At 43.4% G+C, this 72,089-nt stretch overlaps 2 protein-coding genes and 1 pseudogene across 2 annotated transcripts in view; all 3 read left to right on the forward strand.

Annotated features, from left to right (window-relative positions):
* The first annotated feature begins 24,009 nt into the window (after positions 1–24,009).
* Positions 24,010–24,724, forward strand: LOC139359281 (large ribosomal subunit protein eL34-like). Its single transcript, XM_071081904.1, has 3 exons — positions 24,010–24,092; positions 24,124–24,361; positions 24,653–24,724. Exons 1-3 carry the CDS (start codon positions 24,010–24,012, stop codon positions 24,722–24,724), a joined length of 393 nt encoding a protein of 130 aa, XP_070938005.1.
* A 5,497-nt stretch (positions 24,725–30,221) lies between these two features.
* LOC105476908 (small ribosomal subunit protein uS9-like) lies at positions 30,222–46,293 on the forward strand (annotated as a pseudogene).
* Positions 46,294–57,951: 11,658 nt separating this feature from the next.
* The window catches only part of LOC105475887 (WD repeat and SOCS box containing 1), a 19,766-nt gene continuing 5,628 nt past the window's right edge, over positions 57,952–72,089 (forward strand). Inside the window, exons 1-5 of the mRNA XM_011731442.3 lie at positions 57,952–58,261; positions 65,775–65,943; positions 67,354–67,622; positions 68,759–68,890; positions 70,728–70,828. Coding sequence (XP_011729744.2) covers positions 58,222–58,261; positions 65,775–65,943; positions 67,354–67,622; positions 68,759–68,890; positions 70,728–70,828 — 711 coding nt within the window. The 5' untranslated portion in view covers positions 57,952–58,221. The remainder of the gene's footprint in view (positions 58,262–65,774; positions 65,944–67,353; positions 67,623–68,758; positions 68,891–70,727; positions 70,829–72,089) is intronic.

The raw sequence follows: 72,089 nt of genomic DNA on the forward strand, positions 1-72,089 counted from the left end.
TGAACAAAGCCTCCAAGAAACACGGGACTATGGGAAAGACCAAATCTACATTTGATTGGTGTACCTGAAAGTGAGGGGAGAATGGAACCAAGCTGGAAAACACTCTTCAGGATATTATCCAGGAGAACTTTCCCAACCTAGCAAGGCAGGCCAACATTCAAATTCAGGAAATACAGAGGACACCACAAAGATACTCCTCAAGAAGAGCAGCTCCAAGACACGTAATTGTCAGATTCACCAAAGTTGAAATGAAGGAAAAAATGTTAAGGGCAGCCACAGAGAAAAGTCAGGTTTCCCAGAAAGCAAAGCCCATCAGACTAACAGCGGATCTCTCATCAGAAACTCTACGAGCCAGAAGAGAGTGGGGGCCAATATTCAACATTCTCAAAGAAAAGAATTTTCAACCCAGAATTTCATGTCCAGCCAAACTAAGCTTCATAAGTAAAGGAGAAATAAAATCCTTTACAGACAAACAAATGCTGAGAGATTTTGTTACCACCAAGCCTGCCTTACAAGAGCTCCTGAAGGAAGCACTAAACATAGAAAGGAACAACAAGTATATGCCACTGCAAAAACATGTGAAATTGTAAAGACCATTGATGCTAGGAAGAAATGGCATCAACTAACAGGCAAAATAACCAGCTAACACCATGACAGGATCAAATTCACACATAAAAATATTAACCTTAAATGTAAATGGGCTGAATGCTCCAATTAAAAGACACAGACTGGCAAACTGGATAAAGAGTCAACACCCATCAGTGTGCTGTATTCAGGAGACCCATCTCACATGCAGACACACACATAGGCTCAAAATAAAGGGATGGAGGAAGATCTACCAAGCAAATGGAAAGCAAAAAAAAAAGCAGGGATTGGAATCCTAGTCTCTGATAAAACAGACTTTAAACCGACAAAGATCAAAAGAGAGAAAGAAGGACATTACATAATGGTAAAGGGATCAATTCAACAAGAAGAGATAACTATCCTAAATATATATGCACCCAATACAGGAGCACTCATATTCATAAAGCAAGTCCTTAGAGACCTACAAAGAAACTTAGACTCCCACACAATAATAACAGAAGACTTTAACACCCCACTGTCAATATTAGACAGATCAACGAAGCAGAAGGTTAACAAGGATATCCAGGAATTGAACTCAGCTCTGCACCAAGCACACCTAATAGACATCTACAGAACTCTCCACCCCTAATGAACAGAATATACATTCTTCTCAGCACCATATCGCACTTATTCCAAAATTGACCAAATAATTGGAAGTCAAGCACTCCTCAGCAAATGTAAAATAACATAAATCACAACAAACTGTCTCCCAGACCACAGTGCAATCAAATTAGAACTCGGGAATAAGAAACTCACTCAAAACCGCACAACTACATGGAAACTGAACAACTTGCTCCTGAATGACTACTGGGTAAGTAACGAAATGAAGGTAGAAATAAAGATGTTCTTTGAAACCAATGAGAACAAAGACACAACGTACCAGAATCTCTGGGACACATTTCAAGCAGTGTGTAGAGGGAAATTTATAGCACTAAATGCCCACAAGAGAAAGCAGAAAAGATCTAAACTCGACACCCTAACATCACAATTAAAAGAACTAGAGAAGCAAGAGCAAACACATTCAAAAGCTAGCAGAAGGCAAGAAATAACTAAGATCAGAGCAGAACTGAAGGACATAGAGACACAAAAAACCCTCCAAAAAAATCAATGAATCCAGGAGCTGGTTTTTTTAAAAGATCGGCAAAATTGATAGACCACTAACAAGACTGATAAAGAAGAAAAGAGAGAAGAATCAAATAGACCCAATAAAAAATGATAAAGGGGATATCACCACCGATCCCACAGAAATACAAACTATCATCAGAGAATACTATAAACACCTATACACAAATAAACTAGAAAATCTGGAGGAAATGGATAAATTCCTGGACACATACACCCTCCCAAGACTAAACCAGGAAGAAGTTGAATCCCTGAATAGACTAGTAACAGGCTCTGAAATTGAAGCAATAATTAATAGCCCACCAACCAACAGAAGTCCAGGACCAGACGGATTCACAGCCGAATTCTACCAGAGGTACAAAGAGGAGCTGGCACCATTCCTTCTGAAACTATTCCAATCAATAGAAAAAGAGGGAATCCTCCCTAACTCATTTTCTGAGGCCAGCATCATCCTGATACCAAAGCCTGGCAGAGACACAACAAAAAAAGAGAATTTTAGAACAATATCCCTGATGAACATCAATGCGAAAATCCTCAATAAAATACTGGCAAACCAAATCCAGCAGCACATCAAAAAGCGTATCCACCACGATCAAGTTGGCTTCATCCCTGAGATGCAAGCCTGGTTCAACATATGCAAATCAATAAACGTAATCCATCACATAAATGGAACCAAAGACAAAACCACATGATTATCTCAATAGATGTAGAAAAGGCCTTCGACAAAATTCAACAGCCCTTCATGCTAAAAAGACTCAAAAAACTAGGTACTGATGGAGCGTATCTCAAAATAATAAGAACTATTTATGACAAACCCAGAGCCAATATCATACTGAATAGGCAAAAACCAGCAGCATTCCCTTTGAAAACTAGCACAAGATAGGGATGCCCTCTCTCACCACTCCTATTGAACATAGTGTTGGAAGTTCTGGCCAGGGCAATCAGGCAAGAGAAAGAAATAAAAGGTATTCAATTAGGAAAAGAGGAAGTTAAATTATCCCTGTTTGCAGATGACGTGATTGTATATTTAGAAAACCCCATCGTCTCAGCCCAGAATCTCCTTAAGCTGATAAGCAACTTCAGCAAAGTCTCAGGATACAAAATCAATGTGCAAAACTCACAAGCATTCCTATACATCAATAACAGACAGAGAGCCAAATCATGAGTGAACTCCCATTCACAATTGCTACAAAGAGAATAAAATACCTAGGAATCCAACTTACAAGGGATATGAAGGATCTCTTCAAGGAGAACTACAAACCACTGCTCCATGAAATAAAAGAGGACACAAACAAATGGAAGAACATTCCATGCTCATGGATAGGAAGAATCAATATCATGATAATGGCCATACTGCCCAAGGTAATTTATAGATTCAATGCCATCCCCATCAAGCTACCAATGACTTTCTTCACAGAATTGGAAAAAACTACTTTGAAGTTCATATGGAACCAAAAAAAAGAGCCTGCATTGCCAAGACAACCCTAAGCAAAAGGAACTAAGTTGGAGGCATCACACCACCTGACTTCAAACTATACTACAAGGCTGTAGTAACCAAAACAGCATGGTACTGGTACCAAAACAAAAATATAGACCAATGGAATAGAACAAAGGCCTCGGAAATAACATCACACATCTACAACCATCTGATCTTTGACAAGCCTGACAAAAACAAGAAATGGGGAAAGAATTCCCTATCATATAATCTGACTTAGTCAGATACAATGGATTAAGAAAATGTGGCTCATATACACCACAGAATACTATGCAGCCATAAAAAAGGATGAGTTCCTGTCCTTTGTAGGGACATGGATGAAGCTGGAAACCATCATTCTGAGCAAACTATCGCAAGGACAGAAAACCAAACACCACATGTTCTCACTCATAGGTGGGAACTGAACAATGAGAATGCTTGGACACTGGGCGGGGAACATCACACACTGGAGCCTGTCGTGGAGTGGGGAGATGGGGGAGGGATAGCATTAGGAGAGGTACCTAATGTAAATGACGAGTTAATGGGTGTAGCAAACCAACGTGGCACATGTATACCTATATAACAAACCTGTACATTATGCACATGTACCCTAGAACTTAAAGTATAATTTAAAAAAATATACAAAAATTAGCCAGGCATGGTGGTGCGCACCTGTAATCCCAGCTACTCAGCAGGCTGAGGCAGGAGAATTGCTTGAACCCAGGAAGCGGAGGACGCATGAGCCGTAATCACGTGACTGCACTCCAGCCTGGGGGACACAACGAGAATTCATCTCAAAATTCTGTAGATTGCTTTTGGTAATAAGGACATTTTAATAATAGTAATTTTTCAAATCCACGAGCATGGGATATCTTTCCTTTTTTTGTGTCCTCTTTAATTTCTTTTATTCACATTTTGTATTTTTCATTAGTTCTGTATCTTGATTGTAGTAGTGGTGGTTACAAACATCTATATATGTGATATACATACGAAATGCTGATTTTGACATGATACCCTGATAATGTGAGATGTGACTACTGGGGAAAACTGGGTGAAGATATTCAGTTCTCAAGATCCGCATTGGGCCTGATCCAGCCCTTGTACAGGCTCTCAGATGGTGTATAATTCTACTTCCTGTGAAAGAGACAGAAAGACGGACCAGGCCCTGGGAAGAAGAGTGAGTTTGGCCCTGAAAAGGGGATTGGTGAGAGTAGAAGGGAGGGAACCCAGAAGATGTGCTCTGTTTATTCAACACCTTTGTTTGTCGCCATATCTTGCCCACTGTCTATAGACTTATAATGAGTAACTAAATGAATGATGTCAAAAGCTGAGCCCTTGGTGTAAAACAGGCACTCTTCTTCAGTTCCTAAGTGACAAAACCCATCCCATTGCCTCTGGACCCTGGTCCTCTGGAAGCTGGAAGGAGGATAATCATGCTTTTCCTAGAAGCTCCAGGCAAGCTGCCAGTGGTTTGGACATTTCATCCCTGCGGCCCTTGCCGGAACTGGACCTGCTGCCCCAGGTACGTGTTACAGTGCAGGAGCGTGGTATGTCAGCCCTGAAGCGTCCTGATGCAAGCCACTGAACGCTCAACTCAAAATGGCTTAAGCAATAATGAAAAGTATCCTTTCACATAAGAAGAATTCTGGAGATCAAGCAGTTCCAGTGTTGGTTCATTTCCCAGCCAAATTTGGTCATCAAGTACTCAAATTCTTTCCACTTCATCTTCAGTGGATTGACTATTCAGCTTTTTCGTATTTGCCAACCTGACACATAAAAAATGGTACGTAATAAACAAGACACAAGTTTATTGACAGTCTGGAGTAGTCACTAGTAGGCAGGGTTCTGAGAAAATACTCAGACTCTTCTTGCCCCAGAAAGTATATCCAGCAAATCAACTCCTGGGATCTCCAAACAGATTGGATTAAAAAGGGAAAATAGCAAAGGATCTTGGCAGAGAATCCTCTCTGACTTAGTCGGATACAAGATTAAAAAAAAAAAAGTTCTTGTCTTGCTTTCTAAAACAAATTCTGATAAAGACCCCTAAGAATCTAAAATCAATTGAACACAGAAAGTTTAAAGCGAAGGAATTTCCCTACGTCCTGCCAAGAAGAGGAATGTTTACAATCTCTGCACATGGCCTAACATGGCTCCCCTAGGAACAAGCTTCCCTTGTTTCAATTTCCATTAAAAGAGGAGCATAAGGGCTTTTTTTTTTTTTTTTTTTTTTTTTGAGACAGAGTCTCACTCTGTTGCCCAGGCTGGAGTGCAGTGGCATGAACTTAGCTCACTGCAAACTCTGCTTCCCGGGTTCAAGCAATTCTCGTGCCTCAGCCTCCTAAGTAGCTGAGATCACAGGCATGCACCACCACACCTGGCTAGTTTTTGTATTTTTTGTAGAGACAAGGTTTCACCATGTTGCCCAGACTGGTCTGGATCTCCCAACCTCAAGTGGTCACCATGCCCAGCCTGCATAAAGGCTTTTCTAAACTAACGCTACCCCAGTAGAATTTTCTGTAATGCTGAATATGTTTTATATCTGAGCTGTCCAATGGAGTAGCCACTGCCATGCATGTGTGACTATGTGGTACTTGAAATGTGGCTAGTGTGAATAAAGAACTGAATTTTTAATTTTAAGAAATTTTACTTAATTTAAATTTAAATAGCCACATGTGACTAATAGCTACCATACTGGACAGAGCAGTTCTAGGTAGACTTGTTTGGGGTTTTCTTTTGCTAAGAGCGATGCCCCAGGTCTTACTGGTTCAAGATGCCCATGACTGCAACCTCTGGACATGACTAGGGTTGTTGCTGATAAACCACAGGATAGTATAGCTTCAGGTTTTTATAGTAATAAAAATAAATAAAGAGAAAGAGTAGAGGATGCTTACACCCAAAACCACAGGCACCACTCCATGTCCACTCCAGCCACAGGCTGAGTCTGCACAAATGAAATCGAGTGTTGAGCTGAGATAAATACCTTGCTGAGAAAGGGAAGTTTGGCAGGAGAGGTGAGGAAGAAGGAAGGTCTGAGCATTGTTGAATTACCTGGATGTAAGTGTTTTACTTCACCACTTTGGCCCTAATATCACAACACAATTATTGAAGGGAGTACTTACCAGGTACAATTGCAATTTTACTTTATTAAGTGTTCACAATGTGTAAGCAACTGTACAGAACATAGAAACAATTGTCCTCATCCTCCAGGACTACATACTCTGATGAGATGGGTAAAAATAATAATAAAAGGGCCGGGCGCGGTGGCTCAAGCCTGTAATCCCAGCACTTTGGGAGGCCGAGATGGGCAGATCACGAGGTCAGGAGATCGAGATCATGCTGGCTAACACAGTGAAACCCCGTCTCTACTAAAAAATACAAAAAAAAACTAGCCGGGCGAGGTGGCAGCGCCTGTAGTCCCAGCTACTCGGGAGGCTGAGGCAGGAGAATGGCGTGAACCCGGGAGGCGGAGCTTGCAGTGAGCTGAGATCCGGCCACTGCACTCCAGCCTGGGCTACAGAGCGAGACTCCGTCTCAAAAAAATAATAATAATAATAATAATAATAATAATAATAAAAAAGACCAGGCGTGGTAGCTCACGCCTGTAATCCCAGCACTTTGGGAGGCTGAAGCAGGTGGATCATCTGAGGTCAGGAGTTCAACACCAGCCTGGCCAACATGGTGAAACCCCATCTCTACTAAAAATACAAAAATTAGCTGGGCATGGTGGCGGGCACCTGTAATCCCAGCTACTCGGGTGGCTGAGGCATGAGAATCACTTGAACCCGGGAAACAGAGGTTGCAGTGAGCCAAGGTCATACCACTGCACTCCAGCCTGGGCAACAGAACAGGACTTTGTCTCAAAAAATAATAATAATTAATAACACTAACAATAATAAAGGAGACTGAGTGCAGCTGAAAGATATCATGATGAAAAAAAGATGGATAAACAAATGATGTGTTATTTTCTTCTATTATGGATTTTAAAAATACATACTTTTTCCCCTGTAATTATTGAAATGATATTTGCCCATTATGGAAAAACTGAAATAAACAGATAAGCACAAAGAAAATAAGTATCAGCTATAGTAGCATGAAAATATTTCCTTAACTGATTTTCTTTCAAAATATATATATTTTTAGGTTGGGCACGGTGGAGGAAGTTCTCTAGCAAGGAGAAAAATCAAGCTAGAGAATATTTTGAGGTAAAGGCATTGAAATAAATTACTCACGTTCATTGCTCTCTAAAAACATGATGACAAAAAAGGGAAAATATAATAAACCATAACCCAAACTCTAAATAATACAAACAGCAGACATAAAAAACCAGAGCTAGTGAAATATACCTAGGTACACATCCGTTTGGGAGAGAACACATAGATATTGATAAGGTTAAGAAGCTGACAACAGGGAAATATAGGTATTAATGTAAGGGGTAAACCCCAGAAGAATAAAAATAGAATGTATATCTTACGCAAAGAGTAAAAGAAAATTTATTCTATCCAGTGAAAGGAAAAAAGGAATAAAAAAGAAATAAAAGTATGAAATAGAAAACATGAAATTAAAATTATAGAAATAGCTCTAGTAGACTGGTGATTAGAATTTATGTAAATAGGTTAAATTTGCCTTTTAAAAAAAATTACCAAATTGGATTTTAAAAATAGGCTGGCCACGATGGGTCACATCTATAATCCCAGCACTTTGGGAGGCCAAGCTGGGAGGATCGTTTGAGCTCAGGAGTTGGAGACCATCCCTGGGCAACATAGCAAGGCTCCGTCTCTATTTGAAAAAAATAAAAGAGTATCAGGTAAGGTAGAACTTTAATTTCTCCCCCAAATTGTAAGCCAATTTGTCCTTCATTATTTGTTGAGAAATTTGTATTTGTATTCTCCCATTGCTGAATTGAGATGCCAACTCTGTCTAGTACTCATGATTTATATGTATTTGGGTTTGTCCTTGGGTGGTGGGCACTGGCTCCTTCTTCAATGAAAGACTTGTCCCACCACTGGGAGTGTTGTCAGTGGAGTCTTCAGGGGTCATCCCCTGCAAGCATTGTCTGAGCTGCAGAGAGCCACCACGTCTGAGGAGTTACCCCTTCCCAGTGGCCTACATCCAATGACTCATTCCTGTGGGTATAAATGCCTGGACACAGGTCCCACTTGAGACAACTCTGAAGGCCATTGAGCACCCAGCTCCTGTGGGTTTGGCCAGGGCTCCTGTTGGGTCTACTGAATCATGGTTTGACTTATCCCCCTGTCTGCCTGTCCTGCCTCCTTCCCCTCCCATCCACTGGTGGTGATCCCAAGGGTGCTCCTACATGTGAACACCCTGCATGCTCACCCTCGTCTCAGAGACTATGACACTTGACTTGGCATTCTGTGCCATGCAGTGGCCTGTCGTTTCCCCAGTGCACTGTGAAGTCAGCTTCCCTTTAGCAAGCTTAAGGTCTACAGTGCAAGTCCTGCTCTTAATGATGCAGGACTGAGTTTGTTTAATTTGGTTACTTTTCCAGATGTTTCATTAAGTGCCAAGAAAAAATTTCCTTGTCACTTTGATTGGAATTACATTAAATTTATAAATTTATTTAAGGACAACATCATCTTGATAATATCCAGTCATCCCCTCAGGGAACATGCTTTACCTTGGCATATACTCTTTCTTTAATGTCCTTCATTAAAGGTTTGTGGTTTTCTATTTCTTTTTTCCTTTTCTTTTCTTTTTTTCTTTGACACAGGGTCTCACTCTGTCACTCGGGCTGGAGTGCAGCGGTGTGATCATAGCTCACTGTGGCTTCGAACTTCTGGACTCAAGCCATCCTCCTCCCTCAGCCTCTCAAAGTGTTGGGATTACAGGTGTGAGCCACCACATCCGGCCTGGTTTTCTATTCCATTTGCATTATTATTAAAATAATGCATATTATATATAGTATGTACATGATATATACTGGCTTTGATATAATCTATTTTTTTACTAACATGTAGAAGCTATTGATTTTTATATACTTATTTTATAACTGGTCTCTTGGGTTTTTAGGTAAATGTTCATGGGATTGTGCAAATGGCAATAAATTTGACATCTTTCCAAAAGTTTTATTTTACTCCTTTTTCTTGTCGTTATTCAATGACTGGAATTTTGAGACCAAGCTTAAGCAGTAGTGGGGATAGTTTCAGATTACTAGTGGGAATGTCCCAAGTATTAACCGTTAAGGAAGGTATTAGTTTGGGCCACTAATCATGTCAAAAAAGCAACCATCTAATTCTTAACATAAGAGTTTTTGTTTGTTTTAAAAAATCAGCAATGGGCCAGGCACAGTGGCTTACCACTGCAATCCCAGCCCTTTGGGAGGCTAAGGCAGGTGGGCAGATCATTTGAGGTCAGGAGTTCGAGATCAGCCTGGCCAACATGGTGAAACCCCGTCTCTACTAAAAATATAAAAATTAGCTGGCCGTGGTGGCACACACCTGTGATCTCAGCCACTTGGGAGGCTGCAGCATGAGAATCGCTTGAGCCCAGGAGGTGGAGGTTCCAGTGAGCCAAGATCATACCACTCCAGTCCAACTTGGGTAACAGAGTAAAACTCTGTCTAAAAAAAAAAAAAAAATTAGCAATGCTGTCAGGGTAAGTTTAAATATTGGCATCTTTCTGTTTTTCAATTTGGAAGTTTCTTTGATTACATCCTCCATTATTAGGTCTGTTTCAACGTTCCTGTTTTAGCCTCAGCAACATCTTAAGTTCTTAATTTTAATCTTCCTTCTCTGTCTTCTATATTTATTGTCTTTTCTCTTGTTATTTTGAACTTTATTCTTTTCCTCTGCATTTTAGGAGGACTTTTGGGCCTCCATATTGTGGATTCAGTTTTCCATCTTCTTGAATCTAGAGGCTTTACTGCTGCTCATATATTTTCAAATTCCATTATATTGTTCTAGTCTATTTATATTATTTTCTTATCCAATTCCCCTTTTGAAAAAATTTTACTGGCCTCTGTTTTCATCTCAGTCTACTATTTGAGAACATCAGTTTTGAGCTATTGTTTCACAGAGTCCATGTTTTCATTTTGTTAGGATCACAATAAAGTTTATCATCTAAAATTTATAGGTTGGTGCAAAAGCAATTGCAGTTTTTGCCATTAAAAGTAATGGCAGGGTATTAAAGTAACACTTCAGGCTTCTACCATAACTCTGATGTCAGTTGGATTCAGACAACCCTTCTGATGGGTCAACCTTCCATCCCATGGGAAGTCCAATGCCACACCCAAGATTTCTAGGGTTCCTTGTGCTCACCACTTGCTCCATTTTCCTGTTCCTGCTCACTGGAGCTCATTTGTTTCTTTCCCTTCATGCTTGCTTTCCTCTCTGCTCAGAGCCTACTTTCCTCCCAAGGTTCTTGAACTTCTATCCCTTTCTCTCCCAAGACTCTCCCAGATCACATCCCCTCTGGTCTGTGCCAACTTCTCCCAATTCTGGTTCCTTTCCTATCACTGGATCTTTTTGCTCAGCAAACCATCTTAGCTATGCCTAGAAGGGTTCCTCTTCATCTTCAAACATATCTCTGCAAGATATGTTCTTAAACGAAGACATTTCCCCCACCATGAGAAATGAAGTATTCTGCTCATTAAGTAATATTTTTTTCCTCCTCAGTATACTACCATTCACTTTATTCAATAGCTTGGTTTTCCTCTTGAGTGTTATGTTCTCTTCTCTTCATGATACAGAATACTGCCATAGTTCCATGTTGGTTTTACCACCATTTCACCTTTGAAAATGGAGAGATTTATCTAAACTTTCTAGATGACCCTGAAACAGGGTAAAATGATTTTCTTGGGATTCCTTTACCAGTTGCTGCTACAATGCTCTTCTCTGATCTCAGTTTGAAGGCCTCTTTGATCCTTAGACTAAGGGAAGAAGGGATCCAGAGCTATGAGCTGAAGGGCAGATTCTGTGATTCTAGGTGTTTGGGGATGCACCAGGCTCAGCTTTCTGACTGACCCTGCGGTGACTGGCTTGGAGGCCTCAGCTTTCAGCTGTATCCCAGCCTACTGTAGTGTCCACTCTCTCTGGAAGGAGTCCCATCCCTACTCCCACCCCCTGATTTTCTCCATGGGTGGCCACTTTAACCTTGGACCACGTGCACAACTATTTTTAAAGGTAAAAAGGATTGCAAGTGATGTGATTGACCCAAGTCCTATTTTACTTTTAACTCTTGCTCTTTCTAATTAGGGGATGTTACTAAGATCTCTATTAATTACTCCAGGATGCTGTTTCCTGGGGAGAAGGGAGGTCAGGGTATACCTGGAGCTTTTTCTTCCATGCAGACTTCTTGCTGTAGTCCAGTAGAAAGTCCTCAATATTTGCGAAATGTAGATGATATCCTTTTCTAGTTGTAACACTGATATTTATTTTACTTATATTGTATTCCTTTCAGTCAGGAGCTAGGGGTGTGGGGTGGGACAGGATTAGATGTTAACATTGAAAGTCAGGCTGGGCGCAGTAGCTCACACCTGTAATCCCAGCGCTTTGGGAGACTGAGGCAGGTGGATTACTCGATGTCAGGAGTTCGAGACCAGTCTGGCCAATATGGCAAAATCCCATCTCTACAAAAAGTACAAAATATTAGTTGGGCATAGTGGTGTGCACCTGTAAGTCCCAGCTACTTGGGAGGTTGAGCTGGGAAAATTACTTGAGCCAAGAGGTCCAGGCTACAGTGAGCCATTGCAGTCCAGCCTGGGAAACAGAGTGAGACCCTGTCTCAAAACAAAAACAAAGTCACCTATCCTATTCAAACGTACCAATAATTTATTAGTTTTTTGTTTTTAGTTTATAGAAAAGTTCTTTCAGTTTAAATCAGGCATTCATAATATTTCAAGTCTGAAACAAGTCTAGAGAAAGGGTCTACTCAAATAATACACCATCACAACCTAACTGTTTGTGCAGGCACGGAGCTGGGTAGCATTGCCTCTATTTTTGTTAGAATGATCTTTGGATATCCTTACTCCTGTTCCGTTAGGGGAAAAAATCAGCTTAGAAAAATCTGAACAATTCCCAAAAATAATATGCAGCTGAAAATTCCTTTTGCTGTAGTTTTCTCAGGAAGCAGATCAAGCCTTTCCATTTCCTAGCAGATCCCTCAACAGTCAAAAGGACAGGGAATGTTTGTAAGGGTATCTTGTGTACTTTTGTTCTCACCAGCCCTCAGGTCCCCTGGAAACACCACACTCTAATAAGCAAAATGATCTAAGGAGTAAAGAAACAGCAGGCACCTTTTAGATAAGATGCACTGCAGCCAAGACATTTACGTGAGGTCAGCTGGGCACCAAGTTGCTGTTTTGAATTTGTGAAAGTTCCATCTGTGTGATAACCAAAATCCAGGGGAGGAAAAAACTCTGCTCCAAGTAAACTCAAATTAAGTGGCATTGGTAGAAAGATATGATTAAGATGAGCTTCCATTTGGCAAGCAACATCTTTCTATCAGACAAGCCCATGGGGGAGTGGTACATGCGGCTTTGGGCTAAGTCACAGAGGGGTTCCAGAAATTCTGCGCTGCCACAGACAGACAGTCAGGAGTTCAAGACCAGCCTGGCCTGGTAAAACCCCATCTCTACTAAAAATACAACAATTATCTGGGTGTGGTGGTGGGTACCTGTAATCCCAGCTACCTGGGAGGCTGAGGCAGAAGAATCGTTTGAACCTGGGAGGCAGAGGTTGTAGTGAGCTGAGATCATGCCACTGCACTCCAGCCTGGGTGACAAGAGTGAAACTCCATCTCAAAACAAAACAAAACAAAAATGATCTGGGTGTGGTGGCACGTGCCTGCAATCCCAGCTACTCAGGAAGCTGAGGCAGGAGAATCGCTTGAACTTGGGAGATGGAAGTTGCAGTGAGCCAAGGTCGTGCACTGCACTCCAACCTGGACAATGGAGGGAGACTGTGCCTCAAAAAAAATAAAATAATAAAGAAGCTCTCTGAATATTTCCCTTTATGGTCCTCTCAAACTCTCTTGCTTAACCTTTGTGTGCCTCAGTTCTTTGACTGATCTTTCCCTGTTCTGACATTGTTATCTATGGCACGCATTTTCTTACTTCCTTATGCGAGTTTGCTAAGCTGAAGTTCGAATTTGTGAACTTTGGACATTTCTTCTCCATTTCTCTTGTTATTGCTCAGTTTGGAGAAGCGAGGGTATAGGATATGGGGGGGTGTGTGTGTGTGTATGTGTGTGTATCAGATAACAAAAGATCTAAGATACCTCTAGTAAAAAGGCCATCAAAAGAGAAGTGGGTCACCCCTAGATTAGTGGCACAACTAGTCTAAATGGACCCAATATAAAATCTCTGTGAGGTCTTTATGCTTTCTGCAACCTCTTGCATACACAAGAATACTTTGTGTTGCCATACTTTAGGACATTACTTTATTAATAATTAAACACCATTGTTTTTAATAATACCAACATATTATATAAAATTTTTAAATCTAGGCCGGGAGTGGTGACTCATGCCTGCAATTCCAGCACTTTGGGAGACCAAGGCGGGTGGATCACTTGAGGTCAGGAGTTTGAGACCAGCCTGGCCACCATGGTAAAACCCCATCTCTACTAAAATTTAAAAAAAATTAGCCGCATGTGGTGGCCCACACTTGTAATCCCAGCTACTCTGGAGGCTGAGGCATGAGAATCTCTCGAACCCAGGAGGCAGAGGTTGCAGTGCGCTGAGATAGTGCCACTGCACTCCAGCCTGGATGGCAGAGAGAACTGTCTCAAATAAACAAATAATAATTTTAAATCTAACACTAAAATGCAGAAACACAATAACTTAAATAAATTCTGTCCATAGAAAAAATTGTATGGGATCTTATAATCATCATCATGATTTCTTTGGCAAAGTCACCAAATAAGTTTTGCAGTTTCCAGTTGCTTGAGCTACTCTACTATTCAGAGCTCTCTGTTAAATAATGTTCCATATTGTTTGCCTACCTTATCAGTATTTCCCAAACTTCCCTGATGATATGAATCACCTGAAAAACATGAGGTGCCTCTGTCACTCAGGATTTGGCGCCCATAGTTGAAGAACAATCTGCAATTCTCAACATCCACCAACATGTTCAAGCCCCAGTGCTCTCAGTTTTTGCTCTTTGTTTGCAATATGAAAGGTGACAGAACAACGCCTCAAAATTGGGCAATAGTAGGCTTTATTTAGTTAGTTTATTTTTTTACCAGCTTTCTGCAAGGTATTTATTGGTTTGCTTTTGAATTTTTAAATTGACACATTATAATTGTACTTTTTTTTTTTTTTTTTTTTTTTTTTTTTGAGACAGTCTCACTCTGTGGCCCAGGCTGGAGTGCAGTGGTGCGATCTCGGCTCACTGCATTCTCCCGCTGTGGGGTTCGAGTGATTCTCCTGCCTCAGCCTCCTGAGTAGCTGGGACTACAGGCGCCAGCCACCATGTCTAATTTTTGTATTTGTAGTAGAGATGGGGTTTCACCATGTGGACCAGGCTGGTCTCGAACTCTTGCCCTCAGGTGATCTGCCTGCCTCAACCTCCCAAAGTGCTGGGATTACAGGGATGAGCCATAGCACCCGGCCTATCCTGACTTTTAGTAATTTTGCTAAAATGAAGGTAAGACAAATACACTTCATGAAATAAATATATAAAATTTATAAAATATGCTTGTTTTATTTTGTTTTATCTTCCAAACATTCCTGATCTATCAACTGATCATCAAGATATAAATAATATATTTACTAATTTGGATACTTTACATGTATTTTTTGAAATGTTTTCACTTTGAAGATACTTTCATCAAGGAAGGAGAGTAGAACACAATTCATTTAACAATTTGTTTACCTGACTTACGATTTTTAAATATTTAGCCATATGGTCTGTGGGCCTTAGTCCCAGAGACTGGAAATGTTAGGGCTGGCCCTAATGGGTACTTCCTGAGGAGGGCTGTCCATTCTTTTGCACTCATACCCTTTCTCTTGGGAACGAGCTTTTCTGAAGTTCTAAGAAATATAATTTCCTCCATCACCTTACACATAAAGTACAATTAATTTTAAATCTCCTGGACATCGGTTTCTGGCTTTCACATAATTTGTATGTACACCTTGATGTTCTCCTATTGTACCAGGACTAGGACTTTAAACAACAAACTGCTTAAGGTCAAAAGCCTGGGCTGGACGCAGTGGTTCATGCCTGTAATCCCAGCACTTTGGGAGGCCAAGGTGGGCAGATTACTTGAGGTCAGGAGTTCGAGACCAGCCTAGCCAAAAGGTGAAACCCTGCATCTACTAAAAATATAAAAATTAGCCAGACATGGTGGCAGACGCTTGTAATCCCAGCTACTCGGGAGGCTGGGGCATGAGAATCACTTGAACTCAGGAGGCGAAGGTTGCAATGACCCGAGATGATGCCATTGCACTCCAGCCTGGGCAACAAGAGCAAAACTCTGTCTCAAAAAAAAAGAACATACATTTTCACAATATCCACATTGCCCTGTATACCCCTATACCCACTAAAGTGTGAGAAGCACTTCTGTAACCTCTGGACTGAGGCAAGTAAAGGAATAAAGTTGAGGAAGAGAGGAGAATGGTGGCTGTGGATCAGCTAGATGTCTGGGTCAGGGGCAACCATAGAAGTACTGGGTCCTGGGTTTTATTGCCAGCAGGGAGATTGGGTTAGCAACAGAGGAACCCAACAGTTATGACCGGGCCACTGGGTCCCAGACTGGGGAAGGTGTACTAAAGGATATTTTAGGATGTCTACCCATCCATTCCATCTTCTGGGAGATTCTGCCTCTTGATCCAGCTGCTCCTGAGTGATCATGTGTACTGTGTGACCTGAGCCCCCTGGCCATAACCAGTACAATCAGGGACAAACATCAGGCAAAAGGCAGCTAAGTCCTGGCCTGGTCAGTGACTTGTGGCCTGGCTTGAATATATGAGCTGGGCCATCACATTCCAATTTGGGAAATTTAGAATGGTTAAGGCCGGGTGGGAGGAGGTAGGCATTCCAGCAAGTTACAGAGTTAAGGTTGGGTAGCTCTAATGGGCTGCACACGCACCTACTGTATAAGAGAATAGAGACAACGAGTGAGCAGAGGAAGCCAGGTGGAAAGGAATGTGAGAGAGGAATGGAGTACACACACACCGATACAGTATGGTTAGACTTTGTGTCCCCACCCAGATCTCATCTTGACTTGTAATCACCATAATCCCCTTGAGTCAAGGAACAGACCAGGTGGAGATAATAGAATCCTGGGCTGTTCTCATGATAGTGAGTTCTCATAAGATCTAATGGTTTTATAAAGGGCTCTTCCTGCTTCACTTGACACTTCTTCTTGCCACCTTATGAAGAAGGTGCCTTGCTTCCCATTGCTTCCCCACGATTGTAAGCTTCCAGAGGCCTCCCCAGCCATGCTAAACTGTGAGTCAACTAAACCTCTTTCCTTGATAAATTACCCAGTCTTGGGCAGTTCTTTATGGCAGTATGAAAATGGGCTACTACACACATATACACACATACACACACATATGCACACATAGATATATGTCACACATATAGAGAGACACACAGACATATATACACATATACATACTATACACACATACATATATTAACACATACACACAGAGAGACACACAGACACATATATACATAAACATATACACATATACACATATACACATGCATATATACACATACATATACACACGTATATACACGCACATTCACACACACATATATTTGTGTACATATATACACACATGCACGTACATACGCATATATACACATGCATATACATACATATAAACATGTATATATACGTGTACGCACATACACACACCTATATGCACACTTACATATATGATACACATATATACACTTGTGTATACACACTATATATACACATACACACACACATATATATGCACACATACATACACATATATATACACACACACACACATATATATAACACACATACACCCTGAAATGAAGCTGAGCAAGAAGGAGACAAGAGAGAGCAGCTAGACTCCCAAACAGCCTCAGTTTCTGCTCTTCCTCAAATCTATGGTTAATTTTAGGGGCTATAAGCCTTTGCTTCCAGCAACCAAAAGACTCTTGACTAGAAGGGCAGGTAAACTAATGCTAGTAACCTAATTCCAAATGCTCTAAAACTATCCATTTATAATCCTTCTATTCCTATTGGCCCAGAAACTGGGGAGAATGGGAAGAGTGAATTTGGGTGGGAAGAGAGAACGTGTCTCTGAGGATTGACACCTGGGTGAGTGGGCACTCAGTTTTAGTACTCACATCTAGCCTACAGGTTATCATAGCACATTTTATTTCTTATTACTTGGTTTATCTCTGTGTGTGTTTTTTTTGTTTGTTCGTTTGTTTGTTTTTTTGAGACGGAGTCTCGCTTTGTGGTCCAGGCTGGAGTGCAGTGGCCGGATCTCAGCTCACTGCAAGCTCCGCCTCCCGGGTTTACGCCATTCTCCTGCCTCAGCCTCCCGAGTAGCTGGGACTACAGGCGCCCGCCACCTCGCCCGGCTAGTTTTTTTTTTGTATTTTTTAGTAGAGACGGGGTTTCACCGTGTTAGCCAGGATGGTCTCGATCTCCTGACCTCGTGATCCGCCCGTCTCGGCCTCCCAAAGTGCTGGGATTACAGGCTTGAGCCACCGCGCCCGGCCTATCTCTGTGTTTTTTAAAATTGGAGAAAACACTAAAAAATTCAATAGAAAGCGCGGATTAGGAGTATTGCTGGTTAAGTACTTATTTAGAGCTTAGATTATCCAAGTCAATTTTGCTAATAGGCTCTTAATATTTTAACATGCTAGAGAAGATTAATTAGGGAGATTTAAAATAATACTGCACTAGCCGTCTTGGCTTTAACGTGGGTCTGGATTGTTCATGACATGTATGGGGGAGTGAGGGACAGTTGGGGGGTGGTGCAAGAGGGGCTCTGGAAGAGTCAGTTCTGGATAATCCATTTACATAAGAGTTGTTGCCAAGGGAACAGGAACATCTGCCTACACCAGAGAACAAGGGTCTTTGGAGGGCAGTGCTGATCTGAGTGCTAGGGGAGAGGTGGTTCTAAAATATGCTGAAGGAGCTGTTGCCTGTAAAAAGTCTAAAACATCAGGTGCAAGCCTCATTGTTTTCATGCCCAGGTGAATCAACATGAGACAAAAAATGGAAGTGGGGTTCCCCATGCCAGCAGCAGATCCTCATGTGGACCTCAGAGCACTGAGGGCAGCAGTGTTGCTCAAGCACCTCGAGCCTCCTGGGCTGTCTAGGTTTTCTTTTAAGCTGGCTTACTGTGTAATGTGATCTTGCTTTGTTCTTAGTCTACACATTTAAATTCTTGTCCAAAATCTGTTTTTTATTTTTTTTCAACCCTGATGTCATGCGTATCCCAAATCTCTTTACTTGTCTGCTAGTCTCCAACAGGATTTACAATGATGGTCTCTTAACAACCTGGTCTCCCTGCTGCCATTCTTGTCATCCTCTCCATTCTCACCATGGTAGCTAGAAGGAACTTTGAACAATGGAAACTTCGTCTTAATATCCCAATGTCAGCTGCTGTGCCTACGGATAGCCGTGCTTAATTCTTTTACTTCCTTAATAAACTTGCTTTCACCATATAGAGATAGAGATAGAGATAGAGATAGAGATAGAGATAGAGATAGAGATAGAGATATCTCCCAATGTCTTCCTGCCATCCTTAGCACAAGCCAAATCTCTTACCCTGGTCTATACTTCCTTGTGTGATCCAGCCCCTGCCTTCCTCTCTGACATTACCTGCTACCTGCTACTGCTCTCCTTGCTTTTTTTGCTCCATCCATACGATTTCCTCTTTTTCAAACACCCTGAGCTCCTTCTGCCTCAGAGACTTTGTAGAAGCTGGGCTGGCTGCCTGGGCTCCACCTTGTCTCACCTGAAATGCTACCTTCTATTGCTAAGCCTTTCCTGATCTCTCAGTCTAAAGGGCATGCTCTCTGCTGAAGCCACTTTCTAGTATATCATTGTGTTTTATTTTTTTTTCACAGAATACATCTCCATCTAGAATTTCCATGAGTCTGTTTCATTCCCTGTCTCCCACCAGTACAATGAAAGTTTCATAACTGCAGAGACCTCATCTGCCTCCATAGCTGCTGCATTGCCAACACCTAGAACAGTTTCAGGGACGTAATAGATGCTCAATAAACGTTCATTGAAAACACAAACAAGCAAACTCCCCAGCATTGCTGATCTCCCACTTGCCACTTGGATTGATTGCACACCTGCTTTAATTAGCTCCTGTGATATGGAGACTCCACCTTCCATTTACACCTCTTTCTGGAAATCCTAATAAACCTCTCAGAACAAGCCCTGCCCCTGGAATTTTCTCTAGCACTGGGAAAGGAAAGCTAATGCACAGTTTGACTTTGTGCGTTTAAACTTTTGGTGATTGGAGTAACTGCTTCCTACTTCACAGCCACTCGACTCTGTAGAGAAATATTTCTATAAGCATTTTGCCCTCGGTCTCGCTCCTTCTGCATGTTGACTTTGTGCTCTGAGACAGCAGCCCTGCTGCCTGGCAGCACCTGAGCCTCACATCCAAGGAGGCCACCAACAATGAGGTGCTGATTTTCCCTCCTAAGTTCCTGTTTGAAAACTCCAGGAGGACGCCGGGTGTGGTGGCTCACGCCTGTAATCCCAGCACTTTGGGAGGCCAAGGCGGGCAGATCACCTGAGGCCAGGAGTTCAAAACCAGCCTGGCCAACATGGCGAAACTCTGTCTCTACCAAAAATACAAAATTTAGCCAGGCATGGTGGCATGAGCCTGTAAACCCAGTTACTCAGGAGGCTAAAGGAGAATCACTTGAACCCAGGAGACAGAGGTTGCAGTGAGCTGCGATCATACCACTGCAGATCATACCACTCCATCTCCAGTAAATAAATAAATAAATAATATGGTTTGGTTGTGTCTCCACCCAAATCTCAACTTGAATTGAATCTCCGAGAATTCCCACATGTTGTGGGAGGGACCCAGGGGGAGGTAATTAAATCATGGGGGCAGTCTTTCCCAAGCTATTCTCGTAATAGTGAATAAGTCTCATGAGATCTGATGGGTTTATTAGGGGCTTCCACTTTTGCTTCTTCCTTATTTTGTCTTGCCGCCATCCTGTAAGAAGTGCCTTTCACCACCCACCATGATTCTGAGCCCTCCCCAGTCATATGGAACTATAAGTCCAATTAAATCTCTTTTTCTTCCCAATCTTGGGTATAGGTTTATCAGCAGTATGAAAATGGACTAATATAATAAATAAATAAATATTTTTAATTTCAAATATTCAGGTTTTAAAACCAGGTTGGGACAACTTCTTGAATTTTTAACATTTTTTTAAATGATGAGAAATATTCCCAATTACATTTCAAAACTATGATGTGGCAGTTACAGTTCTAATGCACTTGTTTAAGAGCAAAGCTTGTGAAATGTATCACTTCTGACAAATTCTTCACATTCCTCAGTTATGGTTAAGGCTCTCTTGAGTCCTCTCAAATTCTAACCATTCTATTTGTGGCCTGAAACCTATCCCAGTTGTCCACATCATCTTTGAGCCAGCAACCAAGTAGAAAGGACTATGTTTATTGTAGTTTCTCAAAACGTGGGATAGCAGAATCACTTGGGGTGGTTGTAAAAACAGATTGCTGAGTTGCACCCTAAACATAGTAACTGGAGGGTCTCTGGGGGTGAGTCCAGAGCATTTTTTTTTTTTTTTTGAGATGGAATCTCACTGTGTCACTCAGTCTGGAGTGCAATGGCAAGATCTCAGCTCACTGCAACCTCCTCCTCCCAGGTTCAAGCGATTCTCCTACCTCAGCCTCCCGAGTAGCTGGAATTGCAGGCACGTGCCACCACGCCCAGCTAATTTTTATATTTTTAGCAGAGACGGGGTTTTGCCATTTTGGCCAGGCTGGTCTCGAACTCCTGACCTCAGGTGATCCACCCACCTCGGCCTCCCAAATGCGGGGATTACAGGGGTAAGCCACTGCATCTGGCCCAGAGCACTTTTCTTAATACTCAAAATTTTATAGGTATCCAGCTTCACCTACCCTACCCTCTACGGAACAGCATGCATTGTTCTTACTTGTTAAACGTTATAAATAGCAATTCTCAGATTCCACTGTGGTGATGACAGACAAACTTAAGCCTACCTACTTAAAAATAAAGCAAAAGAAAAACAGAATTCATTGAAATGCCAAAAAGTAAGAAAATACATGCAGACTACTAGAGAGATCATTCATTTGAAAGTCTTTTGTTTGTATTTGTTTTATTTTAAATAAGATGTTCATTTAAAATGAAAGGGCTGTGCATTAAAAGCCTTGCTCTGCTATATTTTATTTTATTTTGAGACAGAGTCTTACTCTGTCACCCAGGCTGGAGTGCCATGGCGCAATCTTGGTTCATTACAATTGCCGCCTCCCAGGTACAAGTGATTCTTGTACCTCAGCCTCCCAAGTAGCAGGGATTATAGGCACGTGCCACCATGCCTGGCTAATTTTTGTATTTTTAGTAAAGATGGGGGTTTCACCATGTTGGCCAGGCTGGTCTTGAACTCCTGACCTCAGGTGATCCACCAGCCTTGGCCTCCCAAAGAGCTGGGATTACAGGCATGAGCCACCACACCTGGCCTATTTTATTACTTTATGGTACAGGGAATACAATTTCAGAAACCTTGGTTCATCCAGTAGTTTTCTTAATTTGGGCAAATGTCCCTGATGATGGACTTCTACGTAGTTTCCAGAGATTAAATACCACTATTATTCTTTTTTTCTCATACAAATAATTTTTCCCCAGAGGTGCACATGGGGCCCCAGTAATGTTAGATGACTCTTCCATTGCCCTCTTGCCAAAGGCGGGAGGATGCGAACTTGAATCCTGAAAATAATTTTTTAAAACTTTTTTTTTTTTTGAAACAGGGTCTCACTCTGTCACACAGGCTGGAGTCCAGTGGTGCAATCTTGGCTCATTGCAACTTCCACCTCCCCGGTTCAAGCAGTCCTCCTGTCTCAGCCTCCCAAGTAGCTGAGATTACAGGCATGCACCACCACGGTCAGTTTTTTTTTTTTTTTTTTTTTTGTATTTTTGGTAGAGACGGGGTCTTGCCATATTGTTCAGGCTGGTCTTGAACTCCTGGGCTCAAGTAATCCGCCTGCCTCAGCCTTCCAAAGTGCTGGGATTATAGGCATGAGCCACTGCACCTGGCCTAAAAATACTTTTTAATATTTAAAGATTCATAAATAATTAATATGATTTTGAGAAAAGAGGAGCAAAGGAACCGACTGTCTCTACCAGACATTACAATGCCACAGCAAGAAAAAGTGTGACACTGTCATACAAACAGGCAAAATAGAGAGACAGAATAGAATAGAGTCCAGAAAGAGACACAGTTATATGTGAGGAAAGGATGTAGAGTTGGGAAACCTGACTCACTAAATGGATTTTTAAAAATGGCTCTCCAGGCATGATGCATGTGCTTGTAGTCCCAGCTACTCAGGAGGCTGAGGCAGGAAGATTGCTTGACCCCGGGAGGCTGAGGCTGCAGTGAGCTGTAATGGCACCTCTACACTCCAGCATGAGTGACAGAGAGAAACCCTGTTCAAAAAAAATAAATAAAAGCTCTCTCTATTTCACACCATAAACTCCAAGTGTACAAAACACTTAAATATGAAAGGTAAAACCATAAAAGTAATAGAAGGAAATGTAGAAGAATATATTCGTGACCTTGGATTGAGAAAGAGTTTCTTAAATAAGACTCCAAAAGCATAAAACGATGGGGAAAAAAAAAGATGAAATTCACTCTATCTGTGGGCTTATAGAATGCTTTGTCCGTCATCATACTATTCCACATGCATTATTTCTTTTTTTTTTTTTTTTTTTTTTTTTTTTGAGACGGAGTCTCGCTCTGTTGCCCAGGCTGGAGTGCAGTGGCTGGATCTCAGCTCACTGCAAGCTCCGCCTCCCGGGTTTATGCCATTCTCCTGCCTCAGCCTTCCAAGTAGCTGGGACTACAGGCGCCCGCCACCTCGCCCGGCTAGTTTTTTGTATTTTTAGTAGAGACGGGGTTTCACCATGTTAGCCAGGATGGTCTCGATCTCCTGACCTTGTGATCCGCCCGTCTCGGCCTCCCAAAGTGCTGGGATTACAGGCTTGAGCCACCGCGCCCGGCCACATGCATTATTTCTAACCAAAGAGCTCATTTCACAGCAAATAAAGTGTGACCAAAGGCCCATGCTCATGGAATTCACTGTTCTTACCATGTTCCTCATTGCCCTGAAGCAGCTGCCTCAATGGAACAGTAGAATGGCCTTTGGAAGACTCAATTATAGTTCTAGCTAGATGGTAACACCCATGTGGCTGGGGCAGTGTTCTTCAGAAGGCAGGGTGTGTTCTCAATCAGCATCCAACACATGGTAATATTTCTCTCATAGCCAGAGATTCCCGGGTCTGGAAGTCAAAGGATGGGAATGGAAATAGTTTCTTCTCACTATTACTCCTAGCAATCCATTAGCAACACTTCTGCTTTCCAGCCTCATGAAAGGTCCAGAGATTTTGGCTCCAAAGGGGTAAATACTTCCATCAGGGGCACAACAATGATTCCAATGAACTGGAAGTCGAGAATGCCACCCAGCCACTTTGGCCTCATGCCTCTGAATCAACAAGCAAAGAAGGAGTACTGTCTGTGGTGACTGATCCTGACCATCGAGAGAAAACGGGGCTCTTCCGGGGATGCTGTCTACAGGCACTCAGAATGGTCCAGTATTTGACATACCGTGGCAGGCTTTCCTACAATACAGCCTCTGACAAAACTAGGCTGTCCCGAACCAAAACTAGGCTGTCCCAAACCCCTATTTGGGTTTAATAGAATTGTTTATCTTGATACCAAGGTTGGGAAAGCACCAAAATCTGCATGCGGCATGTGCCCAGGCGGACTTCAAGGGGTTCCTGCTGTTAGACCTAAAGTTCTTAGGAGATTGTCCAAAACAAAGAAACATGTCAGCAGGGCCTGTGGTGGTTCCATGTGTGCTCAATGTGTTCGTGACAGGATCAAGCACGCTTTCCTTACCAAGGAGCAGAAAAACGTTGTGAAGGTGCTGAAGGAGGCTCACGCCTGTAATCCCAGCACTTTGGGAGGCCCAGGCGGGCGGATCACGAGGTCAGGAGATCGAGACCATCCTGTCTAACATGGTAAAACCCCGTCTCTACTAAAAAAATACAAAAAATTAGCTGGGCGAGGTGGCGGGCGCCTGTAGTCCCAGCTACTCGGGAGGCTGATGCAGGAGAAGGGCGTGAACCCGGGAGGCGGAGCTTGCAGTGAGTTGAGATCGCGCCACTGCACTCCAGAGTGAGACTCCGTCTCAAAAAAATAAAATAAAATAAAATAAATGTTGAAGGCACAAGCACAAAGTCAAAAAACGAAATTAAAAAATGAAACTTTTTGGAGTAATAAAAATGAAAAGACTTAAAAAGAGAGAGAGAAAATGGGGATGCTGTTATGAAATGAGGGTAAGGGGGCATATGCATGGAATGCAGGAGATTTTCCAGGGTTCCCCTTTGTCCTCCCAAGCCCAGGGATTAAAGTCAACTAAAAACTATAACAACTCAATTAAGACAGCGCTGCTGATGGTCCAGACGGTTCAGGAATGAAGGTCTGGGTTACTCTAGCAGGCAGGGAACTAAAATCAGCTTAGGTGCCTGCTGAGGACACAAATAATAGGAATGGGTAGTGGAAGAAAGTAGTTATAAATAAAGTATGGCAAGGGACTCGTGCTCATGGAATTCATTTTTTGGTTTGTGTATGTGTGTGGTTTTTTTTGTTTGTTTGTTTGTTTGTTTGTTTTTTGAAGACAGAGTCTCACTCTGTTGCCCAGGCTGGAGTGCAGTGGAGCAATCTTGGCTTACCGCAATCTCCACTTCCTGGGTTCAAGTGATTCTCCTGACTCAGTCTCCAAAGTAGTTGGGATTACAGGCGCCCACTGCCATGCCCGGCTAATTTTTTTTTTTTTTTTTTTTTTTTTTGTATTTTTGGTAGAGATGGGGTTTTGCCATGTTCGCCAGGCTGGTCTCAAACTCCTGACCTCAAGTGATCTGCCCACCTGGGCCTCCCAAATTGCTGGGATTACAGGCGGTAATATGAGCCACTACATCCGGCCGGAATTCATATTCTTATCATGTTCCCATCATTCCGAAGCATTTGGCTTGATGAAAGAGTTTACAGCCATGTAGCAAGCTGCAGAAATAAGAACTGTAATGAATATTTCTTCCTTTTTTTACATGAATATGTTTGTGTCTATATGAATAAAGTAGTTTGATTTTCTTTCCCTCTCCCATAGCCATACTTAATAGCAGGTTAGGTTTATATCAGTCTTTAAATTGTGGAATACCAAAGGACAAGTGTGAATTAGGTAGGAAAATGAACACCCTTCAAAAACTGAAAAGGAACTTTGCCTCATCTTTCTGGGGAAAGTGTTAACATGTTTTGGGTTGTACATGGTACAGTTGTGCCATGTTAGACAGAAAGATGACTTAGTTGTTATCTTTATTTAGAGGTTAAGTATGGTTTAAAACAGGGGTGCCTTAATCCTGGCCTGTGGAGTCCAGGAGTGGAAGCAGGAGAAAGGCGGGCTGGGAACTGTAGAAGTCTCACCTTGGTGTTCACAGCAGGTAGGTGGTCATTTTGCTAATGGCTTGGTGAGCGTGCACAGTAATTAGGCTTTCGCACTTTGGAGGATGGTTCTGGCTAAGAGAAGCAAAATGCTTCTTGGGTGAAAGGGCTTTTATTCTTTTTATTTATTATTTATTTATTTTTTGTGGAAGTGTGGGGGTGGGGGTGGGGGGAGTAGTGGGGGTTACCATGTTGGGCAGACTGGTCACGAACTCCAGATTTCTAGTGATCCGCCCGCCTTGGCCTCCCGAAGTGCTGGGATTATAGGTGTAAGCCACAGTGCCTGGCCAGGACTTTTATTTGCGCTTCCTCTTACACATGGTGAGTGGGCACCTGAGGTTCAGAGTGCCTCCTTTGCAGAGGACGCCTATAGTAGGGGCTCAGCGTTTGCTGAATTAAAGGGAATTTGTCTTCCTACCTTTAAATTCGCAACACTTCAGAGACCTCCGTCCATAAAATTGACTTTATAAATCTTTTTCTTTTCTTTCCTTTTTTTTTTTTTTGTTAGAGCCAAGGTCTTGCTCTGTTGCCCAGGCTGAAGTGCCGTGCAGTGATCACAGCTCCCTGCAGCCTTGAACTCCTGGGCTCATGAAATCCTCCTGCCTCAGTAAGTCACCAAGCCTGGCTAATTCTTTCTTTCTTTATTTTTTTATTTTTTATTTTTTTGTAGAAAAGTGGGTCTTTCTCAGTTGCCCAGGCTAATCTCAAACTCCTGGGTTCAAGTGATCCTCCCTCCTCGGCTTCCCAAAGTTGAGATTGTAGGCATGAACTCTCACGCCTAGCCTATAAATCTTTACTCATCTTTGCAAATTTCTAATTATCAGAGAATATAGTCAGGTCTAATCCATCATTTTACAAATAAAGTGACTTCCTGACATCCCTGAGCTAAATAAATAATAAATAGATAAATAAATAAACTCAGGTGCCAAATTCAGAAGGGGTAGACCATGGTGGCTTTGAAACGTATTGTGGCCACTTGGCAAGGTGGAACTACATTTTCCAGCATCCCCTCCCGATATATTTCTGGTTAAGGTGGGCCACAGGAGACATTCCTATGCAGATTTGGGGGCGGAAGTGAAGCAGCAGCCATTCTGTGGCTCGTGTTATTGTTTATCTGCTGGTTTACCTCCTTGGCTTGGGCCAGCAGCTGGGCCTAAAACTGCTCCGCCTTCCCCCAAGTCCTTCTCCAGTGTTTCCTATTCCTAGGCTAGATACGTACTGAAGGAACGCAGCTTCTTCTGCAGGATGGCCATACCATCAAGGTCAAAGGCAAAGAGAATTGACATGGTTTTAGTTTGCCTTGGTGGGTTCCAACTGGTATTTGCTTTTCTCTATGCCTTCCTGACTGCCTTCCCTGACGTCTTCAAGCTCCAGGATCAAGTGTGAAGATAACAGCTTTACAGGGATTGCTTAAGCAGTTCCCACAATTGTGTAAGATTATATGCGGTATATATGATATATAATATACATTCCCTAGTGGATTCTGCTCTGCTTCAATCTCTTCTGTGCTAGAATCCTGACTGAATGTATTGTAATGATTTTGTAATCGGGTAAATGCATTATCTTCTTCGGATTTGCACTTCCGAAAACTTTTCATTCAGAATGGTGTGTAGTGGATTAAATCAGGGTGTCCAATCTTTTGGCTTCCCTGGGCCACATTGGAAGAATGGTCTTGGGCCACGATGAAAATAGGTTAACACTAACAATAGATGATGAGCTAAAGAAAAAAAATCGTAAAAAAATCTGATAATGTTTTAAGAAAGTTTACAAATTCGTGTTGGGCCACATTCAAAGCCTGAGCCACATGCAGCTAGAGGGCCGTGGTTTGGACAAGCTTGAACTACATTGAAGTCACTATTGCTGTGTTGCCCAGGCTGGAGTGCAGTGGCCAGTCACAAGCACAATTATTGTGAGCTACAACCTTAACCTCCTGGGCTCAAGCAATCCTCCTGCTTCAGCCTCCCTAGTAGCTGGGCCTACATGAATTTTGAAGAACAATAAACTTGATCAGATAAACAGTTCACATGTGTAAGCTTTTCACAATTGCCTAACATAAAAATTGCTATATGGACCAGGTGCTGTGGCTCATGCCTTTAATCCCAGCACTCTGGAAGGCTGAGGCTGGTGGATCACTTGAGGCCAGGAGTTCGAGACCAGCCTGTCCAACATGGTGAAAACCTGTGTCTACTAAAAATACAAAAATTACCTGAGTGTGGTGGTACACGCCTGTAATCCCAGCTACTCGGGAGGCTGAGGCATGAGAATCCTTGGTACCTGGGAGGTAGAGGTTGCAGTGAATCACTGGGCTCCAGCCTGGGCGACAGAACAAGACCCTGTCTCAAAAAAAAAAAAAAAAAAAAAAAAAATGCTATGTGACAAACTAGAGATAATATGTACATATTTCTTAGATTTAACAGGGATAAATGTCTAAAGAGATAAATTTTGTTTTCCCACTCTTATTATATACGCAAAAAGCAATAAATTGAACAAGTTGAGTAGTTGCCTCTGAGTGGTAGGAAGTGATGAAGGGGTGGGAGTGAAACTGTTGCTTTTGGTCTAAACCTTTTTAGGATTATTTGACCGCTAGACTAGTTGCATGGAATATTTTTATAAAAATAAACGTTGGTTACAAAAAAAGTTTTAATAAAGGCAAAAACCATGCCACCTATTTGCAATAGGGTGGGCAAGAAGAAAGAAAATAGGAAAGGTTATCATTTGAGTTGGACAATAGACTTCAGTACTGGAGAGTTTCCAATACAAGTTGAAAGGAAGGTCAGGTTTAGGGAGGATTATGAAGCTGCAAGATTTAAAAGGATAAGAGAATGAGCTCTTCCTTCTTTAACAGTCATTTTCTACAAAAAGAACATCTTGGCAACATATTCTCAGGCTCCCCCTCCTCTCCACCTCTCTGCCTTCTCTTTCTATACTGTATTTATTGTGCTAAATGAATCTAAATCCCAGAAATAATTGAAACAAGATAATATTTTGAAGCAGCTCCTTTCAGAGCTGTGTTTCATAGACTTGAGGACTCTTGAGTTCTGGGATTGGTATAGCAATGGCCATAAAAAGTAATTTTCACTTAAAAAAAATGGCTAGCTACTTGGAGGCTGAGGTGGGAGGATCACCTGAGGTTGGGAGGTCAAGGCTGCAGTGTGCTGTGATTGCACCACTGCACTCCAGCCTGGGTGACACAGTGAGGCCCTGTCTCAAAAAAAAAAAAAAAAAAAAAATACAGGCCGGGCATGACTCATGCCTGTAATCCCAGTGCTTTGGGAGGGTGAGGCAGGTGGATCACTTGAGGTTAGGAGTTCAAGACCAGCCTTGAGGCAGGTGGATCACTTGAGGTTAGGAGTTTAGCACAACATGGTGAAACCCCATCTGTGCTAAAAATACAGAAAGTAGCCAGGTGTGATGGCACTGTACCTGTAGTCCCAGCTACTCGGGAGGCTGAGGCCAGGGGAGGTTGAGGCAGGAGAATTGCTTGAACCCTGGAGGGAGAGTTTGCTGTGAGCTGAGATTGTGACATTGCACTCCAGTATGGGCAAAAGAGTGAAACTCTGTATCAAAAAAACATAAAATAAAATAAAATAAAATAAAGAGTATCTTCAATGGTAGAATAATTACTGGTTATAAAATTACATGATGTGAGAGAGGGTCCCAGCTTAAATGCCATTTACTACCTGTAGTCTTTAGGTTCCTTTCCATCCTTCCTTCCTTCCTTTCTGTTTTTCTTCTCAGATAACAAGCTGAGAAATTTAGAGTCTCGCTCTGTCGCCCAGGCTGGAGTGCAGCAGTATAATCTCAGCTCACTGCAACCTCCACGTCCTGGATTCAAGCCATCCTCCTGCCTCAGGCTCCCAAGGAGCTGGGACTACAGGTGTGTACCACCATGCCTGGCTAATTTTTGTATTTTTAGTAGAGACGGGGTTTTACCATGTTGGCCAGGTTAGTCTCGAACTCCTGACCTCAGGTGATCCTCCCACCTTGGCCTTCCAAAGTGCTGGGATTACAGGCATGAGCCACCATGCCCGGCCTAAGTTTCTTGACAAAGAAAAGTATTAGGAATTTTTTTTCTTTTTTTTTTTTTTTTTTTTTGGTGTGTTATGTTGAGGGTGAAATGAATGGATGAATGGTAGATGAGTTATCCAAAATCAGATTGCATCAGACAAGACACTGAGAAATAAGAAGAATCTATCACTTGCTAGTTCCTTGTGTGTTATGGGTCCATGAACTTTTTGGCTATATTTCAATAAAGAAAACAGAAAGAACTCTAAGGTATTCCCCATATGTTCTATAAAATGGGTGCATTGAAATATATGACATCGGCTTTTCCAGGGGCAGTGCTGCATGGTGAGGATCTCTCATCTACGCCCATAGCTAAGAGCCTGCTGCAGTCCATGCAGGTCTTTGGACAGAGGAAGATGACCACAGTCATGGTGAGCTTCAAACATGGCAGTGGCCTCATGGAAGTGAACAGGCGGCCCCCCTGGAGATGATGGAGCCATGCACACTGCATTACAAGCTGCTGGAACCAGTTCTGCTTCTGGGCAAGGAGTGATTTGCTGGCATGGACATCCATGTCCTAGTGAAGGGTTCTGGTCAGGTAGCCCAGATTCATGCTGTCAGTCCATCTCCAAAGCCCCGGTGGCCTGTTACCAGAAATATGTGGAAGTGGCTTCCAAGAATGTCAAAGACATCCTCATCCAGTATGGCTGGACCCTGGTGGTGGCTGACCCCCGTCGCTGCCAATCCAGAACGTTTAGAAGCCCTGGTGCCCGTACTTGTTACCAGGAATCCTATCTTAAAGCCCGTCACGAGTTATCAGTAAAAGTCCATCATTGTGTAATAAATACCTATGTAACAAATAATGTTTGAGTTTAAAAAACCAAAACTAAAATAAAATATATGACTCAGTGGGCCAGGGACACAGAGTGCTGGGGATTTGGCATTTAGGAGAACTGTGAGGGCAGCAGCATCCATGGAGGCTGAATGAGGTGGGGACTGTGAATGACTTGCTGAAAAATGAAAAGAAGTTTCCATCTGAGAAGGCAGCAGGCTTAGTGTCCTAGAGTCTGCAGTTTGAAAACACGTCATGCCTGGCATGAAGCAAGTACAATGATATTCTCCAACGCATCAGCCTGCCACAGGGGGCTGCTATTCAAAAGGGGGTAAAAGACAGACCAACCAACCCAACAGGTCTCTATACCTGGCTGAGGGCACTGCCACCTCCTGGAATGTGAAAAGGCCCTAAGTTACGTGCAAGAGCTGCTGTGAGCAGATAAGCCAGAATCCACCTTTTCCTCCCCTGTTCTAACTCTCCACCATCCCCATCTCTGCCAGACTTAGCTCCTCATCCTCAAGTCCCCCTGAATTCCTGGTTATTAAGGCCTTTTCCCACCCCCATGCTTAGGCCTTTTAAGTCTCCTTTTAAATCATCTCCCTCCAGGCAATTCCCCCTCAACATCCTCTCACCAGCTTAGGGAAGTCCTCCTGATGAGATTTAGGAGGACAGACAGGTCACATGACTATCTCTATGTGGATTATTTCTACATATGAAAAATATCCATATGTTTGGATTGATTCTTAACAGCATTCATCTTGGAGTTTCAATTTTTCAAAATAATGTATCAAATTTTGCAATGCTCTAGCATATGGTAAAACATAAAATAGTCAAATGAATGATATTTATGCAGGGAAGAAAGATGAAGTCAGGAGGCCTACTACGTGGATCCACTTGTGTCCCCGTGTGAAGTGATGAATAAGCTAAGGAAGCCCCTGACCAAGCAAAGGGGCTGGAGATGGTTATGGATCTGGATTGGTGTCTCTTTTGATCAGTGTTATTTCAGTTTGGTGGCAAAATCAGCCTAGAGGCCAGGTGTCCAAATTTATAATTTCATGGTTTCCACGAAGCACATGAACTCAAGAAGTCAGAAAGAAAGGTTTCAATTCTGACTCTGCCTCTTACTATAAGTATGTGAATTTGCAGAAGTTACTTAACCTCTGAAACTTTCCTTATCTGTGAAATGGGGAAATATTTGCTGGGAGGATTAAATGAGCTAACCCAGCAAAGGGCCAGACAGAGTTTAATGAAGGGTAGCCTTCTCTTTACCTCCTTAGTGCTTGCTTGAGAGCTGGAAAAAAACCATAAGGATTGCACAACTTCCAAATTCCCAGATCACATCAAGGTGGCCAAATCCTTAACAGGAATTTAAGCTCCTAGGCTTAAATTTTGCTTGGCTTAATCACACTTATGCGCTATCCTGGGATAATTCTCCAAACCTCTCTGGAACTGAGTTCATTCCTCTGTGGGATGAAGAAATAACAGTCTATGCCCTTAAGACACAAGGTTAGATAACAGCCAATTAATGCTTACAAAGTACATTGGTATCCAAGGATGAAAGTGCAGAGTCAAAACATATTTTCAGCTGGGCGTGGTGGCTCACACCTGTAATCCCCACATATTGAGAGGCCAAGACAGGCAGATGGCTTAAACCCAGGAGTTTGAGACCAGCCTGTGCAGCATAGCGAGACCTTGTCTCTGTTATATTTTAAATTTTTTTTTAATCTTTTTTTTTTTTAATTTAGGCCCGGGGAGGTGGCTCACACCTGTAATCCCAGCACTTTGGGAGGCCAAGGCAGACAGATCACTTGAGGCCAGAAGTTTGAGACCAGCCTGGCCAACATGGCAAAACCTCACCTCTACTAAAATATAAAAATTAGCCAGATGTGGTGGCATGCGCGTGTAATATTCCATAATTCGACACAGATGATTAGGGCATCTTCTGCTCTTTTCACTAAGAGTTAATGGTTCCGTTCTCCCGTCCCACTTTCTTTCCATATCCTTCTTCAGGTGTTTTGATATCTAATCCAGAAGAAACATGGATTTCCATTTTATTAACACTCATAAATTTAACTATTGTATATGTTATTCCAAAAATGCAAAAGAAAGAGATTATTTGTAATGGAAGGAATATTGGATTTTGAGGGAGCTGATGATGTTCACTCTCATCCTTGATTTGCCATTTACTGACAATGTGATCTTAGGTAACCTAAGTTCCTGTTAGCACTAAAATTTTAGGAAATGCAAATGAGTCTATAAAAGGGAAATTGCTCAGCTAAAAATTCACTTCCTTCCCTTTCTAATTGAGAATTGAACACCCTCACAGTAATATTTTAATATAGACCCAAAACTGAAAGTAGATCTTCATTTTAATTCTCATTTTTTATCTTAGTCTGGTACTTGGCACATAGTAAGACATCAGTAAATATTCAACGAATAGAGTGGCTCTCATGAACATGAGACCAAGAAAAAGAATGTTTCATCATCTAAGAACTCAATTCAAAGAGAATTAACTAAGCATCTGCTATTTGGCAGCTGTATTTGCCAGGCATTCTAATTTTTTATCTTTCATAAAAACTGAGATGAGGCTGGGTGCAGTGGCTCACACCTGTAATCCCAGCACTTTGGGAGGCCGAGGTGGGCAGATCATGAAGTCAGGAGTTCAAGACCAGCCTGGCCAATATGGTGAAACCCCATCTCTACTAAAAATACAAAAAATTAGCCGGGTGTGGTGGTGTGTGCCTGTAATCCCAGCTACTTGGGAGGCTGAGGCAGGAGAATTGCTTGAACCCAGGAGGCAGAGGTTGCAGTGAGCCGAGATCATGACACTGCATGCCAACCTGGGTGACAGAGCAAGATTCTGTCTCAAAAAAAAAGGTTAAAAAAATTGAGATGAATGGATATGACCTCTGTCTTCCATTAACTTATGACTTTGGGGAGCAATAACATGTATACAAAATTCAGTGTGATAGGAAAAGTGCTGGGAGTCTTGCGAGGAAAACCATACCTCATCCTCATTTTATCACTAACCAGTTGTATGAATGTGAGAAAGTTATTTATACACTAAGACATCAGCTTCATCATCTGTAAAATAAGGTAATACTACATGATCTGTCCTCTAAGGCCCCTTCTAGCTATGAGTCTGAAAATGATTCTATGCCTCTGAAACATTAGTTTAAATGCCTGTTCTTAAAAACTCTTAAATATTTAGTAAAGATAACCTCTTCAATACACTTATTTTTCCATCTACAACTAATAAGCAAAGTCACACAAAACAGTAATGCTTACTTATCTTGGAGGATACTTCCAAGACCCCAGTAGATGCCTGCACCTGCAGATAGTACTGAACTTTATGTATACTACGTTTTTTCTTATAGATACCTATGATAAAGTTTAATTTACAAATTAGGCACAGGGCTGGGCGTGGTGGCTCACGCCTGTAATCGCAGCATTTTGGGAGGCTGAGGCAGGTGGGTCACCCGAGATCAGGAGTTCAAGACCAGCCTGGCCAACATGGTGAAACCCCATCTCTACTAAGAATACAAAAATTAGCTGAGAGTGGTGGTATATGCCTGTAATCCCAGCCACTTGGGAAGCTGAGGCAGGAGAATCGCTTGAACCCCAGAGGCAGAGGTTGCAGTGAGCCAAGATCACCCAACCTGGGCAATAGAGTGAGACTTTGTCTTAAAAAAAAAAAAAGGGGGAATCTGAAAAAAAAAAAAAAGAAAAAACAAAATTCAGTAACTAAAACAATATGGAAGATTAAAAAGAACTTAAATAATGTGGAGGAGTGTTGGAAATCAGTCAGAAGTTCCTCAGCCTAAAAAAAAACTATGACCTATATTCTAGCAAGTAAAGACAGCAATAGCAGATCTTGGATTCAGCTCCATTGCACCAGGACAGGACTGGCTGGCAGGGGTGAAATCTCGAGGAGAGATAGCCTGTGACCTGTCACTAGGACTCTCTGAGACCCCTTGAAAAGGATTCAAATTCCAGCCCATGTCATTGCACCAGAAGTGGGAAATAGCTGATTAAAAAGCTTGCCAAAAAAGCCAGGCACCTGGAGATAAGACTCAGGAAGCATTTTCCTTTTTTTTTTTTTTTTTTTTTTGAGACGGAGTCTCGCTCTGTCGCCCAGGCTGGAGTGCAGTGGCCGTATCTCAGCTCACTGCAAGCTCTGCCTCCCGGGTTTATGCCATTCTCCTGCCTCAACCTCCCGAGTAGCTGGGACTACAGGCACCCGCCACCTCGCTCAGCTACTTTTTTGTATTTTTTAGTGGAGACGGGGTTTCACCATGTTAGCCCATGTTAGGATGGTCTCGATCTCCTGATATCGTGATCCGCCCGTCTCGGCGTCCCAAAGTGCTGGGATTACAGGCTTGAGCCACTGCGCCCGGCCTTCAGGAAGCATTTTCCAAACAAGGAACAAAAGAGTGAAGGAGGAGGTCATGGAAGAGAAATCCTGGAGTTTTATGCAGTTGGTGAGGGATCATTGTTTTCTTCCTCGCAATCTCTGTGGAATGGTCACAGGCAAAAACATCAGAAAAATGAAAGTGCAGAGCTCTATTAGAGGAAGAGGAAAATGATTGATAGGAGGAAAATCTCCATCATCGCATGGAATATTCCATTTTACACAGATTTCTTCTGAAGGTCAAGGACTGAACTAAAGGACACAGCCTGCGTGTAACTGCCCTGACTTTGGGGGTAAGAAGAGGAGAGGGAACTGGGTTATCTCATCAGTGTGCATAGGAAATCCAACAGAACAGTAGAGATGGGGGCCTCTGCTTACTCTTTTTTTATTTTTTTTTCTTTTTCATTTTATTTTATTTTATTTTATTTTGAGATAGGGTCTCACTCTGTCACCCAGGCTGGAGTGCAGTGGCACAATCATGGCTCACTGCAGCCTTGTCCTCCTGAGCTTAAGTGATCCTCCTACCTCAGTCACCCAAGTAGCTGGAACTACAGGCATACCACCACACCAGGCTAATTTTTTAAAATTTTTTGTAGAGATAAGGTCTCATGTTGCCCAGGCTGGTCTCAAACTCCTGGATTCAAGTGATCCTCCCGCCTTAGCCTCCCAGAGTGTCAGCATTACAGGCCCGAGCCACCACACCCAGCCCCACTGCTTACTCTTTCAGATATAATTTCCTGTACGCCTCCAGCATTCTGGCCCAGACACAGATGCAGAAACATCTAGGCTGGCTGCACCATTTTCCACACTTTAAGCTTTTTTGGGTACAGTTTTAAACTAAGATCAAAGTATACATCTTTGAAAACCCAATACTAATATTCTGCTCAAACCACACTGTGAAAACACCCCACACAAAAAAATGTGAAATCAGGGAAAAAGCGAAAAATAAGACTACAGCGTAAAAATGGGGACACTATTAGATATTTCATCCCCAGCAAGACTACCACCGCCAAAAGTGGTTGCCTTCAGAATTTTCCTCTGGGTCCATTATTTTTCCAGCATGTTCCACAATTATAAAAATATCTATTACTATTTATTAATGTACATGCTTACGTGTATAAATTGTACTTGCCCAGCTGACTCCTGGGCAAATTCCATATCCTTTCATTCTAGAATCCCAGACTTAGTGCCACAAATCCCATCATTTGAAACTCCTGGCCTAGAATCCAAACTCTGCATAATTTTGCGTGCATCCTTAGACTTAGCATGGAGAAGTTGTAAAACCAATGCAATAGCAGAGAGGTCCAAAAAGCAAAAATAAGCAATTCTCCTACTGCTTAAACAATGTGTGCTGTGCAAGGTATTTTTAATTTTTTTTTGTTTGGACTTGGCCAGGACAGAGTCAAAACACTATGATAGGCATTTATTTATTTATTTATTTATTTATTTATTTATTTATTTATTTTTGAGACAGAGTCTCATTCTGCTATCCAGGTTGGAGTACAGTAGTGCCATCTTGGCTCATGCCACCTCCACCTCCCGGGTTCAAGTGATTCTCCTGCCTCAGCTTCCCAAGTAACTGGGATTGCGGGCACCCACCACCATGCCTGGCTAACTTTTTATATTTCTAGTAGAGAGGGGATTTCACCATGTTGGCCAGGCTGGTCTTGAACTCCTGATCTCAAGTGATCTGCCCACCTCAGCCTCCCAGAGTGGTGGGATTATAGACATGAGTCACTGCGCCTGGCTATATGATAACCATTTTTGTCTTTGAGATTTGATCACACTAGGAAACAACAAAATATTGGCATTGTGTTAGTTGAGTTTGATTTTTAGGCTTAAAAAATTTTTTTTTGTTGGTAGTGGGCTTCATTCAATTCCCTATTACAGGATTTATTAGCTTTTCTATTTTATTCATGTGTAGTTTTTTTCTTTATTTTCTTTGTTTGTTTGTTTGTTTTTCCAAATGAAGTCTCACTCTGTTGCACAGGCTGGAGTGCAATGGTGTGATCTCAGCTCACTGCAACCTCCACCTCCCAGGTTCAAGTGATTCTCCTGCCTCAGCTTCTAGAGAGAGTAGCTGGGACTACAGGCGCCCACCACCACACCCAGCTAATTTTTTTGTATTTTTAGTAGACACAGGGTTTCACTATGTTGTCCAGGCTGGTCTCGAACTCCTATCCTCAGGCGATCCACCCGCCTCATCCTCCCAAAGTGCTGGGATTACAGGTGTGAGCCACCGCACCTGGCATGAGGCATTTGCTTTAAGTAAATGTTGCTTCCTTTTAGTTATAGGAAGGGGACATTTCCTTTCTTCTCTCACCAAGATAAAGATTCAAAAGTAAGAACCTGCAGGAATTCTTACGAATTCTAAATTTATTTAGAGGTTTGTCTGCAACTGCAGAGCTCTATATGGATGCACAACCTGATAGCAACCCACTTGAATTGCTCAAAAAAAGACCACAGTTGTGAACTGGATACATTCATGATACCAAGGGAAATATACTTGTAATGTCTATAGGAATAATGAAAAGTTAATTACAGGAGAAGCCCAATCTTCCACGATAGTAAGTATTGTGAAGAAAAGAAAAATGTTCAATGCCAAATGAAGTCAAAATTACCTACAGTGATGCAGTAAAAAGTGTTTTTGTTGTTGTTGTTGTTGTTGTTGAGATAAAATCTTGTTCTGTTGCCTAGGCTTGAGTGCAGTGGCAAGATCTCGGCTCACTGCAACCTCTACCTCCTGGGTTCAAACAATTCTCCTGCCTCAGCCTCCCACGTAGCTGGGACTACAGGCATACGCCATCACGCCTGGCCAATTTTTTTGTATTTTTAGTAGAGACAGGGTTTCACCATGTTGGTCAGGCTATTCTTGAACTCCTGAGCTCATGTAATCTGCCCGCCTCAGCCTCCTAAAATGCTGGGATTAGAGGCATAAGCCACCACTCCCAGCTAATTTTTGTATTTTTAGTAGAGACAGAGTTTCGCCATGTTGGTCAGGCTGGTCTTGAACTCCTGACCTCAAGTGATCTGCCTGCCTTGGGCAAAGTGTTGGGATTACAGGCGTGAGCCACTACTCGGCTGAAAAGTTTTTTTAATACAGGAAAACATTATTTTATGATAGGAAATAAAAGGCAAGACACAAACTTTTAAATTGTAATCTACTCCAAATGCTAATTATTTCCATACGCATGGTTATATTCACTCCCCCTGAACAAACGAATGTGACTATTGCTCCACCTCTTTTATGCTTCTGCATCTCCCTGTTCGTATAAGAAAATGGTGTAGAAAAAGCAAAGGTATAACTACATGAAAATACCTGGCTGTTTATACAACATTTTGCTGAGATGTGAGAGAATGGCATGATGGAGGATGCATATACAGTTATATATACAGGTTGAATATCTCTCATTGGAAATGCTTGGGACCAGAAGTATTTCAGATATCAGAATATTTACATACACATAATGAGCTATCTTGGGGATGGCACTAAGTCTAACATGAGTCTAAACATGACATTCATTTATGTTTCATATACATCTTACACAAGGCGATATATATATATATATATATATATATATATATATATATATATATATATACATACACATATATTTTAGACGGAGTCTCGCTCTGTCACACAGGCTGGAGTGCAGTGGCACGATATCGGCTCACTGCAACCTCTGCCTCCCAGGTTCAAGCGATTCTCCTGCCTCAGCCTCCTGAGTACCTGAGACTACAGGCATGCGCCCCCACACCCGGCTAATTTTTGTATTTTTAGTAGAGATGGGGTTTCACCATGTTGGCCAGGCTGGTCTCAAACTCCCGACCTTGTGATCCGCCCACCTCGGCCTCCCAAAGTGCTGGGATTACAGGTGTGAGCTACCCGCACCCGGCCTTATACAATATTTTTAGTAATTTTGTGCATGAAACAAAGTTTTGACTGTGCAAACTTTTTTTTTTCTTTTTGAGGCAGCATCTCATTCTGTTACACAAGGTTGGAGTGCAGTGCTGCAATCTCTGCTCACTGCAATCTCTGCCTCCCAGGCTCAAGAGATCCTAGCATGTCAGTGATTGATGCCAGCTAATTTTTTGTATTTTTGGTAGAGACGGGGTTTCACCATGTTGCACAGGCTAATCTTGAACTCTTGAGCTCAGGTGATCTACCCACCTCAGTCTCCCAAAGTGCTGTGAACCACTTTGCCCAGACTGTACAAACTTTTGACTGCGACCTGTCACATGAGGTCGGGCGTGGAATTTTCCACTTGCAGCATTATGTTGGAATTGAAAAAGTTTTGGATTTTGTAGCATTTCAGATTCTCAGATTAGGGATGCTCAACCTGTGTATGTATATGTGTGTGTGTATATATATATCTCAGTATAATAAATGTTGGTAAAATTATGGGTAAATTGGCCTTAACAAATAACTATATAACAGTGATGTTTTTTGAATAATTCAAGAATGAGATTCAAGAGAATGGGTTTTTAGTGGTTGGGTCAGCTTTGTTTTTGAAATGAATGCTTTCTAGAACTTTTGTTTATTATTATTTATTTATTTTTGAGATAGGGTCTCACTCTGTCTCCTAAACTGGAGTGCAGTGGCTCAATCACAGCTCACTACAATCTCAACTTCACCAGGCTCAGGTGATCCTCCCCACTCAGCCTCCTGAGTAGCTGGTACCACAAGTGTGTGCCACCATGCCCAGCTAAATTTTTTGTATTTTTTTTGTAGAAGCAAGGTTGCACCATGTTGCCAAGGCTAACCTAGAACTCCCGGGCTCAAGCAATCCACCTGCCTCAACCTACCAAAGTGCTGGGCTTATAGGCATGAGCCATTATGCCTGGCCTTTTATTTATTGTTTTGATTATACATATACTTAATGTTATTTCACAGCTTTCTTTCTATGAGATTTTAATCTTTCAGTTTTGCAGTTAGCTAGGATTACTATATATACAAATAGTATTTAACACTTATATAGTACTCTGTGTCAGGCCCTGTTGTAAATACTAATCCTCAAAACTGTGAAGTAGGCATTATTACCATCCCCATTTTCTAGATGAGAAGACTGAGGCACAGGGAGGCTAAATAATTTGTCTAAAGACATGACATTACTAATACAATTTTTTCAGTGGAAGAAATAACACCAAGGTGTCAATGATGGTTTTTCAGGGTGTGGAGTTACAAAGGATTGTTAAGAGGATTGAAATGACAAGATCTTGAACTAAGCCCATGGCAGCTGAGATGAAACAGACAGGACAGACTCAAAAACAGTGTAAGAGAAAATATTGGCAAGCCTTATGGATTGATTGATTTGATGTCGGGATGAGGCAGAGCAGGGAAGCTGGGAAGACTCGCCTCTGGCACCTGTGACTGGGTGGACATTTCACTAGAGTAGTAAATACAAAAGGCGGAGCAGACTGGGGAGAAATGATGTGCTCGGTTTTGACGTTTTGAGTTTTATCGTAAGTATCTGAACACATGAATTTTAAACTTAAGACAGACTGGGCTCAGTGGCTCACACCAGTAATCCCAGCACTTTGGGAAGCCGATGCAGGTGGATCACCTGAGGTCAGGAGTTCGAGACCAGCCTGGTCAACATGGTGAAACCCCGTCTTTACTAAAAATACAAAAATTAGCCGGGCTTGGTGGTGTGCTTCTGTAATCCCAGCTACCAGGGAGGCTGACACAGGAGAACTGCTTGAGCCCAGGAGGCAAAGGTTGCAGTGAGCCGAGATCACACTGTTGCACTCCAGCCTGGGCGACAAAGTGAGACTCCGTCTCAAAAAAAAAAAAAAAAAAAAAAGACAGCGGTTAGGTCTCAGCTTGAGAGTCTTCACACAGAGCTGGTATTTAAACCCAAAAAAGAGGTTGCTGTCACCCAGGGAGACTGTGGAAGAAGGGAAAAAAAAGGCTGTGGGCCAAGGACAGAACTCTAGAGAACCCCAACATCTATGCGACATGTAGGGACTAAGAGGCCCCTTCAGATTTGACATTAAAATAGCAAACACAGATATGAAATGCCAAGGTATCTATTTGCTTTTCAAGCTAGGTTTCATTTATGAGAGGCACGGTAGCATGGAAGTAGGGCAGTCAAACAAGTCTGAGTTCAGATCTAGCCCCTGCAGCTTTCTCTGTCCTGTGGTTTCTCAAGTTACTAAGTGTCTATGAAATGTATGTCAATAAACTGTATGGGCACTCCAGCCTGGGCGACAGAGTGAGGCTCCATCTCAGGGAGAAAAAAAAAGAAAAAAAGAAAAAGTCATCACAATAATTCACTGTTGGACACTCAAGAACTGGTATTTCCCATGAATTTGTATGGTATAGTACAAGTAATAGGGATAATAGCAGTTGGTTAAAATAATTAACTGAGACAGATATAAATGTTGGTATATGAGCTACAAGACTGTATTAAAGGTTTTCTTTAATGTATGTCAATATACTGCTCATATGTTGTGAGCATGAAATCAGTTAATCCACAGAAGCACTTATATGGCTCAGTGCTTAGAAGTATTTACTACTAATGAGTACACAAATCATAAAATTATTGCCGGACGCGGTGGCTCACGCCTGTAATCCCAGCACTTTGGGAGGCGGAGGCGGGCGGATCACCCGAGGTCAGGAGTTCGAGACCAGCCTGACCAACATGAAGAAACCTCATCTCCACTAAAAATACAAAATTGGTTGGGCGTGGTGGCACATGCCTATAATCCCAGCTACTAGGAAGGCTGAGGCAGGAGAATTGCTTGAACCTGGGAGGCCGTGGTTGCAGTGAGCCATGATCGTGCCATTGCAGTCCAGCCTGGGCAAACAAGAGTGAAACTCCGTCTAAAAAAAAAAAAAAATCATAAAATTATTTTTCATTCCATTGTCATGCTTTGCCAGTTGAGAAAATGGCCAGGAAGTCTGTTGGCTTGCAGGAGTAAATTAAAATAGAAATTAAACAATTGTATTAAAAAGTCTGACTGGGGTAGCTTACGCCTGTAATTCCGGCACTTTGGGAGGCCGAGGCGGGCAGATCACTTGAGGTCAGGAGTTCGAGACCAGCCTGGCCAACATGGTGAAATCCCATCTCTACTAAAAATACAAAATTTAGCCGGGCATGGTGGCGTGTGCCTGTAATCCCAGCTACTTGGAAGGCTGAGGCAGGAGAATCATTTGAACCCAGAAGGCAAAGGTTGCAGTGAGCCAAGATCGTGCCACTGCACTTTAGCCAGGGCGACAGAGTGAGATTCCATTTCAGGGAGAAAAAAAAAAAGAAAAAAAGAAAAAGTCATCACAATAATTCACTGTTGGACACTCAAGAACTGGTATTTCCCATGAATTTGTATGGTATAGTACAAGTAACAGGGATAATAACAGTTGGTTAAAAGAATTAACTGAGACTGATACATGAGCTACAAGACTGCATTAAAGTTTTTCTTTTGTTCTACTCTAAAAATTCAGCAACCAGGCCCAGTGCCTGTTACAGAGTGAGTCCTTAAGATATGTGTTGACTGAAGCTAGCAAAGTGATTTATTGATTTATTTATTTATTGAGACAGAGTTTCACTCTCGTCACCCAGGCTAGAGTGCAGTGGTGCAACCTCAGTTCACTGCAACCTCTGCCACCTGGTTTCAAGCAATTCTGCTGCCTTATTCTCCGGAGCACCTGGGTCTTCACCACCACACCTGGCTAATTTTTTGTATTTTTAGTAGAGATGGAGTTTCACCATATTGGCCAGGCTGGTCTCGAACTCCTGACATCTGCCTCGGCCTCCCAAAGTGCTGAGATTACAGGCGTGAGCCACCGCCCCCAGCCTAACAAAGTGATTTTATTTTTAAGAGGAGGGGCAGGCAGGGCGCAGTGGCTTACGCCTCTAATCCTGGCAGTTTGAGAGGCCAAGGTGGGCAGATCACAAGGTCAGGAGTTCAAGACCAGCCTGGCCAATATGGTGAAACCCTGTCCCTACTAAAAGGACAAAAAAAATTAGCCAGGCGTGGTGGCAGGCGCCTGTAATCCCAGCTACTCAGGAGGCTGAGGCAGGAGAATCACTTGAAACTGGGAGGCGGAGGTTGCAGTGAGCTGAGATCACGCCACTGCACTCTGCTCTGGGCGACAGAGCAAGATTCTGTCTCAAAAAAAAAAATACAACAACAACCAAAAAAAAAAAAATGGGAGGGGCGATGTTTTACTAAACATTTCGCTATTTGAAGAATTAATACATTCATGCAAAGAAAAGATGAAGCAAACATGCCGTACAGTGTTATCATTTGAGATCTCTTAAAAGCGGCTATATGGCCGGGTGCAGTGGCTCATGCCTGTAATCACGGCACTTTGGGAGGCTGAGGCAGGTGGATCACTGGAGATCAGCAGTTCGAAACCAGCCTGGAAAACAGGGTGAAACCCCCCTCTCTACTAAAAATACAAAAATTACCAGGGAGTGGTGTCACATGCCTGTACAAATCCCAGCTACTGGGGAGGCTGAGGCAGGAGAATTGCCTAAACCCGGGAGACAGAGGTTGCAGTGAGCCAAGATCACATCATTGCACTCCAGCCCGGGAGAAGAATCGAGACTCCATCTCAAAAAAAAAAAAAAAAAAAAAAAAGACAGCAGCTATGCAACACTCTGTCCCATGAATATCTGCCACATATTTGAAATTCCCAGTCGTCAGGCCTCTGAACCCAAGCTAAGCCATCATATCTCCAGTGACCTGCACGTGTACATCCAGAAGGCCCCATGCAACTGAAGATCCACAAAAGAAGTGAAAATAGCCTTAACTGATGACATTCCACCATTGTGATTTGTTTCTGCCCCACCCTAACTGATCAATGTACTTTGCAATCTCCCCTACCCTTAAGGAGGTTCTTTATAATCTCCCCCATGCTTAAGAAGATTCTTTGTAATTCTCCCTACCCTTGAGAATGTACTTTGTGAGATCCACCCCCTGCCCCTGAAACATTGCTCTTAACTCCACCACCTATCCCAAAACCTATAAGAACTCATTATAATCCCATCACTCTTGCTGACTTTGTTTTCAGACTCAGCCCGCCTGCATCTAGGTGAAATAAACAGCCTTGTTACTCACACAAAGCCTGTTTGGTGGTCTCTTCACATGGACACATGAGACATTTGGTGCTGAAGAGCCAGGTCAGCGGGACTCCTTTGGGAGACCAGTCCCTTGTCCTCACCCTCACTCCATGAAGAGATCCACCTACGACCTCGGGTCCTCAGTCCAAGCCCCCCAGGGAACATCTCACCAATTTTAAATCTTTTTTTACTCTCTTCTCCAACCTCTCTCACTATTCCTCAACCTCTTTCTCCTTTCAATCTTGGCGCCACCCTTCAATCTCTCCCTTCTCTTAATTTCAATTCCTTTCATTTTCTGGTAGAGACAAAGGAGACACATTTTATCCGTGGACCCAAAACTCCGGTGCCAGTCACGGATTCGGGAAGGCAGCCTTCCCTTGGTGTTTAATCATTGCAGGGTCGCCTCTCTGATTACTCACCCACGTTCCGTTGGTGTCTGATCTCCATGGGGACGCCTGCCTAGGTCACTCACCCACATTACCTTGGTGGCAAGTCAATTGCGGGGATGCCTGCTTTGGCTGCTCACCCACGTTGCAGCCCAGGGCTGCTCCCCATCCCCCTCCTCCATGTCATTACCCTTCTCTTTAAACTTGCCTCCTTCACTATGGGCAACCTTCCACCCTCCATTCCTCCTTCTTCTCCCTTAGCCTGTGTTCTCAAGAACTTAAAACCTCTTCAACTCTCACCTGACCTAAAATCTAAGCATCTTATTTTCTTCTGCAATACCGCTTGGCCCCAATACAAACTCGACAGTAGTTCCAAGTGGCCAGAGAACGGCACTTTCGATTTGTCTATCCTACAAGATCTAGACAATTTTTGTCGAAAAATGGGCAAATGGTCTGAGGTGTCTGACGTCCAGGCATTCTTTCACACATTGGTCCTTCCCTAGTCTCTGCTCCCAATAAGACTTGTTCCAAATCTTTCTTCTTTCCCTCCCGCCTGTCCCGTCAGTCCCAACCCCAGACGTCTCTGAGTCTTTTGAATCTTCCTTTTCTACAGACCCATCTGACCTCTCCCCTCCTCCCCAGGCTGCTCCTCGCCAGGCCGAGCAAGGTCCCAATTTTTCCTCAGCCTCTGCTCCCCCAATCTATAATCCTTCTATCACCTCCCCTCCTCACACCCGGTCTGGCTTAGTTTCATTCTGCGACTAGCCCTCCCCCACCTGCCCAACAATTTCCTCTTAGAGAGGTGGCTGGAGCTGAAGGCATAGTCAGGGTGTATGTGCCTTTTTCTCTATCAGACCTTTCCCATGTTAGCCAGCGTTTAGGCTCTTTCTCATCAGACCCCACTAAATATATACAGGAATTCCAATACCTAACTCTGCCCTACAATTTAACCTGGAGTGACTTAAATGTCATCCTAACTTCTACCCTCTCCCCAGATGAATGGGAAAGAGTTTTTTCTCTAGCCCAGTCTCACACTGATAACCACCAGTTTCGTTAGCCAGACCCCAGAGGAAGGCCATCTTATTCTCAATATGCATTTTATTAGCCAATCTGCTCCAGACATTAGAAAAAGTTCCAAAAATTAAATTCCGGCCCTCAAACCCCACAACAGGGCTTAATTAACCTCGCCTCCCAGGTGTACAATAATAGAGAAGAGTTGCAATTACTTCCTCTGCTGTGAGAGAAACCCCAGCCATATCTCCAACACACAAAAACTTCAAAATGCCTAAGCCACAGTGGTCAGGCGTTCCTTCAGGACTTCCTCCCCCAGGATCTTGCTTCAAGTGCCGGAAATCTGGTCACTAGGCCAAGGAATGCCCACAGCCCGGGATTCCTCCTGAGCCGTGTCCCATGTGTGTGGGACCCCACTGGAAATTGGACTGTCCAATTGGCCTGAGGCTCTGACTGACTCCTTCCCAAATCTTCTCGACTTAGCGGCTGAAGACTGACACTGCCCAATCACCTCGGAAGCCCCCTAGACGTTCACAGACACCGATCTTCGGGTTAACTCTTACAGCGGAGGGTAAGTCCGACCCCTTCTTAATCAATATGGAGGCTACTCCACATTACCTTCTTTTCAAGGGCCTGCTTCCCTTACCTCCATAACTATTGTGGATGATGATGGCCAGGCTGCTAAACCTCTTAAAACTCCCCAACTCTGGTGCCAACTTAGACAACACTCTCTTAAGCACTCCTTTTTAGTTATCTCCACCTGCCCAGCTCTCTTATTAGGTCAAGACATTTTATCTAAATTATCTGCTTCCCTGACTATTCCTGGGCTACAGCCACACCTCATTGCCACCTTGTCCCCCAGTTCAAAGCCTCATTCACAATCCTTTTCTTGTATCTCCCCACCTTAATTCACAAGTATAGGATACCTCCACTTCCTCCTTGGTGACAAATGATTCACCCCTTACCATCCCATTAAAACCTAATCACATTACCCTGCTCAATGCCAATATCCCATCCCAAAGCATGCTTTAAAAGGATTAAAGCCTGTTATCACTTGCCTGTTACAGCACGGCCTTTTAAAGCCTATACACTCTCCTTACAATTCCCCAATTTTACCTGTCCAAAAACCGGACAAGCCTCACAGGTTAGTTCAGGATCTTCACCTTATCAACCAAATTGTTTTGCCTATCCACCCTGTGGTGCCAAAGCCATATACTCTGCTATCCTCAATACCTCCCTCCACAACCCCTCCACAACCCATTATTTTGTTCCGGATCTCAAACATGCTTTCTGATTTGTTTTATGTGACCACCAGAGCAGGCGCCAGAGAAAAGGCAAGTAGGCAAGGTAAAAAGAAACTTTATTAGCTAGCCAATCTGAAGGAAGAAAGGGCGAGGTTCACCAGTCTCCGGCAGTGGAGGCCGAGGAAGTCGCTCCGGCATTCTCGGGCGAGGTTCCTAGGTCCGCATATGAGGAGGGGCTGAGGAAGTTTGTGCCGCGCGCCTGCTGGGAGCGGCTTTTGTGTCTAAGGCTTGGGAGTGGGAGGGCAATAGGTGGGACACGGGCGTGTCGGGGGCGTTCCATAGGTGTGGCCAGGTAAGTTTTGGTTTCCTCGATCGGACGCCATGTTGCGCCTGCGCAGTTGGTCTGTATTTTTCCCGGGTGTGGGCTGCATTTTCCTGCGCGGGTAAGTTGGTGATGAAGAACCCGGAAATGTGCCATCTTAGTCGTCTTTGTCCTCTCCCCCCATCCAGACAGTCCAACCTTTTATTGATTATAGTGATTGGGGGCATCATTGTCTGTCTGGCTGCTTCCTGCTGTTAAGGGGCGTAGTTAGGGTCTGTGGTTGGTATCTGGACGTAGGGATGTAGGAGCATCTGGTTGAAGGTGACGCGGGTGATTTCTTGGACCCTGGCTCGGAAAAATTTTATTAAAATGGGAGCAAAACATAAGGCAAGGCAGAGGATTAGTATGGGAATTAGGAATGGGAGCATCTGCTGTACTACGGGCAGCAGCCATACCGGTGATCCGGGGGTGAAGGGGGCGTTAAATTGTTGAAGCTCTTTTTTGATCTTGTTAAATGTTTGGACATTGGTGTCAACCAGGCCTGATTCATTTACGTAGTAGCAACACTCCTCTCCTAGGAAGAGGCATGTCCCTCCTTTTTCAGCAGTAAGAAGATCTAATGCCTGTCTATTTTGTGCTGCTACCTGGGCCACTGAGGTGATTTGACGTTGTAAAGAGGCTAAGCTTTCAGCTGAAGCCTCTATGGCTGCCTGGACCTGAGTGGAGAGGGTCTGTGTGGATTGAATCGAGTGGGTGAGGGCCCCTGTTCCAAGTCCTGAGGCTACTAGGGACGATGCTAGGGAAACCCCGATAATTAAGGGAAGAAAAACGGCCCGCTTTTGGATGTTATTGCTGGGGCTGAGCTGGGAAGCTAGTTCGGACAATTTTTCTTCACTATATAGGGTTAAGCTAGGCACTAAAGATACCAGAACACAAAGGGATTGGGTGATGGGGGTATGGTTAAGAGTTTTAGATAGAGTTTGGTTACACTAAAAGTAGCCTCCAACGGGGGCCATCTGGGTCTCGCTGGGAACTTCAGTGCAATTACACCATGAAGAGTTTGGAGTAGAGTAGCAAAAAGGAATCTCTGTCTCACTCTGTCGCTCTTCATCTGTCTCTCCCCATCTCTGTCTCTGTCTCTCTCCATCTCTGTCTCTGTCCATCTCTGTATCTCTTCATCTATCTCTCTCCATCTCTGTCTTACTCTGTCTCTCTTCATTTCTGTCTCTCCTCATCTCTGTCTCTGTCTCTCTCCACCTCTGTCTCCCTCCATCTCTGTCTCTCTCCATCTCTATCTTTCTCCATCTCTATCTCTTCATCTCTGTCTCTGTCTCCCCACCTCCCGCTCACCAAGGCTGCTCCCCTCACCAACTCCCCTACCTCCTGGCTTCTCCCTATCTCTGACTCAACAGGGACTGAGTGCAGCAGGGGCCCTTGGGGAGGTCTGGGCTTTCTACTGCCTTCTGGTTACAGCCTCTCCTTCCCCATATCTGTCCTTCGTCCTGGCCTAATGAGTCCACATTTTATTTAGGGAGAGGGCAGAGTGACAAATCTGGGGGGGGGGGCACAATCTGCAGTGCCCTGCATGACTGAGTGTATCTGGTTGTCTGTAGACCAGGTTTCAGTTATAGAGAATCTGCATACAAAGTTAGGATTAGTAGGGGTAACTAGGGGGATTAGAGTGAACCACAATAATGGTGGCAAGCGTGTGGAGAGTAAGTTCAACATTGCTGAAATTACAAAGGGCACCCTGCCAAGCTAGGTCTTTTATGAGAGTAAAAAGTCAGGAAATCCACTGGTTGGGGGATGGGTCAGGCAGGAGGGTATCTATGGGGTCTATAAGGGAAAAATCAGTTAAGTTAAGATGAAGACTAGTGGCCAGGCGCGGTGGCTCAAGCCTGTAATCCCAGAACTTTGGGAGGCCGAGGCAGGTGGATCACAAGGTCAGGAGATCGAGACCACAGTGAAACCCCGTCTCTACTAAAAATACAAAAAAAATTAGCCAGGCGCGGTGGCGGGCGCCTGTAGTCCCAGCTACTCAGGAGGCTGAGGCAGGAGAATGGCGGGAACCCGGGAGGCGGAGCTTGCAGTGAGCCGAGATCGCGCCACTGCACTCCAGCCTGGGCAACAGCGTGAGACTCCATCTCAAAAAAAAAATAATAATAAAAATAAAAAAAATAAAAAAAATAAAAAAGATGAAGACTAGTGAGGAAGCGGGAAAGTTTGAGGAGGGTGTTGATCCTTGAGTAGAAGCTGGTCACCTGGAGAAAGGGAAGGGGAATAGATGTTTTGAGTTAGGTTAAGATGTCTCATCCCAAGGAGGGGTGGGACAAGAGGGCATGATGAGGAAAGAGTGGGCAAAGCATGCATAGTCCAGGCAGTAATTTAACACTGGGGTCTGGCGAGGGTTAGACAGTTTACCGTCTACCCCAACTACTGAGATAGTGGATGGCTGGCTAGGACCTCCACAGGTTGGCAAAACAGAATATAATTGTAAAACAGAATAGGTAGCCTCCGTATTGACGAGAAAAGAAATTGGCTTACCCGCTACCTGTAGAGTTACCCTAGGGTCAGCGAGGGTGACCGGGGTCTCCAAGTGTGGGCACCGTCAGTCGTCGTCCAGGTGTAGGAGCTGGAAGGAGCCTTCCGACCCTTGAGGAGAGGCACCACGTTGAGCTGCAATGCCTGCCCTGCTGGCGGGGCAATCAGACTTCCAGTGTCCTTCCTGTTGGCAGGTTGGGCATGGCGTGGTAGGCAGGCAAAGATTTGGACACCTTTTTGCCCAATGCCCAGTTGTGCCACACTTAAAGCATGGACCAGATGGAGTGGCCGGCTTGGCCTGGGGACACTGGTTTGCCCAGTGTCCTGGGTCTCCGCATTTATAGCAGGAGTCCTTAAAAGACTTATCTTTGGTTTTCCCTGCCGGCAAAGTGGGCAACATGGGTTGGAGGGCAGCCACTAAAGCTTGTGCCTGAAGGGTGGCCTTCTATTCTACTCTGGCTTGTCAAAGAGCCTCAGCTGTTTCCTCTCTAGAGTTAAAAACTTCGAAAGCTAGCGTGACTAAGTCCTGAATGGGGGTTTGAGGTCCATCCTCTACCTTTCTTAATTTTTTTTTTTCGGATGTCAGGGGCCAACAGGGAAATAAAATAACTGGCAAGGACAGTAGCTCCTGCCGGAGAGGTAGGATCCAGTCAGGTAAATTGGACAAGTGCCTCTGTAAGGCGATTTAAAAAGGAGACAGGATTTTCCTCTGAGTATTGAATAACCTCCTGTAACTTATTAAAATTTACTATTTTGTTAGAGGCTGCCTGCATGCCAGCCAAGAGGCATTGTATCATAAGGTCTCTTCTGCGACGCCCGGGTTGTTGAGGTTGGTAGTCCCATTTAGGATCTGTAGATGGGACAGCTTGTTCGCCTACTGGGCTGGCCAGGTCAGTTAAGTGTAACTGGTCTGCATGCTGCCTGGCGGCTGCAAGAATGCACTCTCTTTCCTCTGGGTTAAGAATGGAAGTAAGAATGACATGTAAGTCATGCCAGGTAAGGTCATATGCCTGGCCTAGGTATCAAAACTCTTTGGAATATTGGGTGGGGTTGGCTGAGAAGTCACCGAGTCATTCTTCAATTTTGGAAAGGTCAGCCAGGGAAAAGGAGACATGGACTCTAACCACGCCCTCAGCTCCAGCAACTTCTCAGATGGGGGCCAACAAACTAGCAGGGGAGGTTGGAACAGACTGACCAGTCAGGTAGGTTGAGACTGGTTGACCGGTAGAGGGGGGTGAGGCAGGCTGACTGGTAGAGGGGGTTGGGGCAGGCTGACTGGTAGAGGGCTGACTAGTGGGGGCCGCTCTCGTGGTCTTGGAGCGAGTGTGGGCGGAAATGGGAGGTAAGAGGAGTGGCTGAGGGAGGGGCAGTAGGAGGAGCATAGGGAGGGGGGTTGGTAGGTCCAGAGGGAGGTGCCCCGCCATCAGACCCATCTGAGATGGAAGTAGAATCTTCCTCCGCTTGTGGTGTGGGGGCTGAGGGCTGGGTTTTAGCTAACAAGACCTGGGCCATTGAACACTGGGTGCACAGGTCTGGGTGAGAGCGCAAGTCCTAAAAGCCTTGGACATAGAAAATCTCTGACCACTTTCCAAGCCTTTGGCAGAAATTAGAGAGATCTAATAGAATGTTATAGTCAAGTGTGCCGTCTGGTGGCCATTGAGATTGGTTGTCTAATTTATACTGTGGCCATGCCACAGTGGAGAGGAAAATTAGCCGAAGGCTTCCAAGTTTTGGAGGAGACACCCTAAGAGGGTGTTCCTAGGGATTTTCGATTGTGAGGTTCCCATTGTTTAACCACCAGAAATGGAAACCGACCTCACGCAGTGGCAAAGCGTCCTTTGCCGCTGCTAGAGACCGGGGGCTCCTGGAGCCAGTAACGGAGAATTGAGGAACTTCAAGGTGGACGTCTCCAGGTTGAAGACCTCACTGCGCCACAGGGTGGCTACGTCCTTGGGCGTACATACAACTCTAGGCCAAGGACACAGAAACGGACAGAGATGGTTAACAAAGGGGAGTACTCACCAAAGAAGAAATTCTCAGAGTGGCACCAGTGGAAAGCTGGAACACTTGTTCGGTGTTGGTGGCTGGTTGGGTTGGGAGCCGGTTCGCTGGGGAGGAGGTTCCTCAGACCCCTAGGGGATGTTGAGGAAGGGTCTCCTCCCAGGTCTGGTTTCGGCACCAACTGTTTTGTTTCTCTATTACTACTATTAATAGACGCAAAGACTAAATATCAATAATGGCCAAAACGAGCGAAGAAAGTGGCAGCCCTTTTATTTGCAAATACACACGCACTCTCGGGCGAGGTTCACTGGTCCGCGAGAAAGGGCCAGGGAAGTCGCGCCGGCGCTCTCGGGTGAGGTTCTCTGGTCCACGAATGCGGGGGCTGAGGAAGTCACGCCAGCTCCTGCCAGTGGCAGACTTTTATGCATTGGTACTGGAAGGGGGAGGGCAGTGGGCGGGATAAGGGTGTGATAGGGGCGTCTCTGTAGGCGTGGCCGGGTAAGTTTCGATCTCTTCGGATTGACATCACCTGGCACATGCTCAGTTGTCCTGCACTTTCCCGGGCACGGGAAAGTTGGTGATGAAGAACCCAGAAGCAATCGGGACTGTGCCACCTTGTTCACCTTCCTCCATTTTGTCACTTCTCCCTCACCCAAACACTTTCTTTACTATTCCTTTACATCCTTCATCCCAGCCTCTCTTTGCTTTCACTTGGACTGACCCTGATACCCACCAGGCTCAGCAAATTACGCAGGCTGTACTGCCACAAGGCCTCACGGACAGCCCCCATTACTTCAGTCAAGCTCAAATTTCTTCCTCATCTGTTACCTATCTCAGCATAATTCTCATGAAAACTCACATGCTCTCCCTCCTGATTGTGTCTGGCTAATCTCCCAAACCCCAATCCCTTCTACAAAACAACAACTCCTTTCCTTCCTAGGCATGGCTAGGTACTTCCGCCTTTGGATACCTAGTTTTACCATCCTAACTAAACCATTATATAAACTCACAAAAGTAAACCTAGCTGACCCCACAGATCCTAAATCCTTTCACCACTCCTTTCTGTCCCTTAAAAACAGCCCTAGAAGCTGCCCCTACATTAGCTCTCCCTAACTCATCCCAGCAGTTTTCATTACACACAGCCAAAGTGCAGGGCTGTGCAGTCGGAGTTCTTATACAAGAGCCAGGACCACGCCTTGTAGCCTTTCTGTCCAAACAACTTGACCTTACTGTTTTAGCCTAGCCCTCATGTCTGCGTGTGGTGGCTGCTGCTGCCTTAATACTTTTAGAGGCCCTCAAAATCACAAACATGCTCAACTCACTCTCTACAGCTCTCATAACTTCCAAAATCTATTTTCTTCCTCATACCTGACACATATACTTTCTGCTCCCTGGTTCCTTCAGTTATTCTCTTTGTGGAGTCTCCCACAATTACCATTGTTCCTGGCCTGGACTTCAATCCAGCCTCCCACACTGTTCCTGATACCACACCTGACCCCCATGACTATATCTCTATGATACACCTGACATTCACCCCATTTCCCCATATTTCCTACTTTCCTGTTCCTCAACCTGATCACACTTGGTTTATTGATGGCAGTTCCACCAGGCTTAATCGCCACACACCAGCAAAGGCAGGCTATGCTATAGTATTTTCCACATCAATCATTGAAGTTACTGCTCTGCCGCCCTCCACTACCTCTCAGCAAGCCAAACTCATTGGCTTAATTTGGGCCCCCATTCTTGTAAAAGGACTACGTGTCAATATTTATACTGACCCCATATCCTGCACCACCATGCTGTTTTATGGGCTGAAAAGTTTCCTCACTATGCAAGGGTCCTCTGTCATTAATTCCTCTTTAATCAAAACTCTTCTCCAGGCCACTTTACTTCCAAAGGAAGCTGGAGTAACACAATGCAAGGGCCATCAAAAGGCATCAGATCCCATCACTCAGGGAAGGCATCAGATCCCATAGCTCAGGGCAACACTTATGCTGATAAGGTAGCTAAAAAAGCAGCTAGCATTCCAACTTCTATCCCTCACGGAAGTTTTTCTCCTTCTCATCTGGTGACTCCCACCTACTCCCCCACTGAAACGTCCGCCTATCAATCTCTTCCCACACAAGGCAAATGGTTCTTGGACCAAGGAAAATATCTCCTTCCAGCCTCACAGGCCCATTCTATTCTATCGTCATTTCATAACCTCTTCCATGTAGGTTACAAGCCGTTAGCCGGCATCTTAGAGCCTCTCATTTCTTTTCCATCGTGGAAATCTATCCTCAAGGAAATCACTTCTCAGTGTTCCATCTGCTATTCTACTACTCCTTAGGGATTATTCAGGCCCCCTCCCTTCCTTACACATCAAGCTCAGGGATTTGCCCCTGCCCAGGACTGGCAAATTGACTTTACTCACATGCCTCGAGTCAGGAAACTAAAATACCTTTTGGTCTGGGTAGACACTTTCACTGGATGGGTAGAGGCCATCTGAGAAGGGTGGTCTGAAAAGGCCACCACAGTCATTTCTTCCCTTTTTGTCAGACATAATTCCTTGGTTTAGCCTTCCCACCTCTATACAGTCCAATAACGGACCAGCTTTTATTAGTCAAATCACCCAAGCAGTTCCTCAGGCTCTTGGTATTTAGTGGCTCCTGTTTTTACCTTAAATCACCACCGTTAAGTCTCTCTTAAAGTGGGTAGAAGATCTTCAGTGCAAGGTACCCTCCAATACTTTCACCCTGATGAAGTTCTATTCTTTACTTTTATACTTACTCTTATTCTCGTTCCCGTTCTTATGCCACCCTCTACCTCTCCCCAGCCATCTCCACCACACTATCAGTCTCAGTCACTCTCTCCTAGCCGTTTCTAATCCTTCTCTAACAAACAATTGCTAGCTTTCCATTTCTCTTTCCTCCAAAATCATCAAGGCCTCAACTTACTGCTAAAAAAAGAGGACTCTGTATGTTTTTAAATACAGAGTGTTGTTTTTACCTAAATCAGTCTGACCTGTTATAAGACAACATAAAAAAACTCAAGGATAGAGCCCAAAAAAAGCTCCAACCAAGCAAACAATAATGTTGAACCCCCTTGGACACTCTCTAATTGGATGTCCTGGGTACTCCCAATTCTTAGTCCTTTAATACCTATTTTTTTTTTCCTTCTCTTATTCGGATCTTGTGTCTTTCGTTTAGTTTCTCAATTCATACTGAGAGGTGACAACATGCTAGCAGCCCTCGCTTTCAGTGCCTCCTTGGCCTCAGCGTCCACTCTGCCAGTGTTTGGGGAGTCCTTCAGCCTGCCACAGCACTCTGGGAGCCCCTCTCTGGGCTGGTCGAGGCCAGAGCCAGCTCCCTCTGGAACTGGGGCTGTGCACAGTGCTCACGGGCCAGCACAAGTTCCGGGTGGGTGTGGGCTCCGTGGGCCCTGCACTTGGAGCGCTGGCTGGTGCCACTGGCCCCGGGCAGTGAGGGGCTTAGCACCTGGGCCAGCAGCTGCAGAGAGTGTACTAGGTCCCCCAGCAGTGCCAGCCTGCTGGCACTGTGCTCGAATTCTCACCGGGCCTCAGCTGCCTCTCTGCAGGGCAGGGTTCAGGACCTGCAGCCCACCATGCCCGAGCCTTCCCACCTCTGCTGTGGGCTCCCGGGCAGCCAGAGCCTCCCCGATTGGCATGCCCCTGCTCCATGGCGCCCAGTCCCATCCACCGCCCAAAGGCTGAGGAGTGCAGGCACGGCAAGGGACTGGTGGGCAGCTCCACCGGCGGACCTGGCCTGGGATCCACTAGGTGATGCCAGCTGGGCTCCTGAGTCCAGTGGGGACTTGGAGAACCTTTATGTCTAGCTAAGTGATGGTAAACGCAGCAATCAGCACTCTGTATCTAACTTAGGGTTTGTAAATACACCAATCAGTACTCTGTGTCTAGCTCAAGGTTTGTAAATACACTAATGGGTACTCTGTATCTAGCTAACCTAGTGGGGACTTGGAGAACTTTTCTGTCTAGCACTCTGTGTCTAGCTAAAGGATTGTAAACACATCAGTCAGCACTCTGTCCAAACGGACCAATCAGCTCTCTGTAAAATGGACCAATCAGCTCTCTGTAAAATAGACCAATCAGCCCTCTGTAAAATGGACAAATCAGTAGGATGTGGGTGGGGTCAGATAAGGGAATAAAAGCAGGCTCCTTGAGCCAGCCAGCTGTCCTCTTCCACACTGTGGAAGCTTTGTTCTTTTTTTGCTCTTTGCAATAAATCTGGCTGCTGCTCATTCTTTGGGTCCACGCCGCCTTTATAAGCTGTCACACTCGCTGCAAAGGTCTGCAGCTTCACTCCTGAGGCCAGCCAGACCACGAACCCACCAGAAGGAATGAACAACTCCCGACAAGAGGAACAAACACCACCAGATGCGCCGCCTGAAGAGCTGTAACGCTTACCACGAAGGTCTGCAGTTTCACTCCTGAAGCCAGCAAGACCAGAAACCCACCAGAAGGAAGAAACTCCAAACATGTCCGAACATCAGAAGGAACAAACTCCAGACACACCATCTTTAAGAACTGTAACACTCACCAGGAGGGGTCTGCGGCTTCATTCTTGAAGTCAGTGAGAGACCAAGAACCACCAATTCCGGACACAATACAAAACCACATCCAGGCCATCACCAAAAATTCTGTACGACAAATGCTCCTTCTAACAACCCCATGATATCACCCCTTACCCCAAAATCTTCCTTCAGCTTAATCTCTCCCACTCTAGGTTCCCACATCGACCCTAATCCCACTTGAAGCAGCCCTGAGAAATATCACCCATTATCTCTCCATACCACCCCCCAAAATTTTCACCACCCCAACCCTTTACCACTGTTTTGTTTCATTTTTCTTATTAATATAAGAAGACAGGAATGCCAGGCCTCTGAGTCCAAGCTAAGCCATCATATGCCCAGTGACCTGCACGGATACGTCCAGATGGCCTGAAGCAACTGAAGATTCACAAAAGAAGTGAAAATAACCTTAACTGATGACATTCCACCATTGTGATTTGTTTCTGCCCCACCCTAACTGATCAATGTACTTTGCAATCTCCCCTACCCTTAAGTTCTTTATAATCTCCCCCATGCTTAAGAAGGTTCTTTGTAATTCTCCCCACCCTTGAGAATGTACTTTGTGATATCCACCCCCTGTCCCTGAAACTTTGCTCTTAACTCCACCGCCTATCCCAAAACCTATAAGAACTCATGATAATCCCACCACTCTTGCTGACACTCTTTTCGGACTCCGCCCACCTGCATCCAGGTGAAATAAACACCCTTGTTGCTCACACAAAGCCTGTTTGGTGTTATCTGCACATGGACACATGAGACACCAGTCTCATACGCCCCAGTCCTTTGCAATGTTTAGGGTTCACACAAGAAGCCACTAAAATGCAAATATGTCATCTGTGACCAGAAACCAAGTTGGCATCTGGCAGACACTGACACATTTATCAGTCTGATGTGCAGACAACCAGGTGCCTCCCAGAGGCCTTCAGGTAAGGTGCAGGAAGTACCAATTCTGAGCTGACACAGTGGGATCTATCTTGGCCAGCGGTCGGGACTTTGGGGACAACCAGCTCCTACACAGCCCATCAGGCTGCAGGCACCAGCCATGACAAAGGCGGTCCACGGAGGCCTCGCGGTGCGTTGCAGGCGATCACACCAGAGTCTCCTTCTCGGTCCCCTCGGCCCTTCCTAAAACCTGCTGGCTCAGGTCCGAACAATCGTAGCTGGACAGGTGGTGCACAACGATGTTAATTTTAATCCTATCTTTTTTATCAGGGTATCCGTCAGTTCCCCAGTACTTGTGGGCTGGGGAGTTGGCCAAACTGAGTGAAAACTTGAAATGTCTTTTTGTTCTTTTCCGTTCAGCCAGTTTAAGTTCCATGCAATCTTTAAGCTAGAAGGCTAATAATACAATTCTCTGCTTGCCCTTTTCAAAGGCACTTCAGCTTATAAACTCCATATCAGACATCCAAGCCCAGAAGACGCCACAGGCTTACAGGCACAGTCAGCGGACCCAGCCTGGGCGGGATCTCCCCTTGCAAGGCCCCCAGGTAACACCCGCGCGCTAGCGCCGGGCCCCGGAGATCACGTCCCGTGCGTTGGGAGGCGGAGCCACGGGTTCTGACGTCACGTGGCCGCGCCCCTGCCGCCCAGTTATCTCCCGCGCCGCCCGCCATTTTGATTTCAGTGTCTCGTTTGCGGTCGGCAGCGTTGGGGGAACTGACTTGCTCCGCAGGCGCGAGGCTGGGTACAGGGTCTATTGTCTGTGTTTGACTCCGTACTTTGGTCTGAGGCCTTCGGGAGCTTTCCCGGGGCAGTTAGCAGAAGCCGCAGCGGCCGCCCCGGCCCGGGGGGGGGAACCAACCCCTAGTCACGCCCCTCAGCGCTCGCCACTCTCTTCTCTGTCGTTGGGTCCGCATCGTATTCCCGGAATCAGACGGTGCCCCATAGATGGCCAGCTTTCCCCCGAGGGTCAACGAGAAAGAGATCGGTGAGGATTGGGACCGTGGGTGGGCGCGTGAGGGCCGGGGAAAGGCAGGGACTCCTCGGAGGAGGTTTAGGAGGAAGCGACTCCGAGGCGCGCCAGGGCCAGCCCAAGAGCGAGGAGGAGGAAGCCGCCTCGATAGGAGTTGGTGGGGGGGTGGGAGGGGGCGGGTAAACGCCACCGACGTGGATGCAGCACCTACTGTGCTCCCTCGCGGTTACTGTGTGGCTGGGGCGGGCACGGACCCCGGTTTCTTCGTCGGAGGTCTGCGCAGGGCTCTTGTCCTGGGAGTTCCTGGCTCAGGACTTGACTGTCGAGTGGACAGGGAAGGGCCACTCAGGGGCTTTAGGTTTACAATGGGGAAAAGTAAACTTGTGGATTCCGAGCGGTAACGAAAGGAGGGGGTCCTCGTGTGTACCAACCACACTTAGATGAGAAATGAGACGGAAGAGGTCCCAATAGCCTGGCAAAAGTAATACGGTATTTTAAAAAATGTTGTGGCGTTAAGAAACGCAGCGGTTCGGGGGAGGAGACTCTTTCAGAATTATCTTTCAAACACATAAGGGAGGAGCTGGGCGGTTGGGTGGAGTGACCGAAGGAAAGCTTTTGTGCGGAAGAGGAAACTCTGGAAAGGCTTTTCTGGCTTAGTGTGTACCCCTGGCCGGCCGAGTAAAGGGCAATTAGTGTTGAAGGTTGTGCGTCCACACCTACTTAGTGGTTAAATAATGCGCGTCGCGTTATTTAAATCCTCTTTTAAAGTAAAATAACTGGAACAACGTTTGATGGTGTTGGGGGTGCTGTACATTGGCTGACACACTCAGCAAACACTGATCTTACTGTGTTAAGTAATAATTAGCTGTGGCCACTGAGCAGAGAGCATTTACATTTTCTTGAAGTGAATGTGTGCCTTTACTAAGTACAAGGAGGAGTTATTTCTAGAGAAGGAAAGAGGCTGAAGTAGCCAAAACGCCCACTCTTTTCTATGTGGGTGAATTTTTATATCTAGAAACAGCTGTTTTAGAATTCTGGACTTTTGTTGTCTTAGGGATGATTGATTAGGAAGGGACTTTAACCCTGGTTTTAATAACCATTTTTAAAGATACAAACACAGAAAAAAAGGAAAAAAATTGCAGCAGAGTTCACACAGAAAAAAGAAAAAAAAAGATGCAAAGAACACAAAATTTGTGTCCAGTTATTATTTTAAGTGATTTTAAGACTAAGTATATCGCGAAGTGGGACAAAGAACTCAAAAGTTCTTATCAGTTCAGTGGGTTTTTCTTTTACTTACTTCACTACACCATAATGTTATAGACGAGTAATCTGCCTTTTTTTTTAATCTGTATTTTACTTTCATCGTGATAAACCATTTTGAAAACTTTCCGGTCGTGTTTTTTGTTTGTTTGTTTTTTCTTTTGAGACGGAGTTTTTGCTCTTGTTGCCCAGGCTGGAGTGCACCATCTTGGCTCACTGCAACCTCCGCCTCCCAGGTTCAAGCGATTCTCCTGCCTCAGCCTCCCGAGTAGCTGGGATTACAGGCATCGCCTCCACACCCGGCTAATTTTTGTGTTTTTAGTAGAGATGGGGTTTCTCCATGTTGGTCAGGCTGGTCTCGAACTCCCGACCTCAGGTGATCCGCCCGCCTCTGCCTCCCAAAGTGCTAGGATTAGAGACTTGAGCCCACCGCGCCCGGATTTCCGGTTCTGTTTTCTAAGAGATGGATAGCATACCTACATAAAGTAGAACCATCCACTAAGTGTTCCCCCGCCAGCCCCTGGTTTTCTTTTCTTTTTTCTTTCTTTTTTTTTTTTTTTTTCGTATTTAAGTCTCAGTGTTATTTCCTGGATATGGTATAAAAAGTTACTAGTACAAGGTTAAACATTTCTCCTGTGTAGCTTTTTAAATCTATGATTAAGGATTTACGTTTTTTCTTTTCTTGGGTGTTAATTAAAAGCCAAGCCAAGTTTAATTTCTCGAGGACATACAGAGAGTAGAGGTAAGATTCCATGAATGATCAAATAATTCTGTATAATGCTACTGCCCTCTTTCGCAAGGCACAGCCATAGATTGTCCCTTTCTGGTTATGAAATTTTGGGGAGGAATGTAAAGAAGGAGCTAAATCTGATTTGCTTGGTTCAGCAGTGACTCAGATGATATGTTATTATTTTACAGATATTAATAATGTAGTGTTGTATCTTATGGCTGATTTCCCGTGGCAGGCAGCCTTTCCCTTAACAAGGTCATTAAATCATACATTTCTGTAGCTAACATTAAACAGTTACAGATAATGTAATAAAGGTTTAACTTAAAAATTTTTTTTCAAAGCACTTTATTACAAACTTTGTGCTACGTTTATAAAATTGTGCCAGTATTTAAATTGAGCGCTTAAAACGTTTTATTAAAGTGCCAAAGGCAATTTGATATACCTGTTATCCAGCAAAGAAACACAATCAAGACAATTATTAGTAATTTTTAACAGATTAATGCATTTATTTGGCAGGTTTTATGATGGCTCTATTTCTTGAGTTTGTATATATTTGAGAATTATGTTATAAATATGTTATTATTTCATTGTCTCTGCTATCCGAACCAATTTTTTAGTGATTGTTACTGCTCTTTTGCTTTTTTTTTTTTTTCCTTTTGAGACTGAGTCTCGCTCTGTCGTCCAGGCTGGAGTGCAGTAGTGCAATCTCAGCTTACTGCAACCTCCACCTCTCAGGATCAAGCGATTTTCCTGCCTTACCCTCCCAAGTAGCTGGGATTACAGGTTCATGCCACCACACCCGGCTTATTTTTTGTATTTTTAGTACAGATGGGGGAAGGGGGGTTTCACCGTGTTGGCCAAGCTGGTCTGAAACTCCTGACCTCAGGTGATCCACCCTCCTCGGCCTCCCAAAGTGCTGGGATTACAGGCGTGAGCCACTGCCTCCGGCCTACTCTTTTTTTTTTTTTTTTTTTTTTTTTGAGACAGAGTCTTGCTCTGTCACCCAAGCTGGAGTGTGGTGGTGAAATCTTGGCTCTCTGCAACCTCTGCCTCCTGGGCTCAAGCAATTCTGCCACCTCAGCCTGGGACTACAGGTGCATGCCATCACACTTGTTAATTTTTAAAATTTTTTGTGGAGACGAAGTACTCTATCCTAGGCTGGTCTCAAACTCATGGGCTCAAGTGATCCATTCACCTTGGCCTACCAGAGTGTTGGGATTACCAGTATGCCTGTCCTATTACCACTGTACACAAGGCGTTCCATGATTGTGGTCAAGGTAGAAGAAAAATATAGAGTAACCTTAAAATACAATCTACACCAGGCACGGTGGCTCATGCCTGTAATCCCAGCACTTTGGGAGGCTGAGGCGGGCAGATCACCTGAGGTCAGGAGTTCAAGACCAGCCTGGCCAACATGGTGAAACTCCATCTCTACCAAAATATACAAAAATTAGCTGGGCGTGGTGGTGGGCACCATGATGGTACATACCTATGATCTCAGCTACTCGGGAGGCTGAGGCAGGGAGAATTGCTTGAATCCAGGAGGCGGAGGTTGCAGTGAGCAGAGATCATGCCACTGCACTCCAGCCTGGGCAACAGAGCAAGCCTCTGTCTCAAAAAAAAAAAAAAAAAAAGAAAATCTTGTATGAGAAATTTAGTCTCTCTTATGCTTGCTAAGGGAGAGCTTAATTTTAGTCTCATTTACTAGATGTTCTTGAAATTGAATGCAAGGGCTGTTCCTCATCGTATATAAGTTACATAAATATTCTCTGTAGAGACTTTTAAGTTGAATTTTAAACTTGCTTCCCTTATATGTGAACTTAGCATTTTTTTTCCCTCCTAAAATTTATGAGTTTTAAAAGATAGATGTGGTTAAACAGGAATCCAAGTTAAAAAAAATATGCCTGATGCAGTGACTCATGCCTTAATCTCCCCACTTTGGGAAACCAAGATGAGAGGATCGCTTGAGGCCAGAAGCTGGAGACCAGCCTGGGCAACATAGCAAGACCCTATCTATAAAAAATTGGTTTTTTGCCGGGTGCGGTGGCTCATACCTGTAATCCGAGCAGTTTGGCAGGCTGAGGCAGGTGGATCACGAGATCAGTAGTTCAAGACCAGCCTGACCAACATGATGAAACCCTGTCTCTACTAAAAATACAAAAAATAAAAATAACAATTAGGGTGTGGTGGTGCATGCCTGTAATCCCAGCTACTTGGGAGGCTGAGGCAGGAGAATTGCTTGAACCCAGGAGGCGAAGGTTACAGTAAGCCAAGATCAAGCCGCTGTACTCCATCCTGGGTGACAGAGCAAGACTCTGTCTTAAAAAAAAGGAAAAAAAGTTTGTTTTTGTTTTTTTAAGTTAGCCAAGTGTGGGGGCATGTGCCTGTAGTCCCTGCTATAGCTACTCAGGAGGTTGAGGCAGGAGGATCATTTAAGCCTACGAGTTTGCCTCTGCACTCCAGCCTTGGCAACAGAGCAAGACCCTGTCTAAAAAAATTAGGCAGGCAGGGGTTGCAAATTCAGAGGCCAGGCATATAAAGAACCCTGGTAAAAGGAACAAATAAGGCTGTGGGTTTGGAAAAATATAAGGAAACCTGAGCAGCATGCTGTTTCTGAAATCATTTGTATGTTAAAAGTATCTGCAGGCATTTGAGGGTCACTAAGTTTGTGAATTTTGTATTAAGAAAGTTATGTGACTCACACCTGTAATCCCAGTACTTTGGGAGGCTGAAGGTGGGAAGATCACTTGAGCCCAGGAGTTTGAGACAGCCTGGGCAACAAACGGAGAACCTACCTCTACAAAAATAAAAACATTAACTGGGTGTGGTGGTGCATGTCTGTGGACCCAGCTGCTTGGGAGGCCGAGGCAGGAGGATCGCCTGAGCCTGGGAGGTCGAGGCTACAGTGCCCCGTTATTGTGCTACTGCACTCCAGCCTGGGTGACAGAGTGAGACCCTGACTCAAGAAAACAAAGTTATGTGACTGCCAGTAAAGTTAATGTCATCTTAAGCTGTGCTAATACGGGGTGGGCGGGTGGGTGAGGGACTCTGCAGCTTTGATTAAACCACACCTGAAGTATTGTGGTTAGTTCTGGGTGCCACTTTGATGAGGGCCACTACTAACTAGAATTTATCCAGAAAGGTATGATGAAGTTAGGATGGGAAATGGACTTGAAACCATGTGATCTAAGGTATGATTGGAAGGATAGAGATCTTTTAGCCTGGTAAAAAGATTTCATTCATGGCTATCTTCAATATATAAATGTTATGAGGATAGCAGTAGGCTTATTCTCTTAGGTCAGAATCAGTACTGAGTGGGTAGAGTGGTAGGAGGAAGACTTTGAGTCATTAAAAGCCGTCTCAGTTGCACCAAAATAGTGTAAGCCTAATTATGAATATCATAAAAACCACACCTATTTGTTAAGGTGTCGAGAGTTGGGCAGATAACATATTTAAATCACTGTAGAATGGGAGCATAAATGTGTGCTTTCATATTCATTCAATAAATATTTACTGAGCACCTGTCATATGCCGGGTGCTATACTAGCTATTGTCGGAGCATACATTCAAACTGAACAAGTACGTTTTGGGGGGGGTGTGTGTGTGTGTATGTGTATGTATGTATGTGTCCATGTCCAGGTTCTCTAACTATAGCAGTGTAAGTGGTTCTTACATGAACAGCAATACATAGACTATATTAAAGGTTAGGTGTTGGAAAGTTTAAACCAGAAATACATAAAAATATATTATTATACACTGTGCAATTGACCAGACAACTGACCACAAAATAGATAATAGGGAAAATTAAGACCAACCCAAAATAGGTGATACACTAATAAAGAAGCTCCTTTCGGCCGGGCGCGGTGGCTCAAGCCTGTAATCCCAGCACTTTGGGAGGCCGAGACGGGCGGATCACGAGGTCAGGAGATCGAGACCATCCTGGCTAACACGGTGAAACCCCGTCTCTGCTGAAAATACGAAAAACCAGCCGGGCGAGGTGGCGGGCGCCTGTAGTCCCAGCTACTCGGGAGGCTGAGGCAGGAGAATGGCGTAAACCCGGGAGGCGGAGCTTGCAGTGAGCTGCGATCCGGTCACTGCACTGCAGCCTGGGCGACAGAGCGAGACTCCGTCTCAAAAAAACAACAACAACAACAACAAAAAAAGCTCCTTTCCCCAAATTGAGGAAATTCTAACTGAGTTTGCATGCATACATTGCAGTATGAGCTTGTTGATTATGCTTGTTACATATGGAAGTAGTATTCTCCATATACTCTGGTAATATGCCAATTTTTGTTAGGAATACAAAATTTTAGTAATCTGAATTTAAAATTGTCCATTTTTTGTCCTTAAAAAACAAAATACTTCCATTTTTAAGTCAGTGTAAGGCCCATTAGGAAGACTCTTAAGGACCACTATTTAAGAATCACAAATATAATGCATTTTGGTTTTATTTCTTTTTTTTTTTTTTTTTTTAATGACAGAGTCTTCCTTTGTCACCCAGTCTGGAGTGCAGTGATGCAGTCTTGGCTCACTGCAATCTCCACCTCCAAGGTTCCAGCAGTTCTTATGCCTCAGCCTTCCAAGAAGCTGGTATTACATGCATGCTCCAGCATACCACCATGCCCAGCTATAATGCATTTTCTTTTATTTTAGCTTTTTTCTTTTTGAGACGGAGTCTCACTCCACCCAGGCTGGAGTACAGTGGCACTTTCTTGGCTTATTGCAACCTCCGCCTCCTGGGTTCAGGCAATTCTCTTACCTCATCCTGGGATTACAGGTGCCCACCACCACGCCCAGCTGATTTTTGTATTTTTAGTGGAGACGGGGTTTCACCATGTTGACCAGGCTGGTCTCGAACTCCAGACCTCAAGTGATCCACCTGTCTCAGCCTCCCAAAATGTTGGGATTACAGGTGTAAGCAACTACACCCGGCCTATAATGCATTTCTAAAGCACTAGTTGGACTAGACAACCATTAAGTCTCTTCTAGTTCTGAGGGTTTTGTGATTTTTATGACCTGGGCCTGAAAAGGATACAAATATTTGTTTGGATAGCATATTTTATAGTGCTTTCCTTTGAGTAATGGTGTAATATTGTATTTTATAGTGAGGTATAGTTTTTGAAAGCTAAGAAATTTAATTTGGAAGATACTTTTCTTGCCAACTAAGTTTAATTTCTTGCATTTTAAATGTTAATAATTTGATGAGAACATAATACAATGCAAAAGTTAGGACTTTTATAATTGTTAAGTCTAATTGGTCATCACATTATTACTACTTGACCAGTTTTTTTACTGAAACTTTCTTAAAAACTCTTGTATTGGGAAATTTTAGGGAAATCACTTTATCAAAACTTGGAGATAGTCATTATCATTAAGGAGTCTTCATATACTGCATACCCCCGGTTAGAGGATGGAATGCAGAACTCATTATACTTTGCATAGAAGAGGGAAGAAACTCAATCCCAAAGTAATATGGAGGCAGTCTCACATGTATTGTTGGTTATATATGATATCAAGTATTTTTATTTTTCCTTTTAGTGAGATCACGTACTATAGGTGAACTTTTAGCTCCTGCAGCTCCTTTTGACAAGAAATGTGGTCGTGAAAATTGGACTGTTGCTTTTGCTCCAGATGGTTCATACTTTGCTTGGTCACAAGGACATCGCACAGTAAAACTTGTTCCGTGGTCCCAGTGCCTTCAGAACTTGTAAGACTTTTTCTTTTCTGTATTTTGTATCTGTTTGTGGAATTTACTATTTTCTCTCAGTGTAGGGTAATAACATTTTGATATTTAAGTTTTACTTTATAGATGGTGTTGTGAGTTTTAGTCATGGGCTGAATATATTTATTGGAAATTTTGTGTAAAGAATTCTTTGGGCCGGGCGCAGTGGCTCAGGCCGGTAATCCCAGCACTTTGGGAGGCCAACGCAGGCAGATCACTTGAGGTCGGGAGTTTGAGACCAGCCTGGCCAATATGGTGAAACCCCATCTCTACTGAAAATACAAAGACTAGCTGGGCATGGTGTGGCACACCTGTAGTCCCAGCTACTCAGGAGGCTGAGGCAGAAGAATTGCTTGAACCCAGGAGTCGGAGGTTGCAGTGAGTCGAGATAGCACCACTGCATTCCAGCCTGGGTGACAGAGCCAAACTCTGTCTCAAAAGAAAAAAAGAATTGTCTGATCTTATTTATACATTAAGTTTTTCTGTACATTAAAGTCAGATTGTGTCTAACAAATGCCTATATATAGTGTTGTGCCAGAGCAGGTGACTTCTGTGATGTGAAGCTTTTTGGATTCACTTGGATTTTATAACATGTTGTTGGATAACTCTGATGCATAGTAGTAGAGACAGGGGTTTTACCATTTTGGCCAGGCTGGTCTCGAACTCCTGACTTCAGGTGATCCACCCTCCTCAGCCTCCCAAAGTGCTAGGATTACAGGCGTGAGCCACTGAGCCTGGGCTTTTGTTGTTGTTGTTTTTGTTTTTAATGGACTTATGGTCCCTCTGCTTGGGGTAAATTGAGTTTGGATGTTTGTTGAATGTTTTTCTAAAATGTATAATATGCTATATTGGATCTTTCCCTGTTTTTTTTGTATCTAGTAGACCTTCATGGTTATAGTCACTAATGTTCTCATTATGTATTACTTGAGGTCTAGAACCTATGGGAAACTGGTCATGGTTTGAGGATTTTTTTTTTTTCTCCCTTAAGGCAATTTTCTGATATCAGCTTGACCATATCTTACGTTACTGGGGTTTTTTTGTTTGGTTGGTTGGTTTTTGCTTATTTATATTTGTGTTTTTAGGTTGAAGGGAGCACCAGTTGATACGGTGGTTTTTAGGAAATTTTGGGAGGCAAATAAGTTATAATATAAATTGCTTTATTGTTGAACTTACTACTCAGTCACTGAGAATTTCTATTAATGACCTGAATTTATTCGGTCCTTCTCTCGTAGTTCAAATATCAACCTTTCCCTTCCTATCTATAGGATTCTATTGTTATTTGGTGTCATTATAATAACATTGAGGTTATTTTAACAAACGGTTGTAATTATTCAATGTCCAGAGGAGTCCAGAGTGAATAATAATACAATTTCCATGTGACTTCCCCCACCCCAGTCTCTTGCATGGCACCAAGAATGTTACCAATTCAAGCAGTTTAAGATTGCCAAGACAAAATAGTGATGGTGGTCAGAAAAATAAGCCTCGTGAACATATTATAGACTGTGGAGATATAGTCTGGAGTCTTGCTTTTGGGTCGTCAGTTCCAGAAAAACAGAGTCGCTGTGTAAATATAGAATGGCATCGCTTCAGATTTGGACAAGATCAGCTACTTCTTGCTACAGGGTTGAACAATGGGCGTATCAAAATATGGGATGTATATACAGGTATGGATTCATAGTTTTTAAAGCAAATGTATTATTTTGTGATGCAGGGCACTACTCATAGGCACTGGAATTAGGATTTGAGGATTTCAACTTACTGAAAAGCAAGAATTGATGGCATAAGTGTGTCTTTATAATTGACCTGAATATCACCTTCTTCAGCTCATCATTTTAATTTAGGAAAATGATAGAGTTCATATTGCTTCATCACTCTTTAGAGAGTAGTATAGTAGGAAAGGCTTTTCTAGGGAATGTTTAATTAGTTGTCCTTTATAACCTAGTTACTTAGTTAATGACTCACATGTCAAGGTGTTTTCTTTGTACTTTTTCAATGATTAATAGCTTAGAGGTTTTCAAGGTAAATCAAATTTCAACAATCATTATCTCAACTTGGAAAGGTTTAGTGAAAGTTTAGATAGGTTGAGAAGTTAAATTCTTTGGGCAACTAAAAATCAATGTGTTGCTTATTGCCTAAAACACTTTCTGGCATATAATATTACTCAAAAATGTAAAGGGTTTTTAAAGAAGCATTAAAACAACATGTACATTAGAACATAACAAGTGATACTAACATAGGTGATAATGAGTCAAAATCTGGGTTCTTGAAAAAAGTAAGATGAACACATAGATTTTCTTAGAAAACAAAGCTCTTACAGTATTATTTAAATACATTTTTTTCACTGGGATCATGTTAGAAAACTAAAGTTGTTGTGGGATAACATGTATCTTTTGGGGAGCTTAACTTTCCTAGGCCAAGGAAATAACAAGCAAAGAAATAATTTGATTTTATATTTTAAAGTTCATGCCTGTCATTCCAGCACTTTGGGAAGCCAAAACTGGGGGATCACTTGAGCCCAGGAGTTCTAGACCAGCCTGGGCAACATGGTGAGACTCCATCACTACAAAAAAAAAAAAAAAAAAAAAAGCGAGCCATGGTGACTTGTAACTATAGTTCCAACTATTTCGGAGGCTGAGGTAGGGGAATTGCTTGAACCTAGGAGGTTGAGGCTGTAGTGAGCCAAGATTGTGCCATTGCACTCCAGCCTGAGTGACAGAGTGAGACCCTGTCTCAAGAAAAATAAGAACAAAACAAAAACATATTAATACTGTCTTTTTTCTCCCTTTTCTATCATATTTAGGAAAACTCCTCCTTAACTTGGTAGATCATACTGAAGTGGTCAGAGATTTAACTTTTGCTCCAGATGGAAGCTTGATCCTGGTGTCAGCTTCAAGAGACAAAACTCTCAGAGTGTGGGACCTGAAAGATGATGGTATGTCTTTTTGTCCAAGCTATGAACTAGGATTCGTTTCTTGATATTACTATTGAGAGGTATTGGGAACATTTGGGGCATTTGACTTTAAAAATGGCATGTGATCAAAGTTCCTTTTCTCTGCCTAACATTTTGGCTCCTTTCCTGAATAGATCAAAGAAAAACATAAACGTGACCCAGAATAGGAGCCAACAGTTATTCGAAGTAAATGATCTGATATTATTCAGAAACTCATAGATCTGTATCAACTATCTGAGGACCAAATATGGATCAGATTTAGGGTTTTATGGAACCAGTCTGTTTATGTCCCCTTAGGGAGGGTTATTAACTTATTGCATTGGCTTAGGGAAAATTTAGGTAGATCTTGAAGTAACTTAGTATCTAATAAAATTTTAATTAAAACATGACCTACATGCCAGAATTTATAATATGTAAATATTAGTAAGCATTATAATAAATTGGCTAGGTTAAGAAATACTTTTATAAAAAGTGAAAGATTTACTGTCCAATACAATAGAAAGATATGTTGGTGTCAAGTACTCACCTTTCTCTAAGCCTTACAAAGTTTTGGAGATGCTACCTCATTTGAGATGAGCATCTCTTCCCCTTTCTTAGTCCCTAATGAAAGAGTTTATATGTTTAGCTAAAACCTTAAATTTAAGGTCTGTTGGTGCTCTAACAGCCTCAGGCTAGAGGTTAACAGGCTTGCCTAGGGGTAATAAAGCTTTAATTGAATTAGTAGGAAATAAAACCCTCAGATCTGGAAATGTTCCAGCTGATAAATAGTAACCATTCCTTAATAAAGTACTATGCTAACATTAACAAGTCATGAAGGACCTTCTCTGCGTTTTATCTGCTCAGCCGTTGAGGTGCAAAGGGATCCCAACAATTGAAATATTTTAATAATTTTTATTTTCTTTTGCATATCGAATGATGCTTGCTTATCTCAAACTAATTTCAGCAATGTACATGTTTTAAGAACATAGGCTTAGTAAAATATAAGCTCCAAGATAGTGGGGTCCTTGCCTTATTTCCAGCTATATCCTCAGTGCCGGCATAGGCCTGGCATGCATAGGCACTCAGTAAGTTTTTGTAAAACTAAGAGTTCAGTATACTTAAGCATAGCTGTGTGCTGTGGGCATAATACACAAGGACTTTGGAGTGGGTTGTAGGTTTTCAAAAAGGAAGAATGAAAAGGCATTTTGAAGATGGTCAAGTTTCTTAACTTTTAAAATAAGGGGATTGAACTAAAAATTTGGTCTTCTGTAGATGGGGTGGGGCTAGGGTGTCCCAGACTTTTTCTGTCACTTAGGCTGGAGTTCTGTGGTGCCATCTCAGCTCACTGCAGCCTCTGCCTCCCAGGTTCAAGTAATTCTTGTGCCTCAGCTTCCCAAGTAGCTAGGATTACCGGCATGCGCCACCATGCCTGGCTAATTTTTTAAATGTTTTTTTTAGTAGAGATGAGTTTTCACCCTGTTGGCCAGACTAGTCTCGAACTCCTGGCCTCAAGCAATCCACCCACCTCAGCCTCCCAAAGTGTTGGAATTACAGACAAGAGCCATCGCGCCAGGCCCCAGACTTCTTCTTGAAGTGCTAGATGTTAAATATTTGAGGCTTGTGAACCATGCTGTCTGCTGTAGAGCACAACGTAAACACATGGACAGGATTGTGTTCCAGTAAAATTTAAAATAAGCAGCTGGTGTATGTCAGTAACCCTTGTTACAGATAAATTACTTTCAGCTATAAATGTTTGTGATCCTTTGATTTACTGCTGTTTTGAAATACTGCTCATTTGAAGTAGATTCTAGGGTTAATACAGATTGTTTCTTTTGTTCAGGAAACATGATGAAAGTATTGAGGGGGCATCAGAATTGGGTGTACAGCTGTGCATTCTCTCCTGACTCTTCTATGCTGTGTTCAGTCGGAGCCAGTAAAGCAGTATGTGTCAAAGTTCTTGTACATTAACTGTGAATTGGATTATGATAATGTGTGCATAATCATTTTAAATCTAAGTAACCTATGAAGTTTGTGCTCGGTGTCATGAATATTTTAAATGTTTTATTTCATGATGGGGGAGAATTTGCATGAAGGAAATTAAATATAGTTATTGATTGCCAAGTGAGAAGTTGGATTGTTTTTAGAGATAATAGAAAATGAGGAGCATATTAGGGTTTTCTTTTTTGTTTGTTTGGTTTTTGTTTTTTTTTTTTTGTAAGTCTAGAAAAGTTTATGTGCTGTAGAAGAGATCTAGTCTATATGTTAAGACATTCCCTTGCTAATTATTTTCTTCTCTGTTGTTCTATTTTTTTGGTCCAGTTTGCTGTTTTTAAAGTTTTGAGTCCCAGCTGGTCCTGTACATTTAACTGAAAAAAAGTAACTTAAAATAATATAAAAATAGCACTCATGTATGTCCTAGAGTTAAGTTATAGGTGAAATTTGATACTGTTTGTCTTATATAGCATACCTATAGACAGCTTAAGTAAAGTGACTGTTAAGAGGGTTATGCTTATTGATGAACTCTTTTAGTTGTTTACCATTTCTAAGTTAGTGTAGTTAAATTGATCTCAGTAGCTAAAAATATTTATAAAATGGTTGAAGTCCAAATACATGTGATAATTACAATACACTTTGAATTAATGGGGGGTGGGAGACTAGTTGAAATACATTTTATTTACCCAAGGAGTATGTTAAAGTGATAGTTATAAATGTTGGAAGTTTAAAACAAGATACTCAGTTTAGTTCTTTACAAATCATAAGAAGAACAAAATTAGATGTTGACATTGCTATTTTAGGCTGTGTGTTTTCCATATGCTTCTTGCTTTCCCTGTCACAGGTGGTGGCAGCAATATTGGTGTGATTGAGGTTATGCTGGCACCACTCGCACACAGGCGCACAATGGTGTTAGCTGGGCAGAAAGAGTGGCATCTCTGGCTACCGGGCTGGGGGCGACCTTTACCATAGGATGAAGTAACCTTGCATTCGGCTGCAAGGTGTACTGTACGTACACAGGTGCTGGTCGATGTCCACTTTCTGCTTTTCTTTCTTTCTTTTTTCTTTTTTAAAGTAATTTTCCCCACAGTAAAATTCACTGACTCCTGAGTAAATTGATTTTCCAGTTTTATGGATTTGGGAGTCTGACAAGTGAAACCAATTTAATATAAAGTGTGTGGCTTTCAAATGGTTTCTCTGTGCTGTTTTT

The sequence above is a fragment of the Macaca nemestrina genome, chromosome 17 (assembly GCF_043159975.1).
Source record: "Macaca nemestrina isolate mMacNem1 chromosome 17, mMacNem.hap1, whole genome shotgun sequence".
NCBI classification, from domain to species: domain Eukaryota; kingdom Metazoa; phylum Chordata; class Mammalia; order Primates; family Cercopithecidae; genus Macaca; species Macaca nemestrina.

What these genes read in the sequence shown, in the direction of transcription:
- LOC139359281 (XM_071081904.1), top strand. Translation starts at nt 24,010, where the DNA reads ATGGTCCAGTATTTGACATACCGTGGCAGGCTTTCCTACAATACAGCC. An exon ending in CTGTCCCGAACCAAAACTAG is followed by an intron (nt 24,093 to 24,123) that starts GCTGTCCCAAAC and finishes TGGGTTTAATAG; the next exon opens with AATTGTTTATCTTGATACCA. An exon ending in TTGTGAAGGTGCTGAAGGAG is followed by an intron (nt 24,362 to 24,652) that starts GCTCACGCCTGT and finishes TAAATGTTGAAG; the next exon opens with GCACAAGCACAAAGTCAAAA.